Genomic DNA, 60,948 nt, shown 5'->3' with positions numbered 1-60,948 from the left:
AATGATCAGAGATGTGGGTATAATTTGTTTTTTTGGTGCTGTGATAAAACACTGACTAAGAGTGTTTATTTGGTTTCCTATTTTCAAGTCCATCATCAGGGGAAGCCAAGTCAGGAACTCAAGGCCTTAGAAACCTGGAGGCTGGAACTGAAGCAGAAGCCATGGAGGAATGCAATTCGCTGGCTTGTTTGTGCCGGATTGCTCAGAGTACCCTTCTTATAGCCCAGGTCAACCTGCCTAGGGATAATGGTGTTTCAGAGGCCATTCTCAGTTGAGGCACCCTCATTTCAAAGTCTAGGTTTCTGTCAAGTTGACATAAACTATGACAGATGCTCCCTGTCAGACTCATGACATTTTCTTTTCTTTCTTGTTTTTTGTTGTTGTTTTGAGACAGGGTTTCTCTGTGGCTTTGGAGGCTGTCCTGGAACTAGCTCTTGTAAACCAGGCTGGTCTCAAACATCTGCCTCCCAAATAATGGGATTAAATGCATGTGACACCACTGCCCAGCTATTTCTAGTTTTTAATTTTTTTTTCTGTAGCATGAATGAGTAAATTTTTTTCAACTGTCTTTTTCCCCATCTATTGAGGTGATCATATATTTTGTTAACATTCCAAATTTTATTGATTGATTTTGTTTTGCTTGAGACAGGTTCTATGTAACCTAAAATGGTCTGGAACTTGCTATGTAATCTAGGATGACTTTTGAACTCCTGCCTCTGCCTCTAGAAGGATAGGATTACAAATTTGTGCCAATGTACTTGTGCCATTGATTGACTTGTAAAAGTTAATAGACCTAGAGGTCCTGGAATAAATCTCTTCTGATGACAAATCATCTTTTATATATACTTCTGTATTCAATTCACTAGTATTTTCATAGTTGGTTATTTTTTTTATTTGTCTGTGTTCATAAAGGATATTGGTCTGCAATTTTCTTGTAACACTTTTTGTGTTAGTATCCTAAGAGTCTGTACCAGTAACCTTTTTTCCCCATAAGTATCAACAGAATTCACCAAAAAGACAATATGGGCTGGGAATCACATTTGTTTAGATTCAATTTCTTTATTGCATATAAGGCTATTCATATTTTTTAAACTTCACCTTGGATCAATTTTAGTAAATTATGGTTTTTTTTCAGTGGTAAAATAAATAAATGAGAATGTATTAGACTGGAGCAACTCGAAGAACCAGAAAAGGGGCCTAGGAAACAGGAGACAAGCTCAGCTAATCACAGGGAGCCAAGTAGGTGTTCTTTTTTGTTGTCTTGTTTTTGTAGACAGGGTTTCTCTGTTTTGCTTTGGAGTCTGTCCTGGAACTTGCTCTGTAGACCAGGCTGGCCTCGAACTCACAGATGTGCCTGCCTCTGCCTCCCGAGTGCTGGGATTAAAGGCCTGTGCCACCAACACCCAGCTATTTACCACTCTTTATTTTTATTTATTTATTGCTGTTGTTGTTGGTTTTCCGAGACAGGGTTTCTCTGTATTGTTTTGGAGGCTGTCCTGGAACTCGCTCTGTAGACTAAGCTGACCTTGAACTCAGAGAGATCCACCTGCCTCTGCCTATTTACCACTCTTGCACTAGCTTCTGCTGCTGCTTTTTTTTTTTTTTTTTTTCAAGACTGGGTTTCTCTGTGAAGCCAGGCTGGTCTCAGACTCTAAGATTTGCCTGCCTCTGCCTCTGCTGGAATTAAAGGCATGTGCCACCACCACCCTGCTTACACTAGATTCTTTTTTTTTTTAAGATTTATTTGTGTATTATGTATACAGTGTTTGCCTACATACTTGCAGGCCATTACAGATGGTTGTGAGCCACCATGTGGTTGCTGGGAATTGAACTCAGGACCGCTGGAAGAGCGGCCAGTGCTCTTAACCTCTGAACCATCTCTCCAGCCCTTGTACTAGATTTTTTTTTTTTTTTTTGAGACAGGGTTTCTCTGTGGCTTTGGAGGCTGTCCTAGAACTCGCTCTGTAGACCAGGCTGGCCTCGAACTCACAGAGATCCGCCTGCCTCTGCATCCCGAGTGCTGGGATTAAAGGCGTGTGCCACCAACGCCTGGCTTGTACTAGATTCTTAAAATAGGATTCTGTATTATTTTATACAGTTGTCCCTGTATAAAAGCAGGCGAGTCATTTTGTTTCCTATTTTCAAATGGGAATCTACAACATTCCATAAACCTTGGTGTTATTTCCATGGCATTCCATTTGCAATAGTTCCTAGTGTCCTTGTGAATTCTTCTTGACTTCTAAATAAGTATGCTGGGAATTTCCTAAATATCTCAGAGCTATTGACTTCTGATTTTAATCTGTTGTGGTCATATACACTGCAATATTTTAGCTTTTTGAAATTTAATGAAACTTGTTTAGGGTGTGGGCATATGGGCTATTTTGAAATACGTTCCAGAGGAACTTAAGTTTAAAAGAACTGGGGTTTGGGGAGATGGCTCAGTAGGTAAAGTGCTTGTCACACAAGCATGAGGATCTGAATTCAATACCCAGAATCCACATAAAAAAAAAATGCCAAGAGTGGCAGCATATGCCTGTAAGCACAGCATTGAGGAGGCTGAGGCAGAGGATTCCTGGGGCTCTCTGTTGAGCTCATCTCATCTATCCTGATTGGCAGTCTCCAAGGCAGAGATGAGAGACTCTGTCTCAGGGGACATGAGATGATGTCCTGAGAGTGACACCTACCATGTGCGTAAGCACAAAAATGCACCTGCACAACATAAACATGAATACAAAGAAAGGACAGGTATTCCACAGGGCTGTGTTCCATGTCAGTTAAACCCACCTTGTTGATAATGTAGCCCACACATGCTATAGTCTTAACATACCGTCTCCTGGCTCTATCAAATACAGAGAAAAAGATGTCAAAAGTCTCCAACTATGATTACTGTTCTTCACATGTCCCTTTGTTGGATTAGTTTGTGTAACATGAGTTTCGAGTTCTAATAGGTCTTAATAATAAAAGCCCAGAGTCAGATACAGGGGAGAATGATGAGAGATCAGAGAGAAGGAGCAAGTCAAAGCCACCTTTAGCTCACGAGCTTCCCAGCGGAAAAGAGACTGAGTTCCTGTTTCCTCCTGCCTATATTCCTTTCTCTCCCCCGCTATCTCACTTCCTGTCTGTCCATGCAGGCCTCCAGACCACTATGATTGGCTAGTGGCTAGCTCTGACCTGATCTTCAGACATGCTTTATTCGTACAAACTGTTATTAGACACTTTCACATTTTGGACTCTTACCTGGTTCCAACATAAGTTATGCTTCATAATACCATTTTCAAAGGCCTTACATCAAAGTCTACATCATGTGATATTCCTATTTCATACCAGCTTTCTGTGCTTATTTTTTGCATGCCACATCTTTTTCTTACCCTATGTTTCAATCCACTAATATTTAAGATATACACATAGTATATATATGTAGTTCAGCATGGCTTCTTACTCATTTTAACAATCTCTGCCATTTAATTGGAACATTAAATCCAATTACATTAGCTGGTTGGTGGTGGTGCACACCTTTAATCCTACCACTCAGGAGGCAGAAGTAGGCAGACCTCTCTGAGTTCGAGGCCAGCCTGGTCTACAACGCAAGTTCCAAGATAGGGCTACACAGAGAAACCCTGTCTTGAGAAACCCCTGTGCCCCCCCCAAAAAAAGAAACCCAATTACATTTAATTATTGGTATGGATTAAATTTTTTTATTTTGCTGTTTGTTGTATCTAATTTTATTCACCTTTAGTTATATATCTTTCCTCATAAGTGTGTGTGTGTGTTATTTAATGGTTGCTCCAAAGATTACACACACAGCCTTAATTTACTTCAGTTCCCTTGGAGTTGATACCATATTTCATCAGGCAAAAGATCCTTATAACCATGAAATTCCACCCTCTCCCCATACCTCCTGTAGACTACTATTAGAAACTTCCCTTCCATGCAGAGTAAGACACAATAGACAGTTATGAGCTTTATTCTGAGCAGCTGATACCCTTTCCATAAAAAAAAAAATCCATCAGTCATCTTCCTACATTCCACGCTGCTCCAGTGCTGGCCAATCACCTGGAGGCTTTCTGCTCCCACTCCAGTGCTGCCAATCACCTGGAGGCTTTCTGCTCCCACTCCAGTGCTGCCAATCACCTGGAGGCTTTCTGCTCCCACTCCAGTGCTGGCCAATCACCTGGAGGCACTGCTTTCCTGCTGATGCCATTGTTTCTGTTTCTCAGATCTGTTGTCAAGGTTGTATCACTTTTCATTTCTAGCATGTTTGTTTGTTATTTTGTACAGTTCTAGGATTCCAAATAGGTCCCTCCCTCCAGGTTCATTTCCCATGACTCAGCTTAAACCCTCTATCTGCTCATTCATTGTAACCATTTTTTTTTTTAGTTTACATATATACTTCTAATAATATCTTTAAAATCCAAGCCAAGCCTGATGTGGCAGGCCTGTGCTTTAGCCTGCCTGGGAGACTGAGGCTGGAGCATATTAGGACCAGTCTGAATAATTTGGTTACTTCTGTCTGAAAAAAAATAAAGGTGATTATAGAGTTTGGGATGTTCAACTGATCCCCAGTACTGGAAAATCCTTGTTCACAAATTGTATCATTGGATTACTGTTTTTTCTCATGACTCTGTGTGCCCTCACATGTTTATTAATTTTTAATTTTATACTGGGCATTGTGGATAAATTACAGATCTCTAGATCCTATTATCTTAAGCTTGGGAATGTTGCCTTTTGTTGTTCTAACACACTAAATGATTAATGGTTCACTTTGAACTCCCAGAAGCTTCATTTACGCATTGTGGCAGTTTCACCCTTAGTCTGGATTGTGTCCTTCATGAAAAGGCCCGTGTTTCCCGGCCCCTCCAGACCAACTTCTAGAACGTCTTCTAGGCAAGGGCAGCTCAGGTGGCAGGCTCTTCACCCTCCAGCTTTCTCACACGGTCCCTTGGTATCTTCCCTGTACAAAGGCATCTCACAAAAACCACAGCGAATCTTTTATGCACAATCTTAGGGCTCTCACCGAGTGCCTCCTTTCTATTCTTTTTCCTTTCTTTTTTTTTTTTTTTTTTTTTTTTTTTTTTGGTTTTTCGAGACAGGGTTTCTCTGTATTGTTTTTGGAGGCTCTCCTGGAACTCGCTTTGTAGACCAGGATGGCCTCGAACTCACAGAGATCCGCCTGCCTCTGCCTCCCGAGGGCTGGGATTAAAGGCGTGCGCCACCAACGCCCGGCTTCTTTTTCCTTTCTTTAAGAGGCTTTCTCTGTGTAGTCTTGGCTGTCCTAGAGCTTGCTCTGTCGACCTGGCTGGCCTCAAACTCAGAGCTGCCTCCTGAGTGCCTGATTAAAGGTGTGTGTCATCACTGCCTGGCAAGTGTCTCCTTTCTGAGATTTCTCCTCAGAATTCAGTTGCCCTAAAGTTCCATGATCCATCTGATAAAACAACAATTGTGGCTGTCTCCTCATATTCTAGCCTGCATCTAGCCTGAGGCAGGCTCTCATAAGAAAAGCCAAACAATCTATTCTTAAACAGTGAAGTTCCCATCTTTCAAAGGTTCAATTCTGTCCGATTTCTTTTGGATTTTCATCTGGATTTTTATTTAGATGTTCTTTATATTTTTGTACACATTTTTGTGTTATGCAAACTCCTGAGGTTTTGTGAGCTTGTTTTTGGACACACTAGCCTTGAGCTAACAATTCTCCTGACTCAGCCTCCGGCCTCTGGGATTACAGGCATAGTTATCACTCCTGGTTTAGGTTTGGAAATTTTTGTCTTAAGTACTCAAGACAGTGTGTCTTAAGCAGCCTGAATTAGCCTAGAACTTCTCATGTACCTCAAGCTGGCTTGTAACTCCTGGTCTTCCTGTTTCTACTTCATGAATGCTGCGACTGCAAGGTATGCAACTAGATTAGGTCCTAGGTCTAGGTTTTTAAACTGGGAAAAGCAAGCTCAAGAATTGCTTCCAAAAGGTAAAGGTGTACCTGAACATGGTGGCACACATCTTTAGCTTCCTGACTTTGGAGGTAGAGGGGGAGATTCGAGTCTGAAGCCAGCCTGGTCTACATAGTGAGTTTCAGATCAGCCAGGCTTCACAGTCAGACCCTGTCTCAAAACAAAAAGGGTAATGATACGCCTTGTTTTATGCTTCCATTGGGAAACCCTGTATCCTTGAATGGTGATGGATTTATTAACCCACAGCTGTAATCTGATTCCTAGGTAAAACATAACCAAAGCCAACAAAGATATGCCCCAGGATGGTAAGAAATATTGCAATCTTGGACCCTCTCTTTGCCTGGGCATTACTCAAAATGTTTACAGAATGAGTACACACCAAAGCACTTCAAGACAAGGAGTTAAAGTGCAATTGAAGGATTTTAAGCAAGGGTGACATAGCAAAATGGCATGTTTAGAAGAGCTCTCTGGTTCCTATTTGGAATAAGTAGACAGTCTGGAAATGGCTTGGTAAGATGAGGGCATAGGTAAAGACAGTAACAGTGGAGAACTAGCAGTGGAGGAATCCTGAGTGGTAGAAGAGGAAAAACATGCCGGGCGGTGGTGGCGCACGCCTTTAATCCCAGCACTCGGGAGGCAGAGGCAGGCGGATCTCTGTGAGTTCGAGGCTGGGCTGGACCGATAGCCTCCAAAACAATACAGAGAAACCCTGTCTCGTCAAAACCAAAAAATAAAAATAAAAATAAAATAAAAAAGAAGAGGAAAAACATGCTAGAACTACGTCTGAGCATCTGGCTTGGGAATGGCAGTACCCTGACGAGAGAGACTTCAAGCTTCCCACATTTTAGTGTGGGAGATGGACAGAAAAATGACCAATATAGAAGCAGAGAGAAGAAATAATGCAGGTTGATGCAATGAGGGTATATATTTTTAGACGATTTGGTCAGAAAAAGACCTTATGAAGATAGGAAGTGAGCCTTGTAAGTGAAGAACATTCTACCCACAATTAACAGAAAGTATGAAGACCCCCAAGGCAGAAGTACATGAGCACCACCACAACCGACTCCCAACACTCCTACCTTTGCATCCTTCCTACAGAATGAACTTGCTCTAGTTCACTAAAATTGCTGACTTCTTCAGGTAAACTGGATGGTGTAACAATCTAATTGGCCATATCACTTCTAATCTCAATCTATTAGCAGTGGGGAGAGCTACACGAGTCCTTTGCTTAGAAATCTTCCCTCCTAAAGAAGTCTTTCTTTTCAGCCTCAGCAAATCCCATCACTCCTTAAATTGTGCACTATCTCAGCTACCTCCTGTGTTCTTTCATCTGCATTACTGAACAACTAGCCTCTTCAAATTCTAAATCACTTACTTCCCTTACATTGTACTCCTTGTAGTGTTTCACCGTTCAGACTCAAACCACAGGCTGCCTTATCTTTTTAGTATTTCCTGTGGCCTGTCAACATACTGCTTGTTTTAACACTGAGAACCATTCTAACCCTTTCCTGCATCCCCTCCCATTTTAAGATGAGGGCCACGTTTGTTGTTTCTGTTTGTGTGGTATGCTCCTGTGTTCACTCATGAGCTACACTAGGTGTCATTTTTTACCTTTTTAAATGAACGTTTGTGTATATGAGAGGTTGCTTGCATGCACCTACACACAATACAAACGTGGTGTCTGAGAGAAGGCAATGGGTCCCTTGGAGTTGGAGTTGACTACGCACTACCATGTAGGTGTTGGAGCTCCAATAGGGTCCTCTGCAAGAACAGCAGTGCTCTCCCACTGCACAGCCCTTTCCTGAATTCCTCCTCCCTTTTTTGGAGACAGGGTCTAAGTAGCTCTGGCTGGCCTGTTTCTTGCTATGTAGACCAGTCTGGCCTCTATCTCCTCAGTGCTTGACACCCAGTATCCATGTTTGGTTTTTTTTCCTGAGAGAGGGTCTCTAACTGACCCTGGAAGTCACCATTTAATCTAGATTGGGTAGCCCAGAATCTGACACTGCCCATTCTATCCAGTGCTCAGACTACACTGGCTTTCTTGTTTTAAGTCATGGGTGTTAGTGATCTGAATTCATGTCATTGTATTGTTGTGTAACTCTTAACTGTTCTAAGCAATCACCTCAGCCCTGAGGGCCAGATCTTAATACTGCTGTATAACTCCTGGTGTCTAATTTACAAGTGAATGAATTTATTTACACAACAGGTAAGGCTTTGCAAAATGCAATAACATTAAGAATAAATACAAAGACCTTATTAAGAAAGGAGGATTTTTACAAAGTATTAGCTTCCCAATGAGTCAGAGGAATAATTTTTGTGTGCTGAAGGAACGGAAGGGAGTTCAATGGTGAAAATGAATATAGTGTGTTAAAGAGAGAAGAAAGAAGAGCCAAGTTTCAGATTAGAAACAATTTTACATACTGAGCAAAGAAGTCTGAATATTTTTCTGTCCAAGTGAGGGGCAAAACTTGCAAGGTTGCTTGTTAACTAAGTTGGTTATTGTTAGCAGCATTCAGAAAACAAAATTATCTCCAGAGCTCCAGAAATAATGGATGAAAACAGTGGGCCTGAAAAGGTCCTTCCAGAAACACCTGATAAATGGTTAGATTGGGGTGTTCTTTTTACACCAGAGAATACTAAAAAGAATGCAACTGCAAATGTTCTCACTGGATGACTAGGGCAGAATCTGAGTGTGGAACAAGTCAGGAAGACTGTCTGCCCATTGAGGAAGAACCTCTGGGGCTGTCCTGACAGACAAAAGGAAAGCACCCACCTGCATACTAAACACCACCTACCAAGCTATAGGAAATGATTTTATAATCACCATAGTGATAACCAACTCAGGAAAGAAGCACTGATAGATGCAGGCAAGCTTACTAGGAAGAGGTTGCTTCCAGGACTTCAAAGCATCTTCCCACAAATTAGTGAAAAAAGGAAGCTACTGAGTAAAGCGTAGGGGAAATACAACCTAAGCAAATGATCAAAATGGGCTGCAAATAGACAAACTTCCAGTACAACCACCAACAGACACACCATACAGCAATTCTAGCCAAGCCTACAATCTGAATCAAGCCACAACAAAGAAATTTCGGGTCATTCTATAAAATACATACTTCAGAAGTACCAGTGCGTAACAGACATGTGCTAGTCAACTGCTCCAGTCTGAGACTAAAAAATAAGTATTTTTCTGACCTGGATCTAACTGGAAGTAGAAGACATAATTAGAAATATCTTGAGGGACATTTGTAAATCACACATTGTGCACCAGTGTTACATTTCTCTGATGTTACATCAGAGGTACATGAACGCATTCTTAAGAAAAATAGGAATATTAGGATAAAGGAACATTCATGTAACTTCCAAGTAGTTCAGAGAAATACTACATACACTATTCACAAGGCAGTAAAGTTATGACCTAGGTATCATTAACAAATGACAAATGGATGGATTTATACACACACACACCACACACACACACCAGAGTATTGATTAGCCATGAAGAATGAGATCAAGCTGGAGGCAAGCCTGGCCTACAAAGCGAATTCCAGGACAGGCTCCAAAGCTACAGAGAAACTGTTTCGAAAACAAACAAAAGAGAGATCATATCCTCAGAAAAATACATGGAACTGGCAAATGTTACATGAAATAAGGTAGACTCAAAGACAAATGTAGTATGTTCTCACATATGTGGAATCTAGATTAAAAAACATCAAAGTAGAAGACCATCTGGAAAAGAGGATCAGTGGAAGAGGAGAGAGAGTAGTGTGGATGGATACTGGAATAAATATGACCAAAGTACACTATATGCATGCATGTCAGTATCATAGTAAAAACTATCATTTTGTACACCATATGCATGTTGTATACTAATATTTCAAAAGCAGAAAAAAAGCAATATATGTACACATATAGAGTATCTAAAAATGGAAACAAGTGTGACAATATATTTGCAGATAGTAGATTTGCTAGTGAGTCCTATAATCCTGGAAATAACTTGGCAACGAGTCAAAAAGCATAAAAATGCTTAACCCTTTTTTCCTCAGCTGGAACCAATACAGATATAATTCACTGAAGTTGAAGGAGAGATGATGCAGTGGCATGCGCTTGTAGTCTGACACTTACGACTGTGACGGGATGGCTGGAGCTGAGGAATTAAGAGACTGACCTCGGCAACACCATAGTTGGACTCTAGCACAGCTGGGGAAAGCTGCACACATAAAAGTATTTGTACCCTGACTGGAATGGAAACCAAAATGCTCAACTGTAAAGGACACTTTTTACAACACACTACATGATCTTTAAACAATTTATACTCCGTTGCACTGCAACAAAAGATTACGTTAACCAGAATAATCAATGTTAAAATAGTATTGTACTCTAGGGAAAACTGCAAAAAATCCACTTAAAAAGTCACACTACAAATACATACACTATTACAGTGACAAGATTTCACGGTTAACTTGCCAACTTCTTACAATAAAATCTCGAATCATCAAACTGTAAAAAAAATATTGTACATTGTCTTAAGCACTCATGCACTGCAGGGTAACTACACCTCACTATACACAGCCATAGTGGGCCTTTCAGACCGATGAAGCACCTCATAACTAATTACCGACAACTGTTTTGAGACTACAGGTACTCAAAAACCAACACCACTACCAGGTAAAAATGGGGGTTACAAACACACTTTAACATAAAGGTCAGCCAGAACGTCCAGTCCTCAAATGAAGAAAAACGCCACGTATGAAGTTTCTGGTGGTGCAAGGAGCAGTAAAGGATTGTGGGTGGTGCAGTACAATGAGTAAGATGAAAGCTGAAGACAAATTTGGAGACCAGCCTCAGATTTCCCAGTCACTTTGTCACTCAGGGTTTTTATTTTATTATTATTATGGCCTGTCTAAAACACCATAATGAGAAACTACTGAGGTATTTTAAGCAGGTAAATGGAAACTTAACTGGGGGTGAGGGTTATGAGCAATAGTGAACAAAAGGCTAGGCAGAGTACAGATTACAAATGCTGACTGGCTAGCCTTGACAGCGCAAACACAACAGAGAGCCTAGAAGACAGCTGGTGATTCATGAAGAGAGCTCAAGAAAATACAATCCTAACTACTCTATAACCCCAATTAATAGAAGAATTAAGTCCCCCCCCCAAAGCAAAAACAGTCAGTTTCAGTTTAAAGAAGAGTTAATGCAATACTCCTCAAATTATTCCACAAAACAGAAACAGAAGGAACATTTTACAAGACCAAATTACCCTGGTACCCAAATCACATTAAGACCCAACAAAAGAGAATGACAGACTGATCTCCCTTGTAAGCATAGATGCAGAAAATCTCAGTAAAATACTTAGGCAAACCAAATCCAAGGATATATTCAAGATCATACACCATGATCAGTAGGCTTCATCCCAGTGATACAAGGATAGTTCAACATAAATAAAACTGTAAAATGTAATCTACCGTATAAAACCAAGACAAAGACCACATGATTGTTCCAGGTCCTGTGTGTGTGTGTGTGTGTGTGTGTGTGTGTGTGTGTGTGTGTGTGTGTGTGTGTATAGCTTCCAGTTTAGTGTTTATATAGGATTCCTTAGTGTGCAAATGACTGGGTTTTTATTGTGTCTCCTCTTGAAATCTTTACCTTGTTCAATTCTGATCGTTTAGATTTTATCTATTTTATTATTATCCCTTATTCTGAGATTTATGTATGTGTAGTGTTCTGCCTGCATGCTAGAAGACACCAGATCTCGCTATTACAGATGGTTGTGAGCTACCATGTGAGTGCTGGAGTTGAAGCCAGGTCCTCCGGAAGAAGTCAGTGCTCCGAACACCTGATCCTTCCTTCTCTCCAGGTCAGCTGTTTCCTTTCTAATGAGACAGAAAAGGGAGTGGATTCAGATGGGAGGGGAGGAGATGGGAGAAGGGAAAGCAACCAAAGAACCCAACACACACACACACTCACACACACACACCCCACAAAGCTTTTTGCAATTACAAAGTACATTCCTCAATTCCCATCTTTCCACTATTTCTCAGTGAGATTTCAAACTGTCAACATCAACCTTAGAGTCCTTTAATTTTAAAACACTTTCTATTGCCTTTTAAGCAAATTTTGAGTATTTTTTTTTAACCAAAGTTGTTTCTACTCTCAGCAACCCTGCCTCTAACACGCTAGGCCCTACTCCTGCTTTCAGATACTACTGTTGTCAACTTATTTTCTGGATTCTAACTCAACTATTACCTCAACCTCATATTGGGTCTCCATTATATATTCATACATTTATACAATTATATAGACATATATCTTACATGTATACAAAATTGTATCTTCTCTCCAGAGAATTTACTATAGTTTCTAGTGTTTTGTATTTTTTAAAGATTTATTATGTATTCTGCCTGCATGCCAGAATCAGATCTCATTATAGATGGTTGTGAGCCACCATGTGGTTGCTGGGACTTGAACGCAGGACCTCTGGAAGAGCAGCCACTGCTCTTAACCTGAGCCAACTCTCCAGTCCCCCTGTAGTGTTGTATTTACATAATTGTTTAGCTAAACAATCTGTGATACTCCTTGAGGGCCTTGTTCTACCACTAAAACCCAATACAGACTTGCCAAGCAGCAAGCCTTCCAATTTCTACTGAAGAATGAACACAAAAAAACAAGGCAAACTGAGGCCCAAATTTGGATTATGTTCAAGTTCTGCTGTTTACTGAAAATCCTTTTATTGGGCTAGGTATAGAGCCATTTACTTTCTCTAAAGATTAAAAATAAAGAGCCACTTGGTGTGAAAAACTGTCAAAGAAATGTTAGGCCAGGGCTTGTGTCTGTAGTAAGGCAAACGCTCCAAAGCCATTTTCCTCAAGAAAATATACTACTTGTGAGTTGAAGACCTGAACCAACCACACAAACTGGGACCTGTGAATGCTCACCCAGTTTCTAAGACTTTGGCTCTAGCAAAACTTTAAAGAAAGCAATGTTGCACAGGAAAATGTCTGAATTCTTTTACAGTGTACTATTTTATTGTCTTTTGTTGAATACACAGTTGTTTTACTGCCAGTCCAGATAAACAAGTATATAAACAAAAAAATACTCAAGTCTGCTTTTGGCAGATGTCAAGATAACCTGTGCAGATTAAAATGACTTATTTCAGCCTAAGAAATGGTTTTGAATCATACAAATTTTTTATGAAAAATAACTGTCCAAAAGCATTCTCCCAGCTTATAACACATTTTCAGAATAACTCTCAAAAAAAAATTCAAAAATACTACCATAAAAATATGTCAATACCATATGGCTTTATGAAATAACTTCTAAATTTTTATTTTTATTTAAAAAAGGCTCCCAAGTTTTAAATAAACTGCTAGCAACATTTTCTTCACTTAAAAGTGCATATATCTGGGGATGGGACATACATAACTTTTTGAACAAATAATGAATTTTCCAAATTCACACACACACACAAACACTTTGAGGCAAAGTTTTTCCAACAAGTCACCCAGACTGCAATAGATGACTTTCCCCCTTTTTTTCTACAGCCTCTGAATTATCAATGAGATGCTTTGGCAGTTTTAAGACATATCATAGTCTCTACCAAGAGACACTGACAATAATGAGGTCCGTGGAGATGGCAATGGTCCTGATGGCTCAGTCTGAATAGATGTATTGCTGGACTGGCTCTCCAAATCCGAGGCAAAGGTGCTTTCTTCTCTTACGTCAAGAGTCTGTTCAACTGAGACTGCCGGTGGTACACTATTATCCACAGTTTGGCTGGTGTTCAAGTCATCAGTAAGTGCAGTAACATCACATTCCTTGTCCAAGACACCAAGCTCATCTTCTATTGTGACAACATCTTTAGTTTCAAGTGCTTCTTCCAAGGAAGGAGTCAAAACTTCACTGTGTACAGGCTGTGGAAGTTTACTATTGCTACAACACTCCACACTTGCCTTTACCTCAGAATCCTTGTCACTATCACTGTCTATGGTTATAACAACTGGGGAACGGGAAGTATTATCTCCATGGTGTTTCTTATGCTTCTTCTTATGTTTCTTCTTTTTCTTTTTATGGTGTTTAGTTGTGTCAGTAGTTTTTGTGTCAGTAGCTTTTCCTTCATAAACTATCTCTACACTTAGGCTCCGTGGCCTCCTTTTCAAACTCTTGTGTTTTGTCTCTCTGTCTGACGATCGGCTATCTGAAAAGCTGTCACTCTCATTTTTATAACTTCCATCCAGTTTTGAGGATTTTTGGTAATGACTGTCCTTCACTTTGGTAGCACAATCACGAGATGATTGAGCCACTTCATTAGTACCTTCCAAATGCCGGGTTTTGTACTTTCGTTTCCCTCCAGGCTTCTCATTCCTCACTCGGTCAGGCCCAGCAGATGTAGTCCTTGACCTATTACTAGACAGGCTTCTTGATCTGTGCCTTTCATAGTAGTAATATTTCCTTTCACTGTGATTCTTCTTCCTGGCATTTGTTCTTTCAGAAAAAGACTGAATTCTGAATTCTGGACTTGAAGATTGTCTAGAATAATGGGCTCTTGAAAGAGTCCTCTTCCTATATGATGATTCATAACCATCCCTGTCCTTGTTTCTGCTATAATAAGTGTATTCCCACTTATATTTGCTTCCGTAATTATTTCTCAAATAATAGCGATCTCGATTTCTGCTTCGAGATCTTCTTTTGCCATGATCACTGCTACGAGATCTTGATCTACTGGTACTCCCGCTACTCAGAGAAAGTGTCTGGCTTCTTCTTGACCAGCTGCTATCTCTAGTTCTCGATGTCTTTTTGTCCCTCCTCGCTCTAGGTCTGCTACTACTCTCCCTACTTCTGGATTGCTTATTCTTCATTCTTTTCTTCCCATGATGCTTCCTATGATTTCTCTGATCATGCCCACTTCTGCTCTGGGAACGTGAATCTGAACTTCTTGATCTTCCCCTCTTCCTGTGTCGATGGTTATATGGGGAATATACTCTGTCTCCTCTTGTAGATGAACTGTCCCTGGGAGTTGACGATGATGTAGATCGTTTCTCTTCTTTCTTTGATGTTATTCTTGCATCAGAATCACAATGGCTTTTCCTCGCTTGCTCATCCTTTCCAAGAACAGAACGTGGAGATGAACATTGACAAACATCACTATCATCAGAACTGTAAGACTGCTCTTGTTCTTGTGTCTTCCCTGTTTCCACTTTCTCATAAGAGCCCAACTCCTCAGAGTCAGAAGACAGTTCAACAAGTTCTGGGGTCCTTTCAGCTAGTGGCTTCACAAACCCAACAATGACACAATTATCTGATGATGAATCACTGTCATTATTTAGGTCGTCATTGGTCTGTACTCCCTGTATCTGAGAGGTGGCTCCTGTGGGGACAAGTTCTTCATCTGAACTGTCTGAAGAATCTAAAAGGGAAGACATGCCAACATGCACTTGCTCTGAACTTGAGTAGGACGGTCCGGGAGTTTCGTCATCCCATGGTGCCTGCCTAACAGTGGATACACTCACATCCAGCTCTTGAGTCTCAGTCTCATCTGGCGATATTGTTATGACAGAAGAATCAGAATGGCTGCCTTCTTCAGATGAAGGAGGGCAATCATAATTAGCATGCTGGTCAAAAGCTGCCATGTTGAAGGGAGATCGAGCAAAACTAATAAATTCGTGTATAAAATGCTCAGTTCGATTAAGCAAAAATGGTCTCAAGTCAGACACAAATGCCTGACTCTCCAAATCATAGCGAGTAACGTTACTCATAATGATATGCTGGACAATATTGACTAAAGATCCATGGGCTCCAAAAAGAACCGTAAGCTCACGTTTTAACCAAGGAACTAATCTATGAAGACAAGCTGGATTTCTACGGAAGAACTCAGCTGAAATATCCCTGTAGCGGCCACCATCTTCAATGCTTCTAACTCGAACGCCAGCTCGATAAAGAGTTCGTCTAAAATTAATGATATCTTGTTCTTGAATTTTCCGCAAAGATCTTTCATCTGCAGTCGTTGTGCCCCTTAATGCCATTTGTCTCATAAACTGAGGAATTTCAACATCTCTAGGTCTTGCTGAAGAAATGCCTAACCCTTCAAACAGCACTCCACTGTCTGGTGGGGTCATTGTTCTTCTACTTGTGGTACTACTAGCTGAGGAGTAAAGAGAAGCACTCCGATCTCTTGTCATAGTTGTGCGGTAGCGAAATCTTCGAACCTCAGGAGTAACAGTGAAAGAACCACTATATGAAGGTGTCCTTAGGACATATTCCTTAAAGTCATCTTCAGCCCTCACAGAATGGAAAATAGAATCAAAGGGCTGCTTACATAGTGGACATTCAGCTTTGTTTTTTGACCACTCTCGCACACAGCTAAAACAGAACTTATGTAGGCATCGATCTAAGTAAGACACATTATCAAATCTATCCAAGCATATAGGGCACTTAGAATCAGGAGATGCATCAGCTGGTGCGTTCTGTTGCAATTTGCTAGGACCAGCTTTAGGTGAAAAGTTGTTCATTTTAAATTCCTTAGCAGCTGAGGCCATTATCTGTAAAAGGGAAAGAAACATATCAGTAACTCAATAAACTGAACAAAAACAGACTTTGTTCATACTTAGGCAAAAATGGATGGTGTAACATAAAAAGGTAATACATAATAAAAGCATAACATAGCAATTAAAGCACAAGCTCCAAGATCATTATTTCCTAGGACAAAATCCTCTTCTGTACTCAAGTGTTACTATCTGTATGGCAGACATTAGCAAAAGTACCCAGTATATAGTAAGTTCTTAGATAAGTATTTGGCACGAACACAGAAGCACAAAACCAAACACGTTCCTATGTTCCCACTCAGACTTACAGTAAGTTACATTTTCAGTGATTCTGTTATTTCTGATGCTATGATCATTATATGCTCCAGCAGCTGGGTAAATGGCAGTTTATCACGAGGACAGCCAGCCAGCCCTTTACTGCTACTACCACACTATTCTATTCAATCGCTGCTTATTTCTGAGTATTTCTTTTCTTTTTGAGAAAGGGTTTCCCTGTGTAGTCCTGGCTATCCTGGAACTCATCTTTAGACCAGGCTGGCCTTGAACTCACAGAAATCCACCTGCCTCTGCCTCCCAAGTGCTGGGAGTAAAGGTGTGAGCCATTACCAACTGATATTTTAAAAAATTATTTAAATTAAAAGGAATCTTATTTTACATACCAATCCCAGTTCCCTCTTCCTCCATCTGTCCTCCCATTCCCAACCCTACCCCACTCCCAATTTTTTTATTTTAATTTTAATTTTTAAAAAATGTATACAGTGGCCTTTAATCCCAGCACGTGGGAGGCAGAAGCAGGCAGATCTCTGTGAGTTCAAGGCCAACCTGGTCTACCAAGGGAGTTCCAGGACAGCCTCTAAAACAATACAGAGAAACCCTGTCTCGAAAAAATAAAACACAAAGTATACAATGTTCTGCCTGCATGTACACCTGTAGGCCAGAAGAGGACACCAGATCTCATTACAGATGATTGAGTCACCATGTGGTTGCTGGGAATTGAACTCTGAACTTCTGGAAGAGCAGTCAGTGTTCTTAATTACTGAGCCATCTCTCTAGCCCCCCAACCAGTATTTCTAAGAACCCGTCCTAGCTTCTTTTGCTGCTGTCTTGGTTTGGTTGAGACTGGAGTCTTACTATGTAGCTCACCCTGGCCTCCAAACTATACTGTGATGCTCCTATCTCTGCTTCCTGAGTTCTGTGACTGTCAGTGCAGGCAGCCAGACCTAACCTTCCCTTTCTGCTGAATCTAAAAATGAAACCACAGCCGGGCAGTGGTGGCGCATGCCTTTAATCCCAGCACTCGGGAGACAGAGGCAAGCAGATCTCTGTGAGTTCAGACCAGCCTGGTCTACAAGAGCTAGTTCCAGGACAGTCTCCAAAGTTACAGAGAAACCCTGTCTTGAAAAACCAAAAGGAAAAACCACACTGTATATTATATATTTGATGTCTCCTTTCTTACTGTCTGCGCTCCCATCATGAGAATGTTAATGATAAGTTTTCTTTACATATATCACATCAGGTTATAGCTTACAAAATGAGTTTCCTGGAGCTGAAATCAAATATCCATTGTATTTCAGTCCTCTTTATTTTATCACTTCCTAAATAAGCAACTCATTGGTCTAAAAGGTAAAAGAAAACACAACAATAACAATAACAAAAAAACAAAACAACAAAACAAACTATCAGAGAACTACAAGTGTTCTACCAGATTTCCAAATTAAACACATTCACCTCAGGCATTTTTGACTTTCTCAGAATGATACCTTAAGAGAAAGCCAATTAATCCAAACAAATGTCTCTTTAATGGTCCAGATATTTCCAGTCTTCTGTTCAGAACTCTTCACCAGCCTTGCAAGGTAGAATTATAAGTATATAATACTAACTGCTTTTTGCTCTATTTATCATTTATGTAGTTCTGAGGAATGGAATCCTGGGTCTCAAAAATGCCAAAATACTCTACCAATAAGCTATATCCTCAACACTTTTGAATGTATTCAAACTCTCAACAATCACATAAATTTCTTAGTATTTCCCTCTAATAACCAACCCATTCAGAAAAAGATTCAGGAGTCATTAAAGAGAGGGAGAAAAGAAAAAACCTTATAGGATCAAAGACAGTCTATGCTCAGAGCAAACAAATGGCTAAAAGGGAAGGAACTGCAAATGCTATGAGACAAGAGCTGACAAGACAACCAGGCTTCAACTAATAAAACTAGAGGAACATGCAGCACCAACTTTAGTTGGCTCCTCAATACAATGGATTAGTTAAAAAAAAGTGACCAGCAAATTTCAGGACACAACACATTTTATCTTATTTTATTTCTTTGGAAGGCAGAATTTTAGTGTTCACTAACCATTTCTAATTCACAAGAAATTTACAACTCAGACCTGGGATGTATGTAGCTCAGTGGTAGGCCTGTCTGGTACAGGTTAGGCAGTCCTGGTTTCTATTCCCAGTACCATAAAAGAAAAACAAAGGAAAAGAAATCACAACCCAGGATTAATTTAAGGTAGATACCAGACTCTAAACTCCAAACATCAACGAATGTACTATTTGAAAAAAATGCAACCATAAGTCTTTTCTAATTTTGAGAAACATTATTACTTTGACAGCATAAGACTAAAGACTGACCAATAGGTAAAAAGAACAATTAGATTTTTCTTGTGTTTCCATACAATATATTTAGCTACACAATACAGTGTACTTAGAAACATAAAATAGCAATGTAACGACAATATAATCAAAGCAGCAATGTAGTGACAATATAATCAAGAGATTTCTTGTTCAAATATCAGCACTAAATACTAAAATTGTTAAACCACAAATGAAGTAGAATAATTATGTGACTTAGCAATTCATTTCTTGTTTTACTCAAAAGCTACAAAGCACACCCCAACAAAACTCTCAAGTCACAGATTAGTTACTGCTATCTCAAATGTGACAACTGAAATGTTCATCAACAGACAGATTAACAAAATGTGGTTTGGTAACTACAAACCCAGGCTGGGGAAGTCACTGGCTCCCCTTGAGAATCTGTTGGTTTTGCTAAGGCTTCTCTCAAACTTGGTCAGAGCCACTTTTTGTAATGCAGAGATTTTTTTTACTGGTCATCAAAGCACTAAGAATAAGCAGCTGTGAGTGTCTGACAACTCACAGGAGCTATGGTCACCTGTACAAGTTCAAGCCAGTTAAAAATTATAGCACAGGGCCAGGGAGATGTCCCTTGCAAAGTACCAAGGCTGAGTTCGCACACCAACATGGCGGCTCACAATCACCTATAACTCCAGTCCCAGAGAATCATGTGTGTGTGTGTGTGTGTGTGTGTGTGTGTGTGTGTGTGTGTGTGTGTGTGTGTGTGTGTGTGTGTACACTCCCTAAGCCCCACCCTTAGCTGAAGACCTATAAAAATAGTTATGGCTGCTGCAGGGAGGGAGAGTCATTTTCTTTGAGAGGTGGCTACTGGTAGGCTGTCCATGCATCAGTATATCCATACAGCCATATAGCATATAGGCAGCACTAACTGGACCCAGTGGATTATATAAAAGTTATGTTCACATAATTATTTAGCAACATAACATTCTAGTAAATAAAAAACAAACACAACATATTATGTGGTACCATTCACACAAATGACCAAAATCTAAAAAGAGTGAAGGATGACTTGAGCTGGTAAAGAGATTTCTTTCTGGGAAGATGAAAATGATCCATGAGATCTGGGTGACGACTACACACCTAGGTAAATGCATTACCAACCATATTGGGATAGCTAGGAAACAGAGATATGCACAAGAGGTCCTTATTTAGGTGGCAAATATGGAACCACTTACATTTTGTATTTCAGATTCTAGAAGAAGCCTCATTAATGCTCCTCTCTACCCTAGTAACCTAGGATTTAGGACTACCAATTAGTTACTCCAGAACGAATTAACCAGCTCTGCTCCTACTTCCTGAACAGTCAAAACCAAAACAAGTCTATTTAGGATGCACTGAATCTTTCCTAAATCTTCAAACCCACAGATTCTAACAAAGATACAAACCCTCTACACCATAATTCAGATAGCAGGGTCAAACATACCCAGGGAAAATAGATGGAGATTAAAAAATAAAAAATCAGAACTGAAATCTACTGAAAGCTCAACTGGGAGTTAAGAACTGCATTCATTTCAGGGTTTTCTTCCCCCACCCCCCTTTAACAAGACTTTCTATGAAGGTTACCTTCTACAGTACTCCTTAAATTATCACTGGACGGAGAATTTAACCATGTGGCTGCACTTTAGTGATGCAAATTCTAATGCAGCAGCAGTCAATACTGAGAATTGCCATTTTTTGGGTGGTGGAATAGGGAAGAGCCAGGTCTCACTATGTAGCCTTGTCTGGCCTGCAACTCAGATCTGTCTGCCTCTGCCCCAAGTGCTGGAATTAAAGGCCTGTGACCTCACATCCGGCTAAAATTACCATTTCTTACTTGATCTCCCCAGAGAACAAGCTGGGACAAAGGTTTTTCTCAAACATTCTCAATTCTAAAATGGAATACCAGCAGTCATTTGATTTTCTCATATTTTGAGGGGGGTGGTTTGAGACAGGGTTTCTTTGTGGCTTTGGAGGCTGTCCTGGAACTAGCTCTAATAAACTAGGCTGGTCTTGAACTCAAGAGATCCACCAGCCTCCATAGACTGCACCACCAGCCCCCACCCCCACAAACAGCAGTCGTTTGAAAAGAGGACTAAACAAGTTGTGTGAAGGGATATAATTCATGTAAATAAGAGCTTAGCACAGTGCTTGATGAACAGTAAGAATCCAACATAGCAGCCTAAGCTACAGAAAAGTTTGATTTTGATAGTGACCATCATCAATAACCGATCGTCAATAGTAATTAAGTGACAACAATTACATACCTAATATATCTAAGCAAAGTGGTTAACAACGTTCACAAGTAGATGTAGATAAACAGGAACAATGGCTGTTAAAAGTCATCTGGGTTCTACTTGAAAGTCTGAGTAGTTTAATCAATTCTAAAAGTTATAGGACATAAGTGACCCAATTAAATCTTTTGAGGGGTGGTTTTAAGACAGGGCTTCTCTGTGTGTGTACCCCTTGTTGTTTTGGAAATTACTCTGTAGGCTACAATGGCTTCGAACTCAGGAATTAGCCTGCCCGTCTCCCAAATGCTGGAATTGAAGGCTTGGGCTAGGATTTCAAGTATCAGTATAAAAAGAATTTATCAGAACAAGGCACCCTGGAATACCCTGCAATCCCAGCATACTGGAAGATGAAGATAAGGGTAGTCAGAAAACCAAGGTTATCCTCTGCTACATAAGAACTCCAGACCAGTCTTATGCCCTGCCCAAAATGGGTTATGGGGGGGGGGGGAGTTGCTTGGGAACTATTCCCTGTGAAAGCCACTCACTAAAGTTATGCATGATAGAGAGTGGCCAACTGCAGCTTTTCACTTTGCAACCCATGTACTAAAAATCCAAACCCTCAATGCCTCCCAAACAACAATCTCTACTATCAGTAGCTTAAGTTTTAGGGACCCGTTTCTGGGTTTCTTCTTACTCTAAAAACTTACACACACACACAAAAACGCTTCCTAGTTTCCATCTTTTTTGTTTTGTTTTGTTATTCGAGACAGGGTTTCTCTGTGGCTTTGGAGGCTGTTCTGGAACTCGCTCTGTAGACCAGGCTGGTCTCGACTCACAGAGATCCACCTGCCTCTGCCTCCCTAGTGCTGGGATTAAAGGCGTGCGCCACCAACGCCCGGCTCCAGTTTGTCTTAAACCCCTGTGCTTACCTCTGCACTGGCCCTCGCCCTATCCAGTCTACAAATCAGAACTAGCAGCCCAGCAGGAAAGCTGCCCTAACTAGACGTGCGATGAGGCCGCAAGGCACTCAAACCCTGCCCGCATGTGTAACACTGCACAACCCCACTAGTCTTCGTGGCTTCCTTGCCCTGAAAACGGCGGGCACGGACGGAAAGACGGCCACACGACGTACGTTATATAACAATGATCAACTGAAATGCTGCCCCCATTTCACAGGACGGGTCCGGGGGCTGGGGACCCGCCAAGGTCACTTTTCTAGCAGTGGCGGCTGTTCTGCCCGGACACACAGCTCCTTCTAGTATCCAGCCAAGCTCGCGCTCCTCGGGCGGCGCCGGGAGACACTCCCCTCCTTCGCCCACCGCCACGGATCCACAGGTGCCCCGGCGTCCCAGCGACATCGCGACCCAAGGCCCGGGGCGGCGGGAGGTCCCGGCCGTCGCCTCGTTCCCGATCCCGCCAAGCCCGCGCCCATTGTTCCTACCCGACTCACCTCCGAGGACGCGGCGGCGGGCCCGGCCGGGCCGCTGGAGGCCAGCTCCCGTCGGCTCAGCAAGCTCGGCCGGTGGCGGCAGGATCCGCGGAGGCGTACCCGGCGGCTTCGGCGCCTCCCCGCTTCAGCAGGCGCCAGAGGGGGCGCTTCACTCTCCTCGCGAGACAGCGGAGACCCCGGCGGCGGCGGCTGCGACCCCTGTGACGTACAACGCGCATCACCAAAGGCAGTTTGGGGGCGGAGACGAGGCGAGACCCTCCCCCTCCTCCCAGCCCGCGCAGCCAAACACGGCCCCACCCCCGCGCCCCGGGCGCACGCGCGGTGCACAGGCGCCCGCCGGGGGCGGAGCCCGGGGCAGACGGCAGACCCTGCCCAGCCCCCACGGCGGGGGGCGCCTGTCCTGGGGGAGCAAAGGCACGGCCTCATCATCCCTGCCAAATACGCGGAAAAGCCGAACCCTCACCAACTTCGGCAGGCTCCTGCAATCCCCGCTACTATCACAGCAAGAATTGGGCCGGGTCCCACCGAGCCCTCGTCCTCACCTTCTCCCAGCGGCCTGCTTCCCCTTCCCACCCCCTGAAACGCGGACTAAAGCTGTGTCCCACGGACACACCCGCGCCCTGGCAGCCAGGCCTCCGCTGCGAGCGCCGCCGGCATCCTCAGGCCGAGCCCGGAGGCCCCTCTTGGGACTCCATCGGACGTCCCGTCCGCACTTGTTGCCTGGCAGATCCACCGGATTTAAAAGCATTCCCAGGAGTGAGCGACAGCGTTCTCACTAGCCGCTCCCGATGAATGGCCGAGTTAGCAGCTTACAACGATCCTCCAGTTCCATAAAGGAGGGGACGGCATTGCTCAGGCCAAACATGAGCACGTAAACGTCCATCCCCGTCTTGTGGGAACGGACGCGGGTACGGGACGGCAACTTTAATTCTTCCAGGGAGACTATTTCCAAATACACTTGCGTGCAAACGATGGCACACGACTGTGCGGCACTGCGGCTGGAGGAAACAGGAATTGAGAAATGTCTATGTAAGCGCAAAAAAAAAGCGCGATTTTTAACATTTTCTCCTTTATTTCCTCCGCAGCCTGAAAGGCGGGCTAGGCCCGGGTCACGTGACGCGCTCTACCTCCGGGCGGAAGCGCGGCTGGGACCGCGGAAAGATGGCTGCCGCAGCGGGGCGGACGGCTCCCGGGCGCGGGCTCTAGGTCCGCGCCACCCGCGCCTGCTGCCCCCTTACCATGAGGCCCGTGAGTCGCCGCACCCTGGACTGGATTTACTCCGTGGTAGGTAGCGGGGGCGATGGAACTCCCGAGCGTCGCAGGCTTTGGCCCGCGAGGCAAAGGGCGACTGTTCGCTTGCAGCTCCGAACTCCAAAACCCATTCCTAAATTGAGCGTTCACGCCCTGCCCCCGGCTCCGCCTCTTCCTGGAGGACACGCTTTTCCGCCTCTGACGTCAGGGCTGCCGCCCTCCGGCCTGCGCCGGAGTGTCTGGCCGACCGCTCCCACCTGTAGCTTAACCTGGCCGGAGCAGGCAAAGTACCCAGCGCACTGAATTTTTCTTTCGGCCTTTCTCTTTTAGTTGCTGCTTGTGATCGTCTTGCTCTCCTGGGGATTCGTCATCTATGCATCAGCTGTAGCTGCACGACGACAGTTACTGAAGACGTTTCCAGACAAATTCTATGAGATGAATGAGCTTTGGTAGTCCCCAGCAAGCACTGTGCTTTTCCTCAGATGGCACCTATCTAGACTTAAAAGTAAAATTCACAATGCAAAATTGTGTATGGTCTTTTGTGATAAGTGTTAGCATGCTAATTTTTCAAACAGATCAAACGGCCCTTTTTGTATCAGATCATAGATTTCTTTTTTTGTGTTTCAAGACAGGGTTTCTCAGTGGCTTTGGAGGCTACCCTGGAACTAGCTCTTTTAGATCAGGCTGGCCTTGACCTCACAGAGATCCACCTGTCCTGCCTCCCAAATGCTGGGATTAAAGGCGTGTGACACCACCACCCAGCCAGGTCGTAGACATTCATTTTCTTTTTTGGTTTTTTGAGACAGGGTTTCTCTGTATTGTTTTGGAGGCTGTCCTGGAACTCGCTCTGTAGACCAGGCTGGCCTGGAACTCAACAGAGATCCGCCTGCCTCTGCCTCCCGAGTGCTGGGATTAAAGGCGTGCGCCACCAACGCCCGGCAGACTTTTCATTTTCTAGTGCTTCAAACACTTCATAACCTTGTGCCACATCAGTATGCAAACAAATGTGACCAAAACGTGTTTTGCATCCTGTTTATCAAAACAGACAGCAAAACAGTAGCTGATGGCTCTTTAGTATTTGCCTTTTTTTTTCTCTTCCTTTTTTAAGTTAGAAACAAGCTTGTTTCACATGTTAATCCCAGCTCCCTTTCCCCTCTCCCCACCCAATCTCCACTGGGATCCCCTGGGAGGGTGAGGCCCTCCATGGTGAATCATCCAGGGCAGGGCCCAGGCCCTCCCACAAGAGTCCAGGCTGAGAGAGCCTCCCTCATTGTGGGATGGGCACTCAAAGTCTATTAGTACACCAGAGATAAATACTACCCAACGCTCCATAGATTAGTATTTGTTTTTTTACTGTCAGTCTCAAGAAATAATAACAACACTCTGAGAAAAAGCTTTATTGATTACTTTTCCAGGAAACAGATTCAGTAAATACGAACTATAAGAAGAGACGTTTGCTGTTACACAAGTCTTTTAAGTTTTTAGTGCTCTTTAATGATGTTGATCAGGAAAATCTTTCATTGGTGGAATTACTTCTCCAGTCTCCAGAATTGTATCACCCTAGGAAAACAAGTAAATGTTTAATAAATTGTAAAATGTTTATATAGCAAGTTCCAGAACAAGCAACACAACATAGACAGACCCTATCTCAAACAAACAAACAAACTTTCAAAATTATTTTCCATTTTACTTAAAACATTTCAATTTGGGGGCTGGAAAGGGTTCAGTGGTTAAAAGCACTGCTGCTCTTCCAGAGGACCTGAGTTCAATTCCTTGCATCCACACAGCAGCTCACAACTGACTAACTCCTGTTCCAGGGGTCCTGCTGCCCTTGTATAGACATATATGAAGGTAAAACACCAATGTACATAAAATGAAAATAATAAAAAAAATTTCTATTTGGATGCTATATTTCCAAATTGATGAATATATACATATATATAATATATATAAAGTTAAAAAGATTAGTCAAACTATTGCATTAGAACTTAAAAATTAAAGAGGTATAGACAAAATAAAGTACATATTTAAACTGTATAATTTTGAAGTATGGATACACCTGTGAGGCCATCATCGCAATCAAGATAATAACATATTTAGCATTACAAGATTTAGTATTTTATTCCTTCTACCCTCTCAACCTCCACCTACAGTTTGCAGAAAAACTATAAAATATTAGTTCTGAATAGGTGGTTTTTCTACTCTATTCCATGTAGGTAAATAACAGAAGTTTCCTGTTATTTCTTGAAGCAGAGTTCCAATATATAGTTAGCCAATTTTAACGGTTCTCCCTAAAGTCCCTTGTTGATAATAGACTACTGTAACATATGCTACTAAATGGAAGTTTTTGAATTTACAGTTATGCTGGTTCAATAATTATTTGTAAGCAAAGACAGACAACATGTTTTAGTATACTAAACAATAGCCTCACCAACAACCAATAAAATGCCAACTAATTATAATACATATTTTTTATATGAGGACTTAAGAATAAAAGCGGTATAGACATAACAAAGTGTGTATTTAAGCTGTGTAACTTTGAAGTATGGATATACCTGTGAGATCATCACCATAATTAATATAATACTTAATCATTTTGGGATAGAAACTCACTGTATAGCGCTGACTGCCCTGAAATGCACTATGTAGACCAAGCTGGCGTTCAACTCACAGAAAGCCTCCTGCCACAGCACAGGAGTGCTGGGATTAAAGGTTACACCAACACACCCAGCTTACTGTAAATTTGAATTAACGAAAGGTGTAGTTTTAAGCTTAAGCTTTATTCTTTTCTCATGAAAACAAGGTTGAGAAATAGTGTCCACTCATTTTCAAATTCAGTTGCTACTTCCTACTTTCCTTTTTCCTCCTACAGTAATACACAAACACACTGAAGCTGACAGTAAGAAAAGATCATTTTATTCTAATTAGTTTGCAATCATTTGTAGAATGGGAGGGAGTACAATTGAAAAACGGGTTTTCAGACTTACTGGGAATATTTTGGGCTTCGTGTCAACGATGGCATATGGTTTTGTCTGCAATAAAAAAATTCTCTATAAATTACAGTGTTAGACTTTCTGGTGAAAATTTTAGATCTTATTCCCAATTTTTACTTAAGCCCCACATTTTCCTAGAACTCTTGGCCCATATAACTGTTAATTCAACATTTCTACTTATGTCAATAGGCATCTCAAAGTTAGCCACACCCACACGGGCCGAGGTGGCGCACGGGAGGCAGAGGCAGGCAGATCTCTGTGAGTTTGAGACCATCCTGGTCCACAAGAGCTAGATCCAGGACAGCCAGGGCTACACAGAGAAACCCTGTCTCAGAAAAAAAAAAAAGTTAACCACAACCACAATTTAACTTCCCCTAGCCCCACAACTGCCGCTGCTCCTCCTGAGCCCCGTCTTAGCTAACGGCACCAGTGTTCTGTCAGTGCTAAAAGCCTGTGAGGAAGCTGTAACTCCTCAGCAGACCCTACCGCCCACCTTGCTTGATACCTTGCATCCAGTTAACAGTACCTCCCCTGCCCATGCTCCTGACATTTTGCCAGGACTGCTCCAACAGCATCCACTAGTCAGCCCACTTATACTCAAGCCCCAACAACACAGGTAGCACAACCCTTTCAACACGGATCACATCTTAGTTTCATACTAAGGAAAAAGATGGAATCCTTGCTGTGACCTCTAAAACCCTCCATGATCTCACTGCTAACTATCTGACTTCCTCCTATTGTCTCCTTACTGTACCTGAGTCACAATGGCTCAGTCAAATTAATAAAGCCTGATGTGCCCCAGGACGTCGGTGCTCACTGATTCCTTTACCTGAAATGCACTCCTCCTGAGTATCTGCTTGTCCCCTCACCTCATTCCAGTTAGGTACCTTTTAGTATCACTTCTACAGAAAGGCCCAGTTAAACAGCAGCTCCCTGTCATTCTCTATTCATTTACCCTGCTCAATTACTTTTTCTAGAGAATTGGTCACCTCCTATAACCACATATGCCTCTTATTCATGTCCTTAGTGCCAGTCTCCAAGACAAGAACAAGCATTTCATGAGGCAGGGACACAATCCTCTGTGTATATGGACACATCCCTATTTACGGTGCTTTGGCATAGAAGAGGTGCTTCTTATATAGATGTAGAGCAAATAAACTCATAAAGTATGTATGTCTGTTGGCACAAGATACCACACCAAAATATTTAAAAGATAATTGGCATGATATAAGACAAGAGAACCAAGATTGTTAGAGAGACTTAGGCTATGATGCAAAGAAAACAAAATGTCTTTATTATGTGAACTGTGGCCAGGGCCAGGGCGGTGACTCTGGGGAAGGCATACAGACCTGGAGACTGGAGTTGCATCTCTAGAACACCCATGAAGATAAAAGGAGAAAGCCAACTCCATAAAATTGTCCCTTGATCTCCACAAGCATATTACAGGACAGCTGTACTCCCACCCACATAGCAACAATACATATTTAAAATTTTTATCCTAAAAACTGTTTCCAAACTCAAGAAGATATTAAATGTCTTCAGAAAGATGTAGAATTCAGTTACTGAAACAAATGTTACTATAAAGCTGCAGAATTTACCTAAACAAACCAAGAGAAAGCATAAAGATAAGTAGCCTCAGACCCCACCAAACATGAAATGTTGAAGTATGACCACTAGTGACTACGAAAGCAGGAACCATATTAATGTCTCTTTTGGTCAACCCAATATGTAACTTATTAAATATGCTTCTACTAGAGGACAAATGTCTTCAATCCTAAGACAACTTGGCCACAGAGTTGATAAGGAAACTACATTCAATATAAATATATAAATACCAACTTTTAAAAGTTGGGACAGGACTGGAGAGATGGTTTAGATGTTAAAGAATGCCTACTGCTATTCCAGAGGACCAGAGTTCAGTTATATTCATGCCCCCAACAACACAGTTGCTTGGCTCATAGTTGCCTCTAACTCCAGTTCCAGAGAGATCTGATTCCTCTGGCTTCCATGGGCATCCATACTATGTGTACATATCACACAGGGATACACAGACAGACACACAGACACAGACACGCACGCACTCTCGCGCACAAGCACACACAAATGGAAAATAAATATTTAAAATGTAGCAAGGGTAGGTAGGGAAGGGAAGCTAATCTGGAAAGAGTTAGGAAAGAGCTGAATACAATCAAAGCACATTGCAGTTGTATGAAACTCTCAAAGACCTAAAATGCCAGAGAACCTAGGTAACAAAGAGGAGCAGCCTGGGAAGGAGAAAAAGACAAGATCTCCTGAGTAAGTTGGAGCATGGGGGGGCAGAGGGGAGGGTGGTTGGGAAAAAGGGATGAGGGAAGGAGAGTGGGGAAAATGTATAGCGCAATAAAAACAAGGAAAAAGTGGTAACTGAAAAAGAAAAAGTTTGGGGAAGGGTCTAGGCCCTGTCCTGGATGAAATGACAGACTATGGACACCCCCCCATAGGGGCCTCACCCTCCCTGGGGAAATGAGGGGATATTGGGGGAGTTGGGGGGAGGGCACTGGAGGAGGGGAGGGAAACAGAGAGGGACCTGGAACTGACTTGTGAAGCAACCTTGTTTCTAATTTAAATTTAAAAATAAATAATAAAAATAAAAAATTAGCACACAACTAATGAACACAGTCTATAAATAAAGATATATTGTACAAATAAACACAAATGGCAGCCAATCTTTGCCCCTCAGGGAGGTACTCTTGTTTTCCTGAATTTGGGTCAGGTCTTTCATGTATACCTTACTTTCCGTTGAAATCAGACTCTGTAACAATTTGATAAGGTGATGGTATCTTTTCAATGTTTCAAGTTATTGAAAACTTGGAGTTTATGAATGGGAATTTGGTAAAAAAAAAAAAAAAAGAAAGAAAAAATTGGAATGGTCCATATTCTATTGTCAGAGTGTTTATAATATATAAAAGAATCTGGCTACTTCTAACAGGTCAGGCTCAGGATTATAATGAAACTATATAATGGACACACTTCTGATTTTAAGTTAAAAAAAACTGCTCCTTAGAGGCACCAATATACCATATAAGTACCTAAAATTAAGATTGAAGAAATAAAATTTATAAACGGTTTAAAGTGCTTAAGAGAATGTGATTACATTTATAAGTGGAATTGCCTTAAGAGCTCAAACTCAATTAGTTCCAAGGTGGTAAGGACAGAATAAGCTTGTTCTTATTTTATCAGAGGCATGGCCATTTAAGTAAGATAAAAGTACACTTTAAAAGATAAAACAAAACAAAATCCCAGGCAATACTGTGACACTTGTGTACAGCAGTCACTTTCGGACTTCCCTGCCAGAAGGCAATGTTCTTCTCCAGAGATCACCATGCTAAAACATCAGGAAGTAAGTAAGATAAGTGGTGACAGGAAAAGGCCACGGAGTTGCACATGCACATGGCTTTCAAGTCCAACAGTCCAGAAGTATGTGAACCACTCTCTTGAGCCTTAGAGATATAAAGTTAGTTCATTTTACTGGTGCAGAGGGGTATTTGGCTGGTTTCTGAAATGTAAACAACCCAATTCAAGTCCCTACCAGTCCCTCCTACCTTACTGCTGACACTTCAGACAGGCCATGGCAACATGGAGCCTCCAGGAACTATCACGGACGTGGAAGCAGGTAATTTCAAGTCAGTTTGCTTTGTTTCCAACTCCTAATGCACACCAAACTGTAACAGCCTCCAGTTGATCTGCCTGGCGCAGACCTTGGCTTCCTTTGATCTGTGTTCGATGGTTTTTTAGATTTCCTTCACAATCATCATGCCACTTTCCCATTTAGCAGTGGAAAAGTCAGCGGTGTACAGAAGGTCATGGGTGTCATCAGGTGCATGGGAGGAGAGCCACGGCTCAAAGCTAGCTTGCAGTATGAGACTTGGTTTCAATGCACACACAAGGAAGAGTTCCCACTGCTTGTTACCGTACAGCTCACCTCTTCTCCCTAGATTTGAACTTTCCCTACACCGGTCTCAGCTCATTGGATCAATAGAGACATCTCCTCAGGCTGGAGGACTTCTGACTTTCTGTCTATCCTTCTAACTGGCATAACTTGTTCCCTCCACACTCTTCCTGGAATGGTATCCATTTCCTAACATAATACATTATTACTGGACATCAAATACTTTTCTATCTTCTTTCCATAACAAAGAGAGGGCACACTAGGTACGCCACAAATGTGGGTCAGGGAGATGGCTCATAGGGCAAAAAAGGCTTGCTGCTAAGCCTAACAACCCGAGTTCGACCCCCAGAGACCACATGGTAGAAGTGGAGAACCCTAGTCCTTGAAGCTGTCTTCTGACGTTCTCCAGCTCAATGATCTTTTTTTTTTGGTTTCACGAGACAGGGTTTCTCTGTATTGTTTCGGAGGCTAACGGTCCAGCCCAGCCTCGAACTCACAGAGATCCGCCTGCCTCTGCCTCCCGAGTGCTGGGATTAAAGGCGCGCGTCACCAACGCCCGGCCAGCTCGATGATGTTAACACTTCTGAAGGTTAACAAGCCACTGATCTTGCCCCACTGGACATTCCTTCCAACTGGGTTTGTTGCATGATTCCTTGGGACTGAATTCAGACGATGAACGTTGGGCAGCAATACCACAAAGGCTGGGGTTCCTTTCTTTTGCTGCTTCTGTCAAGAAGCTCAGTTTCAGTTGTCTGGGGCTACAACACTGAGATGCTGCTGCCTGCTAGAGTGTAACTGAGGGACAGCACTGTTCCCAGGCTTTCTCAAAGCACAGATTGGCGAACATGCACACAAGTGCACATTCACATTCATGGTTCTCTGTCTACCTATGAATGCATAGTAACAACTACTAACTCATAATAATACTTCCAGTTCTAACTCCAGCCCCCAAAGTGTTCTCCTTCTTCATGGAAACAACCCCTTTCCACTTACTTGATCAAGCTCCTTGTGTATAACAAATCTGTCACCACCACCACCCCCTTCCAAGTTTAGCCTCCTCATCTGGGTTCTGATGTCTTAATCCACCTCAGATTCATTACTCCTTCCCACATTCTGCTACCCTACACCAGGCTGCTGTCACTAAGGCTCCCCAAATAGGCATGCTCAGCGCACTCTTAACAACTTTCACTGAACACAAGAAAGCCTTCTTACTCTCTTTTGAGTTCCAACAGTCGACACAGTCATCATCACTGTTCCTTCTTCCACGACATCCCAGAAACTGTGTGCTCTTCTCCTACTGCCTAGAGTCCAATGCCATATCCAACCACACTGTGCTATCCCTCATCTTTAAAATGTGGCCAGTGGCTCTGGACAAAACATGCAAGATCTTCCCATGAAAAAGTTATTATTTTTGGTCACCCTAGATTCTAAAGAAAGAGAATATGAAAATCAGGAAAAAACAAAGGAAAGGAAAACGAAAGGATGACAAAACCTGTTTTGAATGACATGCCATACTGGACCTGTGCTAACAGGGCAGCAGAATCATCTTCCCACCTCCTGCCCAGGACTCTAGGTTTACATACTGACCATCTCAAGTTAGAGTCTATTTGCACATAAGAGTAATCTTTAGAATTTCATGGTTTGAAACTAGTTGTATATAAGAATACTTAAGTTCCATTAAACCTTTTACCCCAAAGAATCCAAAGAACTTCAAAATTAGCTTAAAGTGGCATATTATTTCCTGAGTACAGCATAGCCACAGGAAATTATTGTAAGATATTAAAAACAAATTCTGAAAAGCAAGCATTTAGCATATACTTACAGCAAGGTGATATTTGACGTAATAATGAATAAACCAGAGAGGTATAAGTACATGAGAAACAGCGAAGAGACTGGACCGGTATGTCTTAAAGATCTGTGGGAGGGAAACAAAGCCCATAATGTAAACAAATATCCTCTTCAAAAATTTTAGGATTTATTTATGTGTACTAGTGTTTTGTCTGCATGTACCCATGTGTGCCGTGAGTGTGCCTGGTGCTCTTGGAGACCAGACAGAGGCAAGCATTGGATCCCCCGGAACTAGCGTTATAGACAAGTTTTCAGCCACCCTGTGGGTGCTGGGAACCAGACCTGGGTCCTCTGCAAGAGCCAAGTGGTCTAAAGTACTGAGTGGTCTCTCCATCTCACCCACCCTCACTCTTACTTTCCATTCATTTGTTCTGAGACAGGGTTCCTCTCTTTAGCCCAGGCTGGCCTTCAACACACAGCAGTCCTTATTCAATCTCTGGAGTGGCTGTGACTACCAGCATGTACTACTTACTACGCCTAGCATGAGATACGTCATTTTTCAATGTATGTGGAACAAAAAGCAAAACAAAAGTCCTACCATCAACAAAGAATGTGATAATTACTTTATAAACGTATTTCCCGACAGACTGGTGCTAACCTACTTACTCCAATATTTTCACTACCTCTGGGACTTCCTATGGGACATCCATGGGCTCCTGAGCACACAAGGCTTAGGATGAGTAACATTCTAGAAGACTTCGAGACAAGGTTTAGGATAAATAGCACTCTGCCAGACATACAGCACTCATGTTCAAGAAAAAAAGCAAGGCTTCATACTGAAATATGGGTGTTCTAAACTCACTGATCTCTCTCCTGACACACCTTTTAAAAAGGGAAAGTCAACAGTCAAAAAAAAGGGGTGGGGCCTTTTTATGGCATCCAATTTGACTAAAATGCATCCTTTCAGGAGAAAGACAACCTAGAATTTATGTATTATAGCAGATGATTATAGAAGAAAAACAATCACTCAAAGCAAGGTAAAACAAAATTCAACAAATGGTTCCTTCCTTAAATCACTAGCTAAGTTATCAACCAGTAACTGTCAAAATCAACAGGTAATGCCAGGTACACAAGAAAGGAGAGGGACAGCTTGCATTAGAGTTGAATTTCACCACCTTATGTATGTGATCCCCTTTTACACTAACTTTTGTAGCACAGTAAGATAGTAGTTTATATGTGAATCACGAATTCCTTGGAGTGACCAGGAGAAAATTCTTCTTCTTTTTTTTTTTTTTACTGTTTCTCTTTCCTCACAGTTAGAATGAGAATTAGGAACCCCTTTTTACCATTTAGGGATAAAGAAACGCAGTACTGCATACAAAAACCTCAGCAGAATACTGGGTTTGACGATAGCAAAAGTCCACTGTTCGTTGTTGTTGTTATTATTATTATTTTTATTATTATTATTATTATTATTGGAAGTAATTGAAAGCAATTCCCACAGAGTATTCATTTCTTATCACGGGTATGACTTAGCTGTACTATACACACCAGCTGAGTTCTCTATCACCTCGGCATTACAAATCGCCGAGTGTTCTCAAATACTGAAATCGCAGCCTGTGAACTCCATGAGGGGTCACCCCCCGAAGCCAAGCCACTGCCGGACTCCAGATCCCTACCCAGGACTCTCGTAAAGTGACGCCCTCTGCAAACCCTGACACCCGGACTGCTGGTCCCTAAGGGCCCCGGGCGTGGACAGGGTCGGGCCGTGCGGCGCCTGAGAGGAGCGGGGTGGGGTGGCCGGCCCGGCGTGGGAAGTGGGGCCCGAGGGGCTCGTCACTCACCGCCTTCTTCCACAGGGCCCCATCCCGCAGAAAGTTACTCCAGAACGTCTCCAGGGGCCACATCCTGCGCGGGGGCAGCACCGGCTCCCGGGGGCTCAGTTCCTGGTCCTTCAGCCATCGCCTTCTTAGCTCCCGTAGCTGCTGCAGCCGCAGCTTCTCATCCGGTGTGTACCCCGTCATGTCGCCGGCGAGCCTGCCGAAGAGACGCGGCGAGCACCTGAAACCGGGGCCAGTCCCGGACGCGCGCTGCCGCTCTTCAAAGCGACCTTGAAGACACCTGGGAGCGGCGCGCCGTGATGATGTCACACCAAAACACGGACGGCAGCCTGCGGACTCCTTGGCGGAAGTCAGCATCTGCTCATGCGCAAAAGCCCTTTCACAGACACTCTTAAGAGCCTGGGTTAAGAGCGAGATGGGGAAGGCCCCTAAATTATGAGTTAATGGGGAAGGTCCCTTAGTTATGAGTTAATGGGGAAGGTCCCTAAGTTATGAGTTAATGGGGGCGGGAAGGGGGTGTATAGAAAGTGTGAGAGGTCCTGGGTCTGGAGTTCAGAGAAGACTTGTAGGGGATGTTGTTCTTTGCTGCAGCTTCGGGCGATGAAACACGATCCACCAAACTAAAACCCACAAGCAGTTTACTGGGAAAGGGAGCGAAGGGAGGGGTAGGTGTTAACCGATGGGGAGCAGAAATGGAAAGAGAGAGAACAGTCGGGAGATGCTTGCTTCAAAAGGGAAAGGGGGCGGTTTAGAATGAGGCCCCGCAGTTGAAACTGGAGTCGTGGAGCTGCCGTTGGCCCAGCTCTGCATGGTTTCTGCATGCAGAGTCCTCATGCAGCCTCCTAACACATGCACGATGTAGCGCTGCAACCGCTGACAGCCTTTGAGCTGTCAAAGACAGATCCCGAGTGGGGGAAGGTCGCCGGGAGAAGAGCGATCCCTGGGCGGGAAGAGAACCTGAGGATTAGTGAGGCCCCTAGACCAGGAAAGGTCCCCTAAGGAGAAGGCGCAGGCTCAGGAGAGGGCTGGCACGGAGTGACACGCGGGTGCTGAGGAGAAGTGGAGTCGTCTGGAGCAGGAACAGGGCCAGGTTGCCCAGGGCTGGGAGAGGGAGAAGCCAGGATATCAACAGGGTAGGGGAGCAGAAGGACTAGGATGTAAGTTTGCACAACTTTGCCCCGCCCCCTTGAATTCCTCCCTTTTTGACCTAGAAACAGTTGCATACAAGTTCAGCTCCTAGCCCTTTTTTAACCCCTCAAGTGATCTGGAGCAGGTATCTCGGTTTCCTCCCTCATCTGTACTGCTGAAGCAAAGAGCACTTTTTTTTTTTTTTTTTTTTTTTTTGGTTTTTCGAGACAGGGTTCTCTGTAGCTTTGGAGGCTGTCCTGGAACTCACTTTGTAGACCAGGCTGGCCTCGAACACACAGAGATCCGCCTGCCTCTGCCTCCCGAGTGCTGGGATTAAAGGCAGGCGTGTGCCACCAACGCCCGGCCTAGCAAAGAGCACTTTATTTGGGAGTATTACATAGATACTCTTTGATCCAGCAGCCCCACTTGTAAGGTATCCCAAAGATATGGTGTAAAGAAAATTTGCTGGGGTGTGCACGAATATTCATCACGACACAATTTGTAATAGCAAAACCTTAGAATTCACCCTCCCAGATTCCTCAATAGAGGATTAGTGGAAAGCCTTACGGTGTTGTAAAGTGCTGGAATGCTACAGCCGTTGTATAGCTAAGCTTTCTATTCACAACTGTGGAGGGACCCCCTACAATCTATTGTTGAGGCAAATAAATAAAAGCACCTACACCCAGTAGAAAAAAGAGTATAGGTATGTTACCTTTCATCCAAAAACGAGGTGAGTAGTGGTGATACTAAATATATATACGTGCTCTATAAAGCGTTCTTTGGTTTGGTTTGGTTTGGTTTGATTTGATTTTGAAAGACAGGGTTTCTCTGTGTAGCTTTGGAGCCTAGCCTAGAAGTCTCTCTGTAGACCAGGCTGGCCTCGAACTCAGAGATCCGCCTGCCTCTGGCTCTCAAGTGCTGGGACTAAAGGTGTGCACCACCGCCACCTGGCTTTTTTCTTCTTCTTGTTCTTTAAGTAATATAAATAAAAACGAACTTTGTTTGTATTGTTTTTGGAGACAGGGTCTGGTGTAATGTAGGCTGGCTTTGAACTTGCTATTTTGGGGAATCTGGGCTTGAACTCCTAATTCTTCTGTCTCCACTACTCATGAACTGGCATATACCAATATGCTAAAAAAAACAAAAAAACAAAAAAACAACTGCTTTTGGTGGAAGAGCTGGCCCTGAGGTCATAAGAGCAGGAGAGCTGTCCCTGTTCCTCATCAGCTGCAGCACAAGGGAGAGAGGTCCTCACACCCCACCTGGACAACACAGTAAAGCTGGCCCTGAAGGCGTGGAGGAACCGACCCTGAGGATGTGAATGTGGGAGTTCTGGCCCCGCCCTTTCTCATTCCTGCAAGGGGTGAGCTCGCCAGGGCAGTGCTGGAGAGCTCGCCCTGGTGGTGAGGGCGGGAACTGGTGGTGAGGACGGGGACCTGGTGGGCTGACCAACCCCGCAACTGCCCAGGCCCAGAACCAGGATTAAGTGTTGGCCCACCCCAATAATCCACCCCATCTGCGATCTGCTGGTGCGTGGAGGAGCGGGGGGAATCCTTTGGAACCAGGGCTACAGGATCTCTATGACACAAGGCAGCAAGGGGATGTCCAGGGAGGGTCACAGTGAGGGCCCAGTGTCGATGATGGAGCAGAGACCAGTGGCCTCAAACCAAACCAATAATTCTTTGCAAAGACCACCTGCATGTAAAGATAAAAGGGTTTATTGCATGACTCTCTGAGTCTCACTGCAGATTCCATCACAAGATTTTCCTTTTTTTATCTTAAATTTTATTGTGTTTTATTTGGGGGACTGGAGACGAGTGGGATCAGGAGGCATAACGTGAAAGACACAAAGAATAAATGTTAAAAGTTGATTTTAAAAAGGACTGCTTTTAAAATAACAATATTTTATAGGGAGAATAGGATAGAGACATAAGTAGAAGCTAGACAGTTATAGAGATGACTTAGCAGTTAGGAACACAACACACACTGCTCTTTCCAAAACCCCGAGTCAGAAGAATCTGTTTATTTACATCGTGGGGCTTCTGGAAACAGCTCTCCAGAAGACAGGAATACCATCCATAAGGTTCTCCCTAGTACACACACCGCTAGCACAAATTAGACGTTTCTAAGACTAATAGGCAACTAGCAGGTTTCCCAGGTCAAAGATGGAAACATCAGTAAGTACGAGCTGAGTGATTTTAAAATATAAAATACACCATATGCAAGAAGTCAAATATTTTATTGAAACCTCATTTGTGACTTTTGGATGGCCGTAGGAACCAACATACTTTGAAATCTGGTAAGAAAAAAAAATCAGACGTGTTTTTTTTTCCGAGTTTTTCTGTACAGATTGCCTGTTACAGTAACAAAGAGCTTACAGGGGCATTTTCTTCTTCAAAGAAGTACTTTAATATCGAACACAGGAGGAACTGGCAGGCCATTCTACAACCCTTCATTAATGAATCAGGGCAGGGATTGTCCCTCTGTGGCTGTGGGCTGCTCAACGAGGGCTGCGCCCTCTAGTGGACATCTGTCTTGCTGCCTATAAAATGGGCTTGCCAAAGTCTGGAGCTGACCTTCAGTATGGGGCATGGGGTGGAGGAAACACAGTCAGTGAGTTAGCAATCGGTGTGTGATGGACAATTTGGGCTCACTGTATTCCTTTCTTTTAAACTTTCGTTTACGCTTGAAATTCTCTTAAAAAAATCTGGGTCTGGAAGTACTGAGCCATCATTTAAGCTATTATTAATCTTCGGGCCCTTCATGTAAACGTTTCCTATCTACAGACCTCAGTTCTGTTACAGCGAGATCCGAATAGTTAATTCTCAAGTTGGAGTAAGTCCCCCGGGAGCCTAACTGCCAGGTTCTGCCTCGTCTCCCGTTCAGGTCCTGAGCCTGCGATGCGACTTCGCTGCTAGGAAGATTCTGACCAACCACCAGGTGGACTGCACACAGTGGCCCCACATAACTCGAGCTGTCTTCATACTTTAACACAGTTTTTTTCCCCCTATCAGGCTTACATGAACAGTTTTATTATTGGCTCCTATTTCTGACTTTTAAGAAATGCATCATATTTTAAGAAATACATGGTAGTCATTACAAAATCTCCCGTTGTTCCCCTTTATGTTTCCCCAAATATACTTTCCCATCCCCTACATAACCTTATTCTAAACATAGAGTTCAGCATGTTTGCATGCTTAACTAAATATTGAGCCAGACACATCCTGCTCTTGGAGAACATAGGTCAGCTGGCAGCTACTTGCGGTTACAAAGTTAAAAAATAATAGACATGGGTACATTGCTTTAAGGGCAACAATATTCAGACCCAAACAATTCTTTCACGTCTGTAAAATATGCTTTTATGCAATTCCCATGTCTCAATCTCTCTGTAAAAGGCAGACTTTGATAAGGCACTAAGCCATCCCACTATACCATACTTCTTCCGCATAAGCTCCTGTGTATGGTAAAGATGGGTCTTTTATCCCATATTTTACATTGCATTATTTCCTCCATTGGAGCATGCTGGATCTTACCATTGATTCTATATGCTTGGTGTCCAAGGAACTTACTCTTAACCATTGACACTATGTGTATTCCCGAGGTTTTCACCCTAGTCTGTGTATGCAATCCCTACTCTCCTTTCCAGAGCTTTGAGACCTGGCTAATGGTCCAAGAGTTGTTTTCTCATAAATACCTAACTGTCCCTATTGAGTCAGAAAAGTTTCCAGGATTAGGAGTGAAAAACCTCGGCAACAAAGCGCCGGGCACTGAACCGAACCCTCTGCCCAAGAACCGGGGCCAGACCACTGGCTGCAAATGCAAGAGGTGATTTATTGAGTACACAGGCGCCTGCGGATGCTACTGCAACTCGGGTGCAGAGCATACCGGGCTTGCAGGGAGTACAATATTTATAGAGTTTTAATGGTTACATAAGTAACAGGCATTTCATTGGCTCATCTTGGGGGCAGGGGTAGTTCCCACGGACTAAGTTTCCTGGTATTACTTTATGAAAGACCCTGGCATGCTTCACCAATTATTATCCTGGTCCCATGACTACTATGGTGATCATAGACACAACTGGGGCCAAGGGTAGTTGCCAAGGACTGGGTGTCCTGGTATTGTCATATGAAAGTTCCCAGCACGCTTCAGCAATTATTATCCGGGTCCCATGATTGCTATAGTGATCAGACACAATTGGGGGCCAGGGTAGTTGCCAAGGACTAGGTTTTCTAGTATTGTCATATGAAAGTTCCCAGCACGCTTCAGCAATTATTATCCGGGTCCCATGACTGCTGTAGTGATCACAGACATCCTGTTTTGAGGGTGAGACACCTGGTCTGGGTTTCTTTCATTAGGCAATGGCCTGGCCTTGCTTTTCTTTTCCTAGGGGGTCCTGGGTAGGGGTCTTTCAGGAGTTGCAGTTAGTAATTCCAGAGAAGAGATTTGAGAAGCATTTACTCCCTGCTGATTCTAAAGGGAAACTTTTTAGAAAAAACATAATTTCCAGGGAAAATTATAGCTTTTTCATGTGTGGCTGACAAAGTGAAACTAAAAATCACCCAAAGGATCAATAGTATGACGAGAGAGAAACAAGCCTGCAAGCTGCACGGATTTTGCAAATGTTGCACTGTCCCACGGTCTACCAAGTGAGAATCCATTTTCATGTGCCACTTGCCCCAGGAAACCCATTGGACAGGTAGTCACAGGCTGACCTGAGATTAGGCTGCGCAGTTCCTGACACCTAACCAAACCAGGAAGGACTAGAAATAGGCCCCTCAGTAAGGCATCTGGCAACCCAAATAAATGTTTCCTTTATTAACAAAATTAAATATATCTAGTAACTTCTTGATTTGGGGCCATCGTCCTCACTTTCTGTGGAAACTGTTCCACTCGCACACTTAGAGTGGGAGGTGGCGGGCTGCCACTCTGGCCTTCCTGGATGACTGACTGCTCCCATGCAGCATCCCCAGGCAGGACCCGGGTTCAGCTCTCAGTTGCTGCAAGCCACTGTGACCCCGCCACCGTCCCTGAAAGCCCACCACAATAAGAACCTTGACAAAACTGATACGTCCTTGGATGATGTTGTCAAGCTGAGAAGAGAGGAAGAAAAGGAGCAAAGTTTTCCAAGACTAAGTAGAAGATTCCAGCAAAGTGGTACTTTGCAATTCAGGATGAGAGTACAGTGGGAAATCCAGCAGGGTTCTGGTTTGGTCAAACTGGTGTGAGCCATAGAGGAAGAGCATTACCTGGAAAGAGGTGTCTGTATGGAGTCATCACCATGCCCCCAGGGAAGCAACTAGACTTCAAAAAGGAATAGTGAATCATCCGCCTCTAAGTGACAAGTGCCGCACCTGCTGTGCAGCCTGTGTCCGAGAATGTGCGGAGGGTGTCGGGGATTGACAACACAGAGACCAGATAACGATGTAAAGAGAACTTTAAGCAGACCCCAAAAAGGCTCAAGAAAACTTCCCAAGAAAGGCTCCCTCCAGAAAAGCTTCCGCTCCCTGCCTTACCCCTGGCTGGTTCTGCTCTGACACCAGAGACTGACTTGGGTGTGTCAGAAGAGGCGGTTAGTCTTTGGAAAAGGTCGAGGTCAGGGCGGTTCCCGTTGGCCCCTGGCATTTTATTGTTTTTAGTAAACATGTTTTTAGTAAACATTGTCTTATGGCTGCCTACTCCCAGGCTGATGGGGAAGTGGGTCTCTGCCCAAGGTCTGGTGTCCCCACAACAAGAACATAGAACGATATTTTCCAGCATTAAAAAAGAAGGCAAAACGAAGTGTAAAGGAAAACAGCTGCAGTTCTCAAGAGACATAAGCAGCTAAAAAGAAAAATATTACAGTTAATTGGCTGGGTGGTGGTGGCACACACCTTTAATCCCAGCACTTGGAAGGCAGAGGCAGAAGGATCTTTATGAGTTCGAGGACAGCCTGTTCTACAAAGCAAGTTCCAGGATAGCCAGGGCTGTTACACAGAGAAACTCTGTCTCCAAAATAAAATATGGAAATATTTGGAACTTGGTTCATGTTTCAGTTATTGTTAGGTTAACCCCCACGAGTTCTAAGCATTTAGTACTGAACTTTTAATAAGAATGTGACTGTCAGGATGTTGTGTCTCAGATCACAACATGTCAAGGCTGAAATTCTGAAGTTATCTGATAGGACCTTGAAAGAGATGCCCAATACAAAGCCCTGATACTTGTGCTTAATAAATGAAAAAAACACGGGAGACAGCAGCAAACTAAAGGAATGGAAATGGGGGGGGCTGGATCATAGTTACAGTCTTTGGATTTAGTGCCATCTTGAGTCTAGTTTCCATAGATTCTTCTATAAATGATGCCTACAAGAATTACAATTTTTTTTGCCAGGCCTAGATTAAATTCCCAGTACCCACATGGCAGTTCACAACTGTCTATAGCTCCAGTTCCAGGGGATTTGGTACCTCACGATGTAGCCCACCAGAGAAGTAAGATGTCGGGAACTTTTCTCCAGTAAGAGAAATACTTAGATTAACAACTATGGGATACATACTTAAGTCAGAGCTAGCCAGTAAGAAACAAGCAAGGCCAACAGCTTCATAATTAATGCAGCGTCTTGTGTGTTATTTGGGGACTACAACGCAGCAGAGCCCACTAGTGGGGAAAAACCAAAGCTGTTGACAAGGAAAAGGCTTCTCTCTACAAATGGTGATCAAGAGTGGGATCATGAATTTCCTGGTAGAATAACAAAAGCTTTAAAGGAATTTTAGAAACAAAAGAATGGAGAAAAGCATGGGTTCTTGGTAGCAGCATTTTTCTCAGGTGGGCTCTGTTTTGCTAGAGACAAGCAGAGACTCACACAGCTCACTTTTTAAAATTTTATTTAATTTTAATTTTAAATAGCTTGTTTTACATGTCAATCTCAGTTCCCTCTCCCTCCCCTCCTCCCGCACTCCCCATCCCCCCCTCCCACCTCCCACCCTATTGCCACTTCCTTCCACATAGGGGATATCTAGAGTCTGTCATTTCACTCAGGGTAGGGTCCAGGCACTCCCCTAAAAGTCCAGGCTGAGAGAGCATCCCTCTTTGTGCTATAGGCACACGATGTCTGTTTGTATTCCAGGGATAGACACTGATCCACTGCTCAGGGCCCCATAAGTTGCCCAGGCCTTCTCACTGATACTCACATTCGGGAGGTCCAGATCAGTCCCATGCTGGCCTCCCAGCTGTCGGTCTGGGGTCCAAGAGCTCTCCCCTGTTCAGATCAGCTGTCTCTGCTGGTTTTGCCAGCCCATTCTTTGCCAATTTGCTCATCACTCCTCTCTCTCTGTCATTGGGTTCCTTGGGTTCAGTTCAGTGCTTAATTGTGTGTGTTTGCCTCTGCTTTCATCAGTCACTGGATGAAGGCTCCCGGATGGTTATAGACATCAAGTTCATTATCAGGAATGGGCATTCGAGGTGGTCTCTCCACTATTGCTTAACTTGCCAATTGGTGACATCCTTTTAGATCACTAGAGGTCTCACTGATGCCAGATCTCTCTTCAAACCTATGACTCCCTCTATTATGGTATTTCTCATCCTGTTCTCTCCCTATTCTACCCCCCACTCAACCTTCCTGTTCCCCCATGACCTACTCTCTCTTCCTCTTCTCCCCCTCTCTTCTTCCCAGCTCCCACTCCTCCCCCACTTCCTGCCTTGTTCCCAATCTGTTCAGAAGATCTTGCCTCATTTCTCTTCTCTGGGGTACCATGCATATCTCTCTTAGGTTCTTTCCTGTTTCCCAGACTCTCTATCAGTGGAATTGCAGACTGGCACTATCCTGATCCATGTCTAAAATCCATGTATGAGTGGGTACATACCATGTTTGTCTTTTTGTGACTGAGTTACCTCACTCAGGATGGTTTCTTCCAGTGCTATCCATTTACCTGAGAATTTCAAGATTCCATTGTTTTTTTCTGCTGAGTAATACTCCATTGTGTAAATGTACCACATTTTCTCTATCCACTCTTCAGTTGAGGGGCATCTAGGTTACTTCCAGGTTCTGGCTATTACAAATAATGCTGCTATGAACATAGTGGAGCAGATGCCCTTGTTGTATGAATTTGCCTCATTTGGATATATACCTAAGAGTGGAATTGTTGGGTCTTGTGGTAGATTAATTCCCATTTTCCTGAGGAACCTCCATACTGATTTCCAAAGTGGCTGTACGAGTTGGCCCTCCCACCAGCAGTGGAGGAGTGTTCCCCTCTCTCTACATCCTCTCCAGCATATATTGTCTTCAGTGTTTTTGATTTTAGCCATTCTGACAGGAGTAAGATGGTATCTCAGAGTTGTTTTGATTTGCATTCCCTGATGGCTAAGGATGGTGAGAACTTTCTTAAGTGTCAGTTGGCCATTTTAGCCACCTCTATCGAGATCTCTATTTAGTTCTGTACCCCACCTTTTAATTGGATCTTTTGGTGTTTTGGAGACTTGCTTCTTGAGTTCTTTGTATATTTTGGAGATTAGCCCTCTGTCAGATGTGGGGTTAGGGAATATCTTTTCCCAATCTGTGGACTGCCTTTTTGTCTTGTTGACTGTGTGTGTGTCCTTTGCCTTACAGAAGCTTTTTAGGTTCTGGAAGTCCCGTTTGTTAATTGTCGATCTCAGTGTTTGCGCCACTGGTGTTATGTTTAGGAAGTCGTCTCCTGTACCAACTCGTTGAAGAGTATCTCCCACTTTCTCTTCTAAAAGTTTCAGTGTGGCTGGATTTATGTTGAGATCTTTGATCCATTTGGACTTAAGTTTTGTACAAGGCGATAAACATGGGTTTATCTGCAGTCTTCTGCATACCAGTACTCAGTTATGCCAGCACCATTTGTTGAAGATGCTTTCTTTTTTCCATTGTATAGTTTTAGCTTCTTTGTCAAAAATCAAGTGTTCATAGGCATGTGGGTTAAAATCAGGGTTTTCAATTCGGTTCCATTGGTCTACCTGCCTATTTTTGTGCCAATACCAAGCTGTTTTCAGGACTATAGCTTTATAATAGAGCTTGAAGTCAGGTATGGTGATGCCTCCTGAAGTTCCTTTATTGTATAGGGATGTTTTGGCTATCCTGGGCCTTTTGTTTTTCCATATAAAGTTGATTAATGTTCTTTCCAGGTCCTTGAAGAATTGTGATGGAATTTTGATAGGGATTGCATTGAATCTGTAGACTACTTTTGGCAAGATTGCCATTTTTATTATGTTGATCCTACCAATCCAAGAGCATGGGACATCTTTCCACTTTCTGGTATCCTCTTTGATTTATTTCTTTAAAGACTCAAAGTTCTTGATATACAAGTCTTTCACTTCCTTGGTTAACATTATCCCCAGATATTTGATGCTGTTTTTGGCTATTGTAAAGGGTGATGTTTCTCTGATTTCTTTCTCAGTCACTTCATCATCTGTATATAATAGGGGCACTGATTTTTTTGAGTTTACCTTGACTCCTGCCACATTGCTGAAGGTGTTTATCAGCTCTAGGAGTTCCCTTATGAAGTTTTTCGGGTCATTTATGTAAACTATCATATCATCTGCAAATAGTGAAAGTTTGACTTCTTCTTTTCCTATTTTTTTTTTTTTTTGGTTTTTCGAGACAGGGTTTCTCTGTGGCTTTGGAGGCTGTCCTGGAACTCGCTTTGTAGACCAGGCTGGCCTCGAACTCACAGAGATCCGCCTGCCTCTGCCTCCCGAGTGCTGGGATTAAAGGCGTGCGCCACCAACGCCCGGCTCTTTTCCTATTTGTATCCCCTTTATCTCCTTTTGTTGTCTTATTGCTGTAGCTAGAACTTCAAGTACAATATTGAAGAGATATGGAGAGAGTGGACAGCCTTGTCTTGTTTCTGATTTTAGAGGAATTATGTTGAGTTTCTCTTCATTTAGTTTGATGTTAGGTGTTGGTTTACTGTATTTTGCTTTTATTATGTTCAGGTATGTTCCTGTTATCCCTGATATCTCTAGGACCTTTATCATGAAGGGGTGCTGGATTTTTTCAAAGGCTTTTTCAGCATCTAGTGAGATGATCATGTGGTTTTTCTTTTGCAGTTTGTTTATATGGTGGATTACATTGATAGATTTTCTAATGTTGAACCATCCCTGCATTCCTGGGATGGAGCCTACTTGATCATGGTGGATGATTTTTCTGATGTGTTCTTGAATCCGATTTGCTAATATTTTATTGAGTATTTTTGCATCGATGTTCATGAGGGAAATTGGTCTATAGTTCTCTTTCTTAGTTGTGATACCATCTTACTCCTGTCAGAATGGCTAAAATAGAAAACACCGAAGACAATATATGCTGGAGAGGATGTAGAGAGAGGGGAACACTCCTCCACTGCTGGTGGGAGTGCCAACTCGTACAGCCACTTTGGAAATCAGTATGGAGGTTCCTCAGGAAAATGGGAATTAATCTACCACAAGACCCAACAATTCCACTCTTAGGTATATATCCAAATGAGGCAAATTCATACAACAAGGGCATCTGCTCCACTATGTTCATAGCAGCATTATTTGTAATAGCCAGAACCTGGAAGTAACCTAGATGCCCCTCAACTGAAGAGTGGATAGAGAAAATGTGGTACATTTACACAATGGAGTATTACTCAGCAGAAAAAAACAATGGAATCTTGAAATTCTCAGGTAAATGGATAGCACTGGAAGAAACCATCCTGAGTGAGGTAACTCAGTCACAAAAAGACAAACATGGTATGTACCCACTCATACATGGATTTTAGACATGGATCAGGATAGTGCCAGTCTGCAATTCCACTGATAGAGAGTCTGGGAAACAGGAAAGAACCTAAGAGAGATATGCATGGTACCCCAGAGAAGAGAAATGAGGCAAGATCTTCTGAACAGATTGGGAACAAGGCAGGAAGTGGGGGAGGAGTGGGAGCTGGGAAGAAGAGAGGGGGAGAAGAGGAAGAGAGAGTAGGTCATGGGGGAACAGGAAGGTTGAGTGGGGGGTAGAATAGGGAGAGAACAGGATGAGAAATACCATAATAGAGGGAGTCATAGGTTTGAAGAGAGATCTGGCATCAGTGAGACCTCTAGTGATCTAAAAGGATGTCACCAATTGGCAAGTTAAGCAATAGTGGAGAGACCACCTCGAATGCCCATTCCTGATAATGAACTTGATGTCTATAACCATCCGGGAGCCTTCATCCAGTGACTGATGAAAGCAGAGGCAAACACACACAATTAAGCACTGAACTGAACCCAAGGAACCCAATGACAGAGAGAGAGGAGTGATGAGCAAATTGGCAAAGAATGGGCTGGCAAAACCAGCAGAGACAGCTGATCTGAACAGGGGAACCTCTTGTACCCCAGACCGACAGCGGGGAGGCCAGCATGGGACTGATCCAGACCGCCTGAGTGTGAGAGTCAGCGAGGAGCCCTGGGCTACCTATGGGGTCCTGAGCAGTGGATCAGTGTTTATCCCTGGCATACAAACAGTCATCGTGTGCCTATAGCACAAAGAGGGATGCTCTCTCAGCCTGGACTCTTAGGGGAGTACCTGGACCCTACCCTGAGTGAAATGACAGACTCTAGATATCCCCTATGTGGAAGGAAGTGGCAATAGGGTGGGAGGCTGGGGGAGATGCTGGGGGTGCAGGAGAAGGGGAGGGAGAGGGAACTGGGATTGGCATGTGAAACAAGCTATTTAAAATTAAAGTAATTTTAAAAAAAGCCACGTGTCACTTGCAGTTGCCTCTGTCTGCTTGAAGCTGACAGTTCAGGAGGTGAGATCTCAGCTTCCTGCTCCTGTGTTGTGTCCACCTGTCCCCATGCTGTCCCCACCATGACAGCCCCTAACCCTCTGGAACTATAAGGCAAAACGAGCCTTCTTCTGTAAGTTACTTTATGGGGTTTTCACACTGCGATAGGAAATTCAGCAAGTAAAGAGGAGGGAGGACTCACTCCACAGTAAAGGAGGAGGGGAGGACTCACTCCACAGTAAAGGAGGAGGGAGGACTCACTCCACAGTAAAGGAGGAGGGGAGGACTCACTCCACAGTAAAGGAGGAGGGAGGACTCACTCCACAGTAAAGGAGGAGGGGAGGACTCACTCCACAGTAAAGGAGGAGGGAGGACTCACTCCACAGTAAAGGAGGAGGGAGGACTCACTCCACAGTAAAGGAGGAGGGGAGGACTCACTCCACAGTAAAGGAGGAGGGGAGGACTCACTCCACAGTAAAGGAGGAGGGGAGGACTCACTCCACAGTAAAGGAGGAGGGAGGACTCACTCCACAGTAAAGGAGGAGGGAGGACTCACTCCACAGTAAAGGATGAGGGGAGGACTCACTCCACAGTAAAGGAGGAGGGGAGGACTCACTCCACAGTAAAGGAGGGGAGGACTGACCCCATAAAGCCGTCCTCTGACTGCCACACCCAAGCCCACATGCACACACCATACACATGCAATATTACATCTAAAATGCTGTTAACTGTGTCACCCTGCCATACAAGATAATATGTGCTAAATGACAAAGAGAAAATGTCCCCCATTGGTAAGAAAACTGTGACAGTGTGAGAGAGCATCCTTCCAGAAGTTCTTCCTTCTTTGGAGCCATATAGAAGCCAACATAATCAGCAACTTCCTGGTGGAGGCAGAGGTGTGTGCGGCAATGGAATTTTGAGCTGGTCCCTTGGCTGAAGGTCAGTTTCCATCTAAGACTGCCTTTGGCACAAGTTCAACTGCCTTAATATCCTTTTGAGATTGGAAAAGCAGGCTTCGTTGTCTGTGTTTTGTTCTGTTCTGCTTGTTTGTTGGTTGGTTTGCTGTTGCTGTTTGGCTTTTGGAGACAGGATCTCTAACTGTAACGGTAACCCAGGCTGAGTGTAATTCACTGTGTTGTTCTTACTGGTCTTGAACTCACAGCAGTCTTCCTGCCTCAGCTTCCCATATGTAGAACTACAAACTTGAGTCATCATTCCCAACTTCTGTCTGATATCTTCATCATCCAGGTGTCTGTGACAGAGCTTCTTTTCTTAAGTGTTTACTTCTAGTTGGATCCCTGCACCTCCAGCATCAAGAAATTCCAGATAGAGATCCCAGAAAGTGTGTCTGGTTGAAACTGCCAACAAAAGGCTGGAGATGGCTCAGTGGTTAAGAGTACCATCAGCTCTTCCAGAGGACCTGGGTTCAATTCCCAGCACCCACATGGCAGCTCACAAACTGTCTGTAATTCCAAGATCTGACACCCTCACACAGACATAGATGCAGGCAAAACACCAGTGCACATAAAATAAATAAGTTATTAAAAGTAAATAAGTTATTAAAAAATCACCAACAAAAAGGCACCTCAAGTTCTAGTTGTCTTTTGCTCCTTTAATGTCTGTAGATCTGCATTGCTCAGATAACCCCTTATAACGGGATGTTCTGGCCCACTGTTTGAATAAGGATTTGGCAGTCATTCAGATGCAGGGAAGTGGTGACTAGTCACTTGATGTCACATGTCACAGCACGTAGATTCCATTTTTGTATATAGCCACCAGCAGCAGTTCATCTGTGATGCTCCTTCACTATTAAATATTTGCTAACATTGGATTGCAGGTTGCTATTAAGCAGGTCTGCTCTGCTAAATAATGAATCAGTTAAAATAAGTGTCATTCTTCATAAGGAAAAACGTTAGCAGCCCTCAGTGACTCAACCAGCAGGTGAAACATCACTGTCATGGAAGATTCCCCAAAGACCTTTTCCCAGACTCAGCCCAAATCATTGTTTTGTTGGATCAAAAACATATCCCTACTCAGGACAGAGGATATGGCTCAGTGTGGAAATGACTAGAGTTAGAACCCCCAGCACCAACAGAAATGTCTGTCCACCACGGTGGCCCACCTGTAATCTCAGACTTGGGAGGTAGACGCAGGGGGTCTTAGGATCAAGCAGGCTGGCGAGACTAGCAGAATTCCTGTTCTCTGGGCTCAAATGAGAGAGCCTGCCTATTGAGATTTAAGATGGAGAGTGGAAGATGCCTGATGTCAACCTCTGGACTCCATACCCATGAGTACACACACATCTGAGCATGCACACACTTGTACTTTATTAGTCTTGTAAGTTTATTTGTAATTAGCTTTACAACAAATTTTTAAAAGTCAAAGTATACACACAGTTTGATGTTGTTGACTTTGTAATCAAAGGTGTAATGAAAACAGTCTTATCCTGGGAATATGCAAGGATTTGTCTTCCCTCTTCTACAGTTGGAAAATAGTTATCTCCTTATACAGGGATTTCCCTTTTGCTACAGAGTAACTAGTGACCAGCTGGGAATGAACTAAGGACAAATGGAGTAGATGTGCAAACATAAGCAGCCCTGCCCAGACTTTGGGGAGCTAGAGAGACAAATAACACGGTGAGGTCATCCAGCACTTGGGAGGTGGGAGCAGGAGGATCCAGACTCCAAGGCTGGCCTCAGCTGCAAAGCAAACTCAAAGCCAACCCAGGCAAGGCATGGGCCCCTATTTAAAGTGATGTTTGAAGACAATGCATAAGACGAGAATCACATGTAAATCATCCATTTTATTTTTTGTAGGTAGATTAGACATGTGTTTTCTTAGCAACTTTCAAATATAGGATATATGGCCATTGAGTGTAATCACCATTATGTGCCATGGATCTCTCGAATGTATTCCTCCCATCTAATGAACATTTGGCCTTTGACCAAAATCTCCCCAAACCTTGTACCCTTGGGACTCCGATAACAACCATTCTACTCTCTAGGAGTTCAGCTTTTCCAGAGTTTGTCTTTCTGTGCCAGGTTTATTTCATTTATCACCATGTCCCCCAGGCTCATCCACATTGCTGTTGATGACAAAATTCTCTTCCTCTTTATACACTGAATGGTATTTCATTGTGAATATTGCATCCCAGTGGTTTCTTACCCAGTTGTTCTCTGAGGTACTCTCAGGGTGAGAACCATATCTCGGCTGCTGTGACTAATGTTGCAATGAAATTGAGTGCAGATATCTCTCCCACACAGTGGTTTTGTTTTCTTTGGATGTATACACAGGAGTGGGATCTGATCATTCTGTCTGTCTGTCTGTCTGTCTGTCTGTCTGTCTATCTATCTATCTATCTATTTATCTATCTGTTTCTATTGATTTTTTCAAGCAGGGTCTCTCTAAGTAGTCCTGGTTGTCCTGGAATTCACTGTGTAGACCAACCAGGCTGCCCTGGAACTCACAGAGATCCTCCTGCCTCTACTTCTGGAGTGCTGGGATTAAAGGTGTGCCCCTCCATGCACTACTTTATGTTTATTTTTTTAAATTCAGATTTTAAGTTTTTGAACAACAGTCTAGTCTTTTTTTTTTTTTTTTTTTTTTGGTTTTTCGAGACAGGGTTTCTCTGTATTGTTTTGGAGACTGTCCTGGAACTCACTCTGTAGTCCAGCCCAGCCTCGAACTCACAAAGATCCGCCTGCCTCTGCCTCCTGAGTGCTGGGATTAAAGGCGTGCACCACCAACGCCCGGCTAGTCTAGTCTTTTAAAATAAAATAAGTAATTCCTTAGCTTCATCTTGTTATATCTTATTATGATAACCTTATGAAACACCAAGGGCAAAGTGTTTAAGCCCAGTGTTTCCTGAAATCTTCCAGAAGGACGCCTGTGTTCTTTCTTCCCATATATATATACACTCTATTCTCTCCTTCTTCCCCCTCATCATTTTCCTTGTTAGGTAATTTGATGGGTGTGGCTTGGGGAGGCAGAATCCGAACAATCCCAATTGATTGTGATACAAACTTACACAATGATCGAAATATTTTGTCTTTTTTTTTTTATTAATATGTGATTTAGAGTCTCAAAATCTTGGCAAGCACTTACAATTCCAGAACTCGAAGCGAGGCGGCCTGAATCTGAGACGAGAGGATTCTGAACTCCAGACTGGATCAGCGTATCTCTTCAGCCTTTCAGAGAAAGTCAACTTCTCACTGAACCATGTCCCTCACCAGAGACCGAGGCTTACTTTATTTTTCATTTTATTCTAATTTTATTTTGTTTTATGTAAATAGGTTGCATGTATGCCTGTGTACCGCATTTGTGCAGTGCTCACAGTGGTCACAAGAGGGTGCCAGGTACCGTGGCACTACTGATGACCGTGCACCAGCATGTGGGTGCTGGAAATCAAACCTGGGTCATCGGGCGGAGCAACCAGTGCTCCTATTGGCTGAACCACCTGTCTAGCCCCCATGGCTCATTTTTGACTGGCCTCTTTACTGCAGGCTCTACTCTGAGAAGCAGCATAGCAATGATGACTTACCTGGTTTATTCTATTCGTGGATTAAATGTCTCAGTATCGAAGCCTCCCCAAATTCCCATGGCCAGCAGAACATTTTCTGATTTGTTTATCTTAAGCTGTATGTTCTAACCATGATTCAAGTGCCTCCACCATGCCTCTCCATGTATGCCAGAGTCGTACCACATCTGGCCGTGGCACTGTCTTTGCAGCTGGCTAACTAATCGTTTTCTTTAACTGAATTCTTTCTGAGGTCTTGTGTCATCGGGCCATGTATCTATTCGCTCAAAGATCATTTCACTTAGTGTTTTAAACATGGCAGACCTTGAACTATGCTGAGAATGAGTTTAAGACTCAACGAGTCTAAGTCTCATAAAGGAAGACAGATGACACATGGACAGATGAGTGCAGGGGATAGCTGTGGTGGGCACATGAATGGAGCCTCTTTTGCTCTGGTTTTGTCATTTCGTTTTCAAGACAGGATTTTTGCTATAGAATCCAGGCTGGCCTGGGATTTGTGATTCTCCTGCCTCAGTCTCCTAAGTGCTGGGATCACCACAAGGCCCTCCTCCCTCTCCCTCTCCCTCTCCCTCTCCCTCTCCCTCTCCCTTCTTCCCTCCCTCCCTCCCTCCCTCCCTCTCTCTCTCTCTCCCCTCTCTCTGTGTTTTCCTCAAGATAGAACTTAGAGTCTCAAGAGTCCCGTGTAAGGTTGGCAAGTGTGCTATCACTGAATTTGATCTCCAGCCCACTTTTTATTTTTTATTTTGAGACAATCTTCACTAACTTTTCCAGGCTGGCCCTGAAGTCATTCAATAGCTAGACTGGCCTTGAACCTGCGATCCTCCTGCCTCAGCCCTCCCATGTATCTAGGAGTCAAGGCTTGTTTTATAAGGTCTAGACCCAGCACATTTACTTTCTACCTATCTTCTTTTCATCCAGCATGCATGCATCTATGGCATATTACTCCATTACTTTTCAGGGAGTGGACATTGTCCTTACTCCTCCAATCCAGAGTTAAATGACTCACAGTCCATTCCCTTGGAGGATATAGAGTTTCTGTGGGAGCCAAGTAAGTGTCTACAATGAGCAGGAGATAACAGAGCCATATGTCCAATACTGTGGCTGCACAAGTGGGGTTAGCTCCACAGGAGAGGGATTGATAGCAGAAAAGGCAATACAGAGCTAGGAGGATCTAGAGCAGTGGGTCACAGCCCCTTTGGCAAACTTCTATCCCCCTCCCCCAAATAAATAAAGAAAAAGAAAAGAAAGCATTCACACCAAGATTCATAACTGTAGCAAAAGTACAGTTATGACGTAGCAATGAAAATAATTTTATGGTTGGGGTTCACCTCAACACGAGGAGTTGTGTTAAAAGGTCACAGCATTGGGAAGGTTGAGAGTCACGGGTCTACAGGGATAAGGTCCTTTTGTCATCAGTCCGACAATAAGAAAGGACACTCAAGGTCACATTCAGACAGACACTTCGCATAAACTCTGAATGTTTCTCTTTAGGAACAGGGTGTTCAGTCCTATCTCCGTCCATCTTGAGTGTATTTTGGGGGGATCACAACAGAAGATAGCAGCTCTCCAAGCAAGGTTTGGTAAGTCTGTGTGCTTAACTGATCTGGAGTGCTGACTTAGCTTTAAATTCAGTTCTCCATGATGGTTTCCAGAGCTCTTGTTATCCTGCCTCCATCTGGGATAGACTGTTCAACTGCCCTCCACACACACACACACACACACACACACACACACACACACACACACACACACACACACACCTTACCCCACAAAATCAACGGCCTCCTGGTTTAACCGTGTCACTTGGCTCATTCACCCCCTCCTGTGTCCAGGCTTGTCTGCCTTTCTTCCTCCAGACAACAGCCTTATGCCAGAGCTTCCTCTGCAGACTCCCTGCTCTGCAGCCCATTAGTTTCCTTTGCTTATCTAAGCATCTCCTTAGGCGTTGGATGTGTGCTGCAAACCCTGACTATTGTGGGAACAAACACACATCATATATTGCAGGGAATCTTGGAATGGAGATTATTGAGAGCTTTAATTAGCATGGAAGAGGTTTGACAGCGTGAGGTCGGTCAGCATCATGAAAGACAGTATAAAGACACCACGAAAGCTGACAGGCCCCATTCCTAAATACCCCACAGCGCAGGCACCTTGCCTGGACTCATCACGTCTACAGTTGCAGGAAGCATTTCTACCCAAGTTTCGTCATCTCCGTCACAGCCAGCTTCTCTGGCTCCCAAGCTCGTATGTCAGCGGTGTTTTCCGTGGCGCTGCGTTCCAGCTGTACCGCTGGGGTCTCCAGCATTTATCAACCACGCGCTTGCTCTGAAACCTGCACAGATGAGTCAGACAGCCCAGGCGTCTTCCGGAGGGAGAAGCATGTTCTCTACTACAGCATCTCTTTTCTCTTCCATTTTCTTCCGTCCTGTACTCATCGGTGCGATTAACAAACAAACCCCAAATCCTTAGCGTCCAGTAATAAGATGTGCTCTGTCCGCATCGCATTCACTCAAGGTTGTGAGGTTAGGAGCATAGGCTGAGGACAGGCTGTTGAAGCGCCCACGGTCTGCCTGGATAAGGACGGATATCAGGGGGTTTGGGAGAAGCAAAGAAATTGTGGAGGATACTTTAGAAACCAGGTTCTATTCATATCCCACCTGACATAATTCAACCTCCTGCCTAACTGCAGGAGAATCTGGCAAACACAATCTAGCTTTTCCCAGTGAGAACATAAAATGAATCTGGAGAACAAACTCTCTACTGTCATTGGCTGTCCTCTCCCACCATCCCATGGACACACATCTGGAGACGTCTTGTGACGTCAGCAACGTGTTTGGTGAGCTGTATAAACACCATTGCACTTATAACAGGCACCTGTAACCCGCGTCCCTTTCTACTCTGTGAAACTTGCATCTTATTTTATACGCAAATGTCTTAATTCGCCAGTGAGATTTTATGGCGGGGGTGAGGGCGGACAGTGTGAAAGGAGGCAAAAAGACAGTCACCATGGAAACGAAATCAGTAAATAACTTTCGGGAAGTTGATTGAATATATATCTGCGCTCAATCAATTCAGGGACTGGGATTCATTCATCAGTAGGCTGAGCAACATCAGGAACGGTTGGTTCATTTGCCGCCTCCCACGTCAGCCCAGTACTTGGGATCCAAAGCAAGACTTTGAACATGTTAGACACCTTTGGTCCCACTGAGTTGCGTCCCAAACCTCTCGGTCTTTGTTTTGTTTTGTTTTTGAGACAGAGTCTTGCTGTGTACTCCAGGATCTCCTTGAACTCATGTCAATCCTTCCTCTTGTCTTAGCCTCCGAGTGCTGGAATTGCAAGTATATGCCATCACACTCAGCTAAACCATGGTATTCAAAGACTCAAGGATAGGGTCTTACAGTGAGCCGTGCCTTTATAGCTAGGGAACTCCACTAGGTGGCGCTGTTGAAAAGCGTCACAAAGCTCTAGGAGCTGCAAGGCTTTCCGGTGGAGCACAAACCTCCTTGCTGCCTTTGCGAGAATTGGGACACTTCGTTACCAGTTGTAGCTGGTTTTCCCTAAAACACCATTGATGTGGCAAATTTAACCTCTTAGCATGACATGGAAAATGTTTGGTAAAATAATTCAGCCTAAAGTTTTCTTGAAAGAGAGTAGTATTTCATTTTGAACAAATTATTTAAAACGAAAACCCTGCCCTGAAATGACAGCCTGCCGCCCAAAGTGCAGCATCAGCAGCAGGGACTCAGAAGGCAGCCCAGGCTGTAAATTTCCCTTGCTCAAAGTGGATTTTAAAGCCAACACAGATTCTACTCCCCGTTTTTTCTAAGCTCTATTTTGAGACACACATTTTGAAATTCCTAAGGTAATCTGCTAAGTTATATGGACTCTGTCAACCTCAAGTGAGTCTAAAATGCCCAATTAAGATACTCCCTGTAACTCAAAGATCATTACAATAAAAGCTGCCAAGCCAGACCTTAATGAACATCGCCTCGCTTGCCATCAGAAGGCAAATCCACAGCTGCTGACCCGACAGACCAGGGGCACGCTGACTCCCTCCAGTCTGCGCCCACTCACACAGGTGTCCTGTGTCCCAGGTGTGGCCTCATGAGTGAGAAGGGCGTTTGGACTGGGAAGACAGCTCAGCGCATGATACATTCACAGGCCGAGGGCCAGAGTCTTTGGAACCCAAGGAAACAGCCAGGCAGGCATGACGCCTGTGGGCAGTCCTAACACCCGGAAGTCAGAGACTTCAACCCTGCAGCAAGCTGGCTAGCTCCGACTAGTCAGCCCACACACCGCCACACATACACTCAATATGTGCATGCAGATGCAAAAGGAGGGTTCTGGGATTGGTCCCTGACTCCATCCTTTCCTCCCTCCAACCCTGGGACGGCTCCCTGGGGACCGGTGATGGAGCTCCTGTCATTTCTATTGTCACCATCGCGCAGGCAAATTTGATAGTAACACTGGTCTGCTTCCAGCCGCAAAGGAGGGCAAAACAAGAGCATCTACCTCCGCCGTTCCCAGGAGTCTTCACACACTTAAATGGAGCCCCTACCCTACGTTCAGCATCACTCAGCAGTTCTAATCACAGCAAAAACTGTTAAGTGAGGGGTCGGAACATTGCAATCTGGTTAGAGTAACTTCCTGTCGGTGCCATGGCCATGTAAACGACACTGGAAAGCTTAGTAAAAACATGTTCCATTCTTGTTCTTCCAAAACTGTGGAAGCCACATATTTCTCACCCACTAAAACCTAAGTCCAGAAATAGTTACACAATTCTCCGTGCTTATGTCTGTGTAGGGAGTTCAGAGCCAGGGAATGAGGGTTGGCTGGGATGATGGGTATATCATTCCATCACTGGCTACGATGAAATAATAGGCATTAGATTTAGCGTTCCTTCTTTTGTTCTCAGCCTTTGAGCTTGTTTTATTGATATTCACTAGCGAATAAAATTTTGTTGTTGATCTTGATGCATTAGAACACACCTTTTGGTAGTGGTTGCTTAGTGTTGCTCACCAGTTTATTAACTATACTAAGTATCACAATCTCTGGCGTGCTGTCTTCACACGGGTGTCGCCAGTGCAGGCGGTGGCTCCTCTGGATGCGTCCATTCAAAGGCACGGTTGTCATCCTGCCTTGCTAGTCTGCCTACTGCTTTAAAATACATTCAAATAAAAAGGTAAGTTACTCCGAGTGACTGCACACCCACAGCAGCCAGGAGAGCAGGGCGTGTGGCGAACCAGCACTCTCGTGCTCCGAGAATAAATAGTTTGAAATAGCAGGACTAATAGCTTTCCCTCTTAAGCAACTAGAAAACCAGGAAAATGCATGGAGCGCAATGGCTTAAAGATGCTGGAATGTGGGTCTGTGATACATGGCGGAAGTGAAAGAGAGGTGAGGTCAGTTACCCCCGTTCTGTGCTGGAGGAAGCTTCTAGACTGAACTACAGGAAGAGAAATTCCAAACCAAGTGAAATAGAGTCATTAGGTTTAAGAGACTCTGACTGAGATTTGAGGAGATGCTGACAGCTAGAGTCCCTCTTGGACAGGAAAGGATAGAGAACTCAGGTCATCAGCTGAAAAATGTTCTGAGCGTATCTGAGAGGAAACTTCCAAATGAATGAATGACTGAAGAGTCGGAGAGCTCAGAGGTAAAAGGACTAAGCAGTAGCACATGCTGTGTTAGTTACCCTAGCATCCTGCGACAAAACGTTGACCAGAAACATCTTAAGGAAGGAGAGGTAGATTTGACTTTTGTTCTCAGAGGTTATAGTGTATCGTGGGGTGAGGAGCAGCGCAGACTAAGGCAGGGGAACTGTGCAGCAGCGGCCGCTCACATGGTGGTGACCAGGAGGCAGAGAAAGCGCGTGGGGCACCGACTTCAAAGGTCCCTTAGTGGTTTGCTTCGTCCCGCTGGGCCTGAGTCTGTAGGACCCACAGACACAACTGGAATGAACGTTCAAGTATGAATAATATGAATCATTTTCTTTCCTTGTTGCTAAGGGGGGGAAAAAGCAATGTTAGTTCATTCAAATGAAAAAATAGGACGATGATTATTTTTTACAGCAAAACTTATTTTTTTACAGAAAGCTATGAACTGAACACGCTGTGCTAGAACCAAATCTAAAATAACGATAAACAGACTGACCAACCTTCAAGAGCTCCTCCAGCTCCAAGAGTCTGCTATTAGTCCAGAAGTTCTGGAATTATCCAGAATGCTGTCAAATCTAAAATAACGATAAACAGACTGACCAACCTTCAAGAGCTCCTCCAGCTCCAAGAGTCTGCTGTTAGTCCAGAAGTTCTGGAATTATCCAGAATGCTGTCAAATCTAAAATAACGATAAACAGACTGACCAACCTTCAAGAGCTCCTCCAGCTCCAAGAGTCTGCTATTAGTCCAGGAGTTCTGGAATTATCCAGAATGCTGTCTTAGTTCTATTCAAATGAATTAATCCCACTTATTAAAACTATTGTAAATGTAGTATTATCATTAGTATGTCGGGCAAGCAATGTCAATACCCCTGCTATAAACACGTAAGGGACAGTGTTGATGCCTATTGTATAGCTAGTTCCTCCTAATGGAAACATTTCCTCATGGACATAAGGAGGAAGGCTCATGAAATTCACATAAAAGTTATAAAAACTCAGGAGAAAGTTCCAGATCAGGAGGAGGAGGCTGGAGGTTACATAAGCATAAGCAGTAGGGGGGGGGATCTCTGATGCACCACGGGGGACTGGAGTGATGAAGCTTTCTTGACCAGACCCCACACTGAGATGAGCTTCCTGGTGTTAAACTGCCCGAGTCAACCATGTTCCTGGAAGCAACCCAGACAAACTCATTGTTTCACCAAGCTACAGTTAGGCCATGTCCTGGTTAGTTTGTTGTTTTGCCAACTTGACACAAGCTAGAGTTATCTGAAAAGAACAATCTCAGTTGAGGAAATGTCTTAACTAGATTCCCTGGAAGCTGCTCTGTCCGGGACCTCCTTACTTGTTTGATTGGCTGGTTAATGACTGATGTGGGTGGGCCCAGCTAACTGTGGGAGGTGCTGGGTTATGTAAGAAAGCCAGCTGAGCACTCCATGGAGCACAAGCCAGTCAGCAGTGTTCCTTCATGGCTTCTGGCTGCCAGGTTTCTTCTGCCTTGAGGTCCTGCCCTGACTTCCTTTGGTGATGGGCTGTGGTGTGGAAGTAGCAGCTAAATGAATCCTTTGTCCCCCTAAGTTGCTTTTGGTTACAGGGTTTTTTTCACAGCAATAGAAACCTAACTAAGTCAGAAATTGGTAGCAAGAGTGAGGTGTTGCTGTGACAGAGTTGACCATGGTGTGGGGAGGATTGTGGAAGGACTCTGGAACTTCAGGTTGGAAAAGCCATTGAGCGTTGACAGCTCACTGGGCTGTTGTGACAAGCTGGGCGGTGATGCTGAAGGCAATGCGAAGATGGAGACCTGGCTTGTGACATTTCAGAAAGAACATTTGGAAGTCCCTTAAAAATGCCTTATCAAGGGCATTAAATGATATTTTTAATTAACACTCTGTGCTCCGGGTCAGCTGGGGCTGAAGAATTAACTGTGATTAAAAAGAGACCAGGGCCGTTAAAGTGAAGCCTTTATGGGATGGTTAGCACTGGTTACATGGAGCCAAGAAATGAGCTATGATTAAGAAGAGAGCAGCATCACTGAGGTGGAATCTTCTGAAAGTATTTCTTCAGGGTCATGCACAGAAAGGCTGGTCCAGAGGAGTCCAAGCCTGCATCTCATGCTGGCAGCTGAAGTTGGTGATGCGTATGAGTCACCCAGGTGGTACTGGTTTTGAAGGCGTCAATGGGGTCACAGAGAGCAGCCTAGGTATGTCACTGGATGGCAGTGTTGGTGTTTCTGAAGAGAGGGAAGAAGAAGCCCCTCGTGAAGATGCGTCCTCAGCTGCAGTGGAGACTGGAGGCCAGGGGCATGGGACAAGGACAGGGGCAGCTCTGAAGTGAAGCTGGCCGAGCCTAAGAGACAAGACGTGTGCTGCTTTCTTAGTAAGCAAAGCTGCAGGGTTATGAAGATCATCATCTAGGTGTCAGTGGGGAGGCACTAGGAGCACAAGGTTACACGTCACTTTAGCCCTCAGCCTAGTCACTGTCTTTAACAGCCAATGATCCGGGTGTCTTTGGTGCTCATGGAGAAATGGCCTGAACTAGCATGCAGTGTTCTGTGAACCCTGCTGTGGAACAGTCTTTGCACACCGTGAAGACATGCTGCTCTCATTGTTAATAAAAAGCTGACTGGCCGACAGTTAGGCAGGATTTCCGGGGCAGAGAGAACGCTGGGAAGAAGGAGGGCAGAGTCAGAGGAGTTGCCAGCCAGATGGAAAGGAAGCAGGCTATTCAGTGAAGGGATCAGCCCCCTGCTTTAGCAGCCACGACAGGCTGAAGACTCAACATGTGCTTGCCTGACCTGTCCCTCCTCCTCTACTTACTAGGAGGTCAGATGCCCTCCTTGTGGCAAAGAACCAATCAGAAGTTAGCTGGTGGGGCTGTGTTTACAGCTTTGTGTGTGCTTTACGGTATAAGTGCACAACAGTGACATGCAGAACATAGCACCTGCCCTGGGAGGGACAATAGGCCATAACAACCAGTTGACCAATCAATAAAAGACAGGTCACCCAAGCCCGGAAGCACACCAATCCTGGACTTGCATACCCCTAGGTACTCCCCCTGCTTTACCCAATATATTCTTTGCCTCATGGATTCTCTGGGTCCTTCTCTAGGCATCCACTGCAATGAAGGGCCCCAGGCTAATGGAGTTAGCTCGTTAAACAACAATAAAAGACTTGGTGATTTTAGGAGTTCAGAATTTGGACACAACATTAGAGGTAAAAGCCATGAGGCTTGGGGTAGCACATAGATTAGTAGAAATGGGTTAATTTAAGTTATAAGAACTCATTAGCAATAAGCCTGAACTGTTGGCCAAGTGTTTATAATTAATAA

At 43.7% G+C, this 60,948-nt stretch overlaps 3 protein-coding genes and 1 long non-coding RNA gene across 6 annotated transcripts; 1 reads left to right on the top strand and 3 right to left on the bottom strand.

Moving 5' to 3' along the window:
- Nucleotides 1–12,945: 12,945 nt before the first annotated feature.
- On the bottom strand, nucleotides 12,946–23,219 carry Topors (TOP1 binding arginine/serine rich protein, E3 ubiquitin ligase). 2 transcript variants are annotated; one of them, XM_013119638.2, is made up of 3 exons: nucleotides 22,791–22,906; nucleotides 18,866–18,924; nucleotides 12,946–16,477 (listed from the first exon to the last, which is right to left on the bottom strand). In XM_013119638.2, the coding sequence occupies exon 3, from the start codon at nucleotides 16,472–16,474 to the stop codon at nucleotides 13,517–13,519; it is 2,958 nt and encodes a 985-aa protein (XP_012975092.2). In that variant the 5' UTR covers nucleotides 16,475–16,477; nucleotides 18,866–18,924; nucleotides 22,791–22,906; the 3' UTR covers nucleotides 12,946–13,516. The 2 variants fall into 2 exon arrangements, with proteins under 2 accessions (XP_012975092.2, XP_005078924.2); XM_005078867.4 differs by lacking the exon at nucleotides 18,866–18,924 and having other exon boundaries at nucleotides 22,791–23,219.
- Nucleotides 23,220–23,557: 338 nt separating this feature from the next.
- Nucleotides 23,558–24,566, top strand: Smim27 (small integral membrane protein 27). 2 transcript variants are annotated; one of them, XM_040740252.1, is made up of 3 exons: nucleotides 23,558–23,698; nucleotides 23,876–24,074; nucleotides 24,372–24,566. In XM_040740252.1, exons 2-3 carry the CDS (start codon nucleotides 24,030–24,032, stop codon nucleotides 24,492–24,494), a joined length of 168 nt encoding a protein of 55 aa, XP_040596186.1. In that variant the 5' UTR covers nucleotides 23,558–23,698; nucleotides 23,876–24,029; the 3' UTR covers nucleotides 24,495–24,566. The 2 variants fall into 2 exon arrangements, with proteins under 2 accessions (XP_040596186.1, XP_040596181.1); XM_040740247.1 differs by lacking the exon at nucleotides 23,558–23,698 and having other exon boundaries at nucleotides 23,762–24,074.
- Nucleotides 24,567–25,423: 857 nt separating this feature from the next.
- On the bottom strand, nucleotides 25,424–34,889 carry Ndufb6 (NADH:ubiquinone oxidoreductase subunit B6). Its single transcript, XM_005078864.4, has 4 exons — nucleotides 34,595–34,889; nucleotides 32,785–32,877; nucleotides 27,029–27,073; nucleotides 25,424–25,601 (listed from the first exon to the last, which is right to left on the bottom strand). Exons 1-4 carry the CDS (start codon nucleotides 34,772–34,774, stop codon nucleotides 25,533–25,535), a joined length of 387 nt encoding a protein of 128 aa, XP_005078921.1. The 5' UTR covers nucleotides 34,775–34,889; the 3' UTR covers nucleotides 25,424–25,532.
- A 19,089-nt stretch (nucleotides 34,890–53,978) lies between these two features.
- LOC121138941 lies at nucleotides 53,979–56,134 on the bottom strand. Its single transcript, XR_005875806.1, has 2 exons — nucleotides 55,945–56,134; nucleotides 53,979–54,540 (listed from the first exon to the last, which is right to left on the bottom strand). It is a non-coding gene; the product is annotated as an uncharacterized LOC121138941 (long non-coding RNA).
- Nucleotides 56,135–60,948: the final 4,814 nt, after the last annotated feature.

This window comes from Mesocricetus auratus, unplaced genomic scaffold (genome assembly GCF_017639785.1).
Source record: "Mesocricetus auratus isolate SY011 unplaced genomic scaffold, BCM_Maur_2.0 Super-Scaffold_6730, whole genome shotgun sequence".
Taxonomy (NCBI): domain Eukaryota; kingdom Metazoa; phylum Chordata; class Mammalia; order Rodentia; family Cricetidae; genus Mesocricetus; species Mesocricetus auratus.
The sequence above is the reverse complement of the archived record's forward strand: the minus strand, read 5'-3'. Positions and strand labels throughout refer to the sequence as shown.

Bases quoted from the DNA above. Each gene is read 5' to 3' on its own strand.
- Smim27 (XM_040740247.1), top strand. From the start codon at position 23,762: ATGGCACACGACTGTGCGGCACTGCGGCTGGAGGAAACAGGAATTGAG. The intron at 24,075-24,371 runs GTAGGTAGCGGG...TTTCTCTTTTAG, and splicing joins TGGACTGGATTTACTCCGTG to TTGCTGCTTGTGATCGTCTT.
- Topors (XM_005078867.4), bottom strand. From the start codon at position 23,219: ATGATGAGGCCGTGCCTTTGCTCCCCCAGGACAGGCGCCCCCCGCCGT. The intron at 16,478-22,790 runs GTGAGTCGGGTA...TCCCTTTTACAG, and splicing joins CCGCCGCCGCGTCCTCGGAG to ATAATGGCCTCAGCTGCTAA.
- Ndufb6 (XM_005078864.4), bottom strand. From the start codon at position 34,774: ATGACGGGGTACACACCGGATGAGAAGCTGCGGCTGCAGCAGCTACGG. The intron at 32,878-34,594 runs GTGAGTGACGAG...TCCCTCCCACAG, and splicing joins GGGCCCTGTGGAAGAAGGCG to ATCTTTAAGACATACCGGTC. The intron at 25,602-27,028 runs GTAAGTCTGAAA...TTGTTTTCCTAG, and splicing joins CGAAGCCCAAAATATTCCCA to GGTGATACAATTCTGGAGAC.